The following is a 72,089-nucleotide window of genomic DNA, read 5'->3' as shown; positions in this document are numbered from 1 at the left end:
TGAGCGAGGCTCCGATACCGCTGTTGGGGTTTGGTGAGTCCGACTCACCACAGAAACAAACCCAAAAACAAGACCGCACTCGCAATAAATAAAACCATAAACACAATTAAATTAAACACAAGATTAAGATAAAAACGATTACCTTTTGGAGCGTGCTTCGCCCGACCAAATGGGCTCTTACTTGAAAGCTTAGCCCCGAAAACACGAGAGCCTCCAACGGAAATCCACTCGCAAAAACGACTTCCGACTTTTAGGTCCGGTTCCTCGAGGTTAGCGATGCCCGACAAAAACCCGAGTATTATATGAGTTTAAGGGTTTTTGCAAATGCCATGCCCTATTGAACTCCTACTCAAGCAAAGAATTCTCAAGCCATGCTTTGGCTATTTATAAGGAAGGATAGCTTGTGAATTCCACTCATCTTTCAATGTGGGACTTTTTCACAAAAAGATCTCACATGGAAAGATTGATGAATTCATCCCTTAGTTAAATAAACCAAGGAACAAGTAACAAGTGTCACATGGTTAGGTGAGGACCACTTTCTTACTTGGTCCCCAAGGCATTTCACATGCATTGTGAACTAACCATGTGTCACCCAACCTTAAGCCCCAAGTTGGGTTCGATTGGGCCACTTTCTTTTGGCCCGTGTCCATGACCCGTCACCCGGGTCCACGACCCCTTGCAACACGTGCCGCAACCGTGGCGCGCTGCCAACGTGGCATGCTGCCACATGGCGCGCTACTGACGTGGGGTGAACTAGGTCGTTGGACTAATCCTCCCTAAGCCAAACAAAATTTATAAACACTTAACTAACATAAATACAAGTATAGAGGTAAAGTCAAGGGTTGAACCCAAAGGAACGGTAATGTCTAAGTGCTTCCAATTATGTGCCTAAGCTAGGTCGAAGTCTAAGGATAAAAGAGGACACTAACAACTACTAAGACAAAGAAACCAAACAAATAAAGTGCTAGGGACTAGGATTAACAAGTATCATGACAATTATACCAACCCGGAAACATGCCCAAACCAACGGTTGTGAAGACCAACGGTAAGCTCAACCAAAAGAGCATATCAAGCTATTTTCCTAAAGGTCTAACTAGCGTCAATTACGATAAACTCTAGCTAGGAACGTCACAAGACACCTCAATCGTGTAAATGCAAGCCACAAATCAATTGTCCGTATCAATGTGAACCTATAATGCAATCTAGCATAATTCTCAAGGCCTAATCGAATTACACACATGCAAGCTTCCATTAATCACTTTAATCTCAACAATCAATCAACAGAATTCCCTCAATTGAGCACAATCAATCAATCATACAAGCTTCACCCTATCCCTAGCCAAACAACTACTCAAACATCATCATCTATTAACAAACAACTAAAGAAAATAAGAATCAACAAAATATGAAGAACAATTACACTAGTCAAAGATCAAATATCAATATCAAACCAAACAAACATGAATTAACTAAGAAAAGCAATAAAATGAGATTGAGTTAGAAATCCTCATTGATTGATTTGATGATCTTCAATACAATTGTCACCTTGAATCTTCAATAACTCAAATCACCATTAAAATTCCTCACTTTCTCTCTCTAAAATCTACTCCTAAAACTAACCCTAAAAACTAGAGAGAGAAGCTCTCAACTAAGCTAAGAAAATATGATCTAACTGTAATTCTAATTCTACTTGTTTCCCTCTCTACCCAAAAATGGGTATTTATAAATACAAAGATTAAAAGAAAATACAATAGAAAAGAAAATAAAAGAAAAGGAAAAGAAAAGAAAATAAATAAAATAAAATAAGAAAAGAAAATGGAAAAGAAACCTAAGAAATAAAAAGGAAATAAAAGAAAGAAAAATCCAAAGAAAAACGGCTCCTTGAGTCGGTTTTAGCTGCTCCAACAAAGGGAATTATCCCCTGCTTCTCACGCACCCTCAAATCATCATCATCAAGGTCCGATCAACAAAATTCATTAAGATCAACGGCCGAAACTGAATCCCCTGCCACGCACCTCCTTCAAGCCCACAAACGCGCGACCACGAATGAAGCAAGCGCGGCTGCGAAGGTTGCGAACGCGGCCGCGTTGAGTGAGCTCTGAATTGAGTGCGTTTGCGGTGGCTGCTACTTGGTGCTGCTGCCGAAAATCGCTGCTTATTGTGGTGGTGAATGCGGGGAAGGAGATGAGTGGGCTGCGCTTTTGGTTGTGGGTTTGCTGCGGAATTGTTGCTGCTATTGGTGTTTGAATTGGTGGCGGAATTGGAGTGCGAAGGTGGAGCAGGGGTTGCGCAATTGGTTGTTGCAGGGGCTGGTTTGGTGGTTATTATGGGAAAAGGGGAGCTGGTGCGTAGACTTGGCAAATGGGTCATTCGGGTCGGGTATGGGTTTGGTCATTTCGGGTCAGGTCAAGTTCGGGTTAAAAGATTATCGGGTCAAATTCGGGTCGGGTCGGGTTATTTAGGGTTTCGGGTTGATTTCGGGTCAACTGATAATTGGGTCGGGTCGGGTTTCGGGTCAACACTTCGGGTCGAGTTCGGGTCGGGTCAAGTTTGGGTCGGGTCAGTTTAGGTCAGGTCAATTTCGGGTCGGGTCAGTTCGGGTCAGGTCAATTTTCGGGTCAACTTCGGGTCGGGTCAACTTCTAGTTGAGTCATATTCGGGTGATTCATTGGGTTATATTCAACTTTTTATATATATTTATTTATTTTTTTGACGAAAAACTCACTATATTTATTAAGCCTATTTTTTTCATGGATTATAGTAATTGTTTGACTTTTATTAACCTTTTTTTTTTTTTTTTTTTTTTTTGGTTAGAACTTTAGACTGAGAATCACTTTCAGGATCTCCTGAAACTAAGAGGGATGCTCTAACTAATTGAGTTATACCTCACTCTCTTATTGATCTTAGTTTTAATATGTACTCTTATTATCATTGTCATTGTTGTAATAATTTCTTTGAATTATTCTTATACTCCCTTCGTCCCAAATTACTCTTAACGATTTGACATTTTGCGCTATTCACACATCTCACTTTGACCATCTTTTTTAGCTATTATATGAAAGTCAATGTAGTCATGTAAGATGTTGTTGGGTCTATTTTAATGTATAATTTCCTAATATAAACTTTTTATAACTTATATAATTATTTACAAAAAAAAGTTAAAGGTCGGGTCATTTTCAATCGGGTCAACTTCGGGTCTCGGGTCAACTTCGGGTCGGGTTGTTTTGGGTCTCGGGTCAACTTTGGATCGGTTCATCTTGGGTCGGGTGGTTTTGGGTTGGGTCATTTCGGGTTTTGGGTCAAGGTCGGGTCAGTTTCACTTCGGGTCGGGTATGGGTCAGGTCGGGTTAATTTGGGTTTTGGGTCAATTTCGGGTCACTGGTTTCGGGTCAATTTCGGGTCATGGGTCGAGTCATTCGGGTCGGGTCATCGGGTCTAGGTCAGGATTGCCAGGTCTACTGGTGCGTGAGTGGTGGTCGGTGTGTGATGGTGGCTGGCTGGTGTCTATTGCGGTTGTTGTTGGAGCAAGGGAAATGCGGGGCTGCTGCTTGGAGTGGGAGGCAGGGAACATGGGAAGCAAGGAAATAGGTGAGTGGTGAGGTTGTTGGTGGGCACAAGCATCACCCTCGCAACATGCTCTTGATGAACACCAAAGTATGCAGTAGCAAAACACCTTTTTAGTGGGTTCAAGTCTACCCGGAATGCGAGCGTAACTTGATAGCGCAAGGACTTGAACTTGGAACAACCACCTACAAATCACAAATAAAACCAAGGAAGAAAATCAAGTAAAATAAAACTAAAACCAACAAATAAAATTAAAAGAAATAAAATGAAAATGAAAATAATAAAAGAAAGAAAATATAATAAAATGAAAAGAAAAGAAAAGAAAGAAAATGAAATGAAAATGAAATAAAATAAACTAAAATAAAATAAAACTAAATCTATAAAATCTAAAATAAAGGAAAAGCAACTAAAATAACGAAAATAGAACAAATAAAGGAGAAAATACTAGAAAAACCATGGAAATGCACAAAAGCCATAAAATACGAGAAGAAAGGTAAAATGGAGAGAGAAAGCATAAAACTAAACATTTATTGAGCAAGAAAGCTATGAGAAGAGGATAAAAATGACCTAAATGCTCATCAAATGGGTGCCATTTATGACACCCATCAAATGCCCCCAAGCTTATCTTTTGCTCGTCCTCGAGCAAAACAAAACCAAGGGAGTGAAAATGACGAGCTTATTCAAACGAACAAAATAAAAGACGAGATGAGAATATACACTAACTCACTTTTGTAGGAATCACGGTCAATTTTAGCAACTAAAGACAAGCCATTTAAACCCCTAGATCGCCCTAGAGGACGAGTGATGCTCTCGTAAGGGTTGCCTAAGAGCTTAACCCATAACACTCGTAATAATACAAACAAGGCAAAGCATGAAAAACAAGTCAAAAGGAAAGCAAAACAAACAAATGTTCATGAAAGGACTTTTCCAAATGTACAAGCACAAGTGAATGCAATTCTTTCTAAACAAGTAAGGGAGTGCACTTTCCAAGATACCCAAGGTGATTGAAGCATAAATATGCTAAGCATAGGAACTAACTTTCACAATCCACTTTCATCCCAAACGATCTTACCACGTTCTTCCTAATAGTCTCATATCAACCTCTAGTGAGCATCCCAATGATTCCTCGAAGGAATCAGAAAAAGAGAATTTTTAGGCTACTCAACATCTTAACTATGCATCCCTTCTCCTTAGGCTAAAACTCACATTTCTCTCCACCGATGAATGACTCAACCACTTAGGTCAAAAGGGCTTTCCCAAAGGTTGTAATGCAAGGGCAAGAAAGGGTGTAGGTAGGCTAAAAATTTGAAATTGGTGGTTTTCCTAATCAATGAAGCAAAAGAATGGCCAATTCTTAGGGTCACAATCAAGTAGTCACCAAACCAAACAAAAATACGTACACCTTATACCCCCAAGCTTATTCAAAGCTATAAACCAAAAACATATACACGAAAAGCGTGAGAACGCTTCCCCCCAAGCTTAAATGGAGCATTGTCCTCAATGCTAAAAAAGGAGGAATACTCACATCAAAATATTTTTGAATTTTTCATTTTTCACCTTTTTTTTTCTTTTTCACTTTTCAATAGTGCTTTGTCCTCGCCTCTTTTAACTTTTGACGACTTTTTCAACTTTGTACTTGTTATGTCCTTGTCTTTGTTTTTAACTTTGGACGGCTTTTTCATTCATTCACTTGCCATTATTCACAAAATATACACAAAACACGATCTTGCTTTCATTTTGAACTAATATCCACACTAACATACCACAAACTCCAAAACATAACCATTTGCTTCACAAAAATCAAAAATGGAACAAAAAGAAACAAAAGGCTCAAGAATCTAAAGATGTGGCTTGAAAAGAAGGGAAAAAGGCAAAAATGGTTAGCAAGTAGGCAAATGTAAATCCAAAAAGACACAAATAAAGAAAACTATCCTAGAAAAACAAAGATTACCACCCCGAAAATATGCCTTTGTCCTCCCTAAATGGTTCGGTCTCGGTCTTAAAAAATATGAGTCAAGATTCTAGATTAGGTTTGCAATAGTCAAAGATCCATGCCGCTCATGCAAATATATGATGAAGGCTTGAAAAACAATGAACCTCACATGGATGTAGCAAAAACTCACTATTGGTGTCATATCAACTATAGGAAGCAACTACCAAACATGCCACATACAAGTAGAATCCGGCTTCATGGTCCACTAGTTCTAACCAACTACTTTAGCATGCTTTATCCTAGAATCAACCAAGCATACTCTCAAACCGTGCACACCGTTACCATTTAAGAAGAATAGCATTCAATTATACAAGTCCAAATGTTATTATGTCCAAAGCAAGAACAAAACAAAACACATTGCAAATTTGCCTTGATAAAAACAAAAATCTTTTTGGAGTTTTTCAAAATAAAAGAACATGGAAAAGCATATACAAGGGTGCATAGCATATATGAATCAACATTCCACCAAACATGATAGAATACCCTCCCCCAAGCTTGAATGAGACAATACACTCAAACATAAATCAAATAATCCATGGGAGGGGAAAATAGGGAGATTAATCCAACAAACCAGCATATGTCCAACAAGTCATCATCCACTAGAGAAAGAGCAAGGAAGGATATTACTGGATATTAGATGGGTGTAAATACCCGCAAATGACCTAATTAAACTTTCAAAGCTAACAACCTCTAATATTGAATCTTGCCTTCCATATACTAGCAATTGTGGTGCTAATCTTCCTTGATTCTTGATCCAAACCAATGCACCAAAGTATATCAAGTCATGTACCTAGCAAAAGGCACACAAACATTTCCATGAGAGAAAAATCTATTATAAAAAGAAAAGAAAATGAAAGCAATAAAACACGGGTTACTTCCCGAGAAAGGCTTGCTTAAGGTCCAAGCTTGACCGCGCTAGTAAAATAATAATATAACGCACGCAAGAGCTTGTCAAATGCACTACTACACATTTCATAAGAAACCAAGTATGCACATGACAAAAATAAGGCATGCAACAAGCGTAGTGCACACCTATGAGGAGAGAGATGCCAAGAGAAGGAAGAAGAATCAAAAGAAAGCTCAACAAAATAAGAAGAAAAGGGGAAAGAAGAAGAAGAAGAAAAATAAGGCAAACTCTCCTCAAAATATTTTTGGGTGGCATCATCACCCTTTTCCTCGATTGGGGCCAATTGAGCCACATAAAAATCATCATAGACAAGAGGGTCCCCAATAGGCTCATTAACAAAGGAAGGGAGAAAAGTAGGGCAATAGGGGATGTGGTAAAACTTTTGAGAGAAAGGGGTATGAGAAATAGGCAAAGGTGTAGCTACTCCCTCAACATAAGGTCCCATATCGCCAATGAAGGCATGAAAATCAATCATAGAGTCCTTAAAAGAGGAACACTCATGATCACCATCTCCCTCAAACATCCAACTCCCAAGAGGAACCACATAATCTCCTCCACTACCTTCATGAAAAACAACTCCCTCAACTTCCTTAAAGCCTAGAGTCTTAAAATCATGCATGAATGGATGAAAATATAACTCAAAATCATCTCTCTCCCATGAAGCATCCTCAATGAACTTGCTTAAAAGGCTATGGCTATTCCTTATACACTCAATAAAAACATTTTACATAACCTCAAACGAGTCCAAATACTCATGGATAGAAGAGTCACATTCATACACTTGAGACTCATCACAATCAACAAAGGAAGAGATGTCTAGACTTAAAATATCATCAAAATCATCATCACTCTCGACTCTCTTTCCCTCACTCCTATGCTCAACAATACGATCCTCACACAGTCTTGGTTGCTCGAAATTATCATCATCACCCTCAACACACACATTGGATTTGAAATTTTCCCACACAAGCATCAAAGATGACAATTGGCTTTCTAGCTCTTGATTTCTCTTTCGTCCCTCCTAAAGACGCTCCTCACTCTTTTTCATCACCTCCAATTGACTTTTCATAGAGTTAAGAATCGACTCCTTTTTAGGCCCAAGATCATCACTAAGCTCAACATGCCTAATTTGAGTTTCCAAAGTAGCAATAAGAGATTCAAAAGGTGTAGGAGATTGAGGCTCAATAAGAGAAAAAGAAGTACAACCAAAGGTAGGATCATCATCATTACAAACATGAGCATTTTCATTAAATAAGGGATTGGGAGCATTTTCAAATGTACGAGATTTGTTAGCTTGAACATGCAACTCATTATCATGAACAAAAGAGGAAATAGAATTGGAAGCACTTGTTCTAGGTTCAACTATGGGATCATGTGACACATAATGGTAAATCATGCTAACTGTTTAGGGTATTCTTACCCTGCCACGTGGCCCAATCAGAGGGTGACACGTGTCAGCCTCGGGTTGGTCCAAAATGGACCAATCCCTGCTTGACACGTGTCATTCCAGAAATAAAGGGGAAAAGGCGGCCTTCAGGCCTAAATCCCGAGAACGCCGGAAAACGGCGCAGCCCACCAATGATTAGGGTTCAGTGACCTAATCAGGGGCAATTCCCAAAGACCCTATAAATAGGGAGATGTCTCTCATTTTGAGGATACGTTTTACCATTTAATATACCTGCATTCTCTTACATCAGAGAGACACCTGAGCTTGGAATCCGAGCAGATACCCACCTAAATTTCCGTACTCTTTATTCCTTTTCAAGTTACTAACTTGACCGTCGGAGGCAGAGCTCCAACCACCCGGAGTCTCCGTTATTTTGCAGGTGCAGCTCAAGCCGGATCAGTCTTCGTGACGTAACTCTCCCGAGGGACAAAAACACCCAAAACATTTGGCGCCGTCTGTGGGGAGAGTACCTCGAAGATGGTTCAAGAGTCTGTACCTCCTAACCGTCTGGGCGAAGACCCAGAAGTCTTTACAGACCATGAGGAGGATGAGGATCCTCAGGTCGAAACCTCCACAGCCGAAGACGGCTCTCTCAGAGTCAAGCGCATCCGGCCCAGAGAGACTCTGGAGTGGGGTGCCTCCTAGGCGGGTCCGAGCAGACCCACCGGGCAGCCGGAAGGGGCAACCCAAACGGCAGCTGGATCAGCCCCTGTCACCCGAGACGAACTCATGAGGTTCATGACGAGTTTCAAGGGTGAAATTACAGAGCTGATCACCAAAAGCCGGGCTGGACCAAGTAAAGGTCAGTCGGCGAAGAAGACTCCTCCAGAGAAGGGGAAGTCAGTCAGAAACCGGCAGCCCACTCCTCATCCAAAGGAGAAGGCAGCCGGGACCATTGATTGGTCGAAATTCTCCTTCCTGGGAGGAACACAAATAACACTTGCCGGACCAAACAGCCGGTGAGAAGTAAAAAATCAACTCTTGATGCCCGGGAGATTATTAACCGGAAGAGAAACCAATCGCTATTTGAGTCGGCTTCAACGTCGAACTTTCTGGACAGCTTCAACAACATCTCTGCAGGGAGTGCACCCTCCTTGCATGAGAGCCAGACAGGCGGTAATACCGTCCACTCTGGCCTTCATATGATCGGAGCTGTACCGTATGTGCCTACTCAGGCTTACGGACAATATTCTCCTCACTTCATGCAGCCGGCCTTGTTTGGGAGTCAGGCGGCATACCCAAATGTCCAGCCATTGGACTGGCAGCTTCGTCTGCTGCGCCTGGGTGAACAACCTTCTGCGTTCACTCGGGAGATAACCGAGGCGGCTCAGCCGGCCAAGGTTAAGAACGTGTTGGTTGGTACCTATGATGGTACCACCAATCCGGAAGATCACCTCATGGCTTACACCAATCTCATGTACTTGCAGGGGTTGGATGATGCCACTTGGTGTCGGTGTTTCCCGGCTACATTGAAGGGCATTGCCCAACAATGGTTTGGCAATTTGCCAACCGGGTCCATCGATAGCTTCAGGAAGCTTGCCTTCCTATTTGCTTCTAACTTCTCAATGAACATCCCTGCTAAGAAAACGAGCCTTGATTTGAGCACTGTTAAGCAGGGAGAGAGAGAAGGGCTGCGCTCATATGTCAGGCGGTTCAATCTGATAAGAATTCAGATTCAAGGACTGTCTGACGAGGTAGCTTTTACAGACTTTTTCAAGGGTCTGAGAGACGGGTCGACTTTTAAGTTCGACCTCGTCAGAAAAGGGGCTTTCACCTTACAGCCGGCCCTGAGGGAGGCGGAAAGCTACATTCAAGCTACCGACCTCTGCTCGCCTAGTAGCCAGTCGGACTCCAAGAAGTCCGACAAACAGAAAGACAACCGGTCAACTCAGCCGGCCAAAAATAAAGAAGAGAGCAAGAAAAGAAAAGAAGTCTGGGCGGTTACTGACTCTGACCAGCCGTCCCAGAAGAAAAAGAAAGAATTTAAACCGTACGTCCCCAAGTACGAGTTTAATAAAGACTGCAACTCCATCCTCATGGAGATAAAGGACCGGCTGTCCATTGAGAAGCCGAATCCTATGAAGAGTTTTGTCCAGTCACGGAACAAGAATAAATTCTGTCAGTTCCATGAGGAGGTCGGCCATGACACCAACGACTGCTTCAGTCTTCAGCGTGCGTTGGACCGTCTGGCTGACAAAGGGCTGTTGAAGTCCTACATTTCTAAGTCCCTAGCCGGGGTAAAAAAGAAAAACAAGGGTCAGTCCTCCAAGACTACCCCCCAGCCTGCTAGTAGCTCGGATACCGACAAGGAGCCAGTCTACACTATAGCAGGCGGGTTCTCATGTGGTGGCCCTACCATCCGGGGCACCAAGAGCCATCTTCGAAAGATGGACAAAGATGATGATGAGCAGGCGTCTGCCAGCTCCTCCTTCCCAGACGTCTTGATCACTGAGAAGGATAGGGGAAGCGTCCGCCGCCCGCATGATGACCCGGTGGTCATTGAATGTAAGGTTGCCAACCAGCTGGTTGGACAGATCCTTATAGACACCGGCAGCTCATCAGACATCATCAGCCTCCGGTGCCTGCAAAAGCTGAAATACAATGTCAGCAGCATGCACCCGGTCACCCACCCCTTGGTTGGTTTTGGAGGTGGGATGGTCTACCCAGCCGGTAGAATTGACTTACCCATCCGGCTGGGGGAGAAAGGCCAGGGACGACATATTGTCGTCAGATTCTTGGTCGTTGAGGAGTTGACCGCCTACAACATCATTCTTGGCAGGCCCACCCTCAACGTAGCCAAGGCAGTAATCATAGCGTCCCTCATGCTCATCAAGTATGAGAGGGATGACGGCTCTGTTGGTTCCTTGAATGGGGATCAGAAGACGGCCCGACAGTGCTATCTCTCAGCCGTCCGAGATACTGTGGCCCTAGGCGGCCAGGAACCAATAGACCTTGACAGTGTCAAGGATGCCGACCCAGCTCCTGCCTCACCAGCAGCCGGAAAGAAAAGAAAGGCACCTCTGCTGGTGGAGGTGAAGAAAGAGAAAAAATAGCAATCACTGACCGGTGAACGGTCAGATGAGCTCCGTCTCCAACCGGCTGGCGAAAGCATTGATCTCGTTCTGGATGACAGCCTTCCAGAACGTACTGTTAAGGTTGGGACGGTTGCTCATGCTACCTTGGGTGCAAGCTTGCACCTTCTGCTGAAGGAATTCAAAGACATTTTTGCCTTTGAAGTGGAGGAGATGCCAGGCGTCAGCCCGGATCTTGCCGTCCACAAACTCGCCGTGGACCCCTAAAAGAAGCCCATCCGGCAAAAGAAAAGAAACCATGGTGAGGAAAGAAGTCAGGCGGCAGCTGCCGAAGTCAAAAAGCTGCTAGACGCCTGGTTCATCCGGCCTTGTAATTTTCCCGACTGGGGGGCCAATGTGGTCCTTGTTAAGAAACCGAATGGGACCTGGCGAATGTGTGTTGATTACTCAGACCTCAACAAGGCGTGTCCAAAGGACAGTTACCCGCTTCTAAAGATCGACAGTCTAATCGATTCTACAGCCGGTCACGCCTTGATGACCTTTATGGATGCCTACTCCGGCTTCCATCAGATACCCCTGTGGAAGAGAGATCAAGAGAAGACGGCCTTCGTCACTGATCAGGGGTTATTCTGTTATACTGTGATGCCATTTGTCTTGAAAAATGCGCCTGCGACTTTCTAACGGATGATTAATACGGTCTTCATTAATCAGATTGGGAGGAATGTGGAGGCGTACATTGATGACATGATAGTCAAATCCAAGCTATAGACGGATCACCTTGCTGATCTCCGAGAAACATTCACCACCCTCAGGCGGCATAAGGTTATGTTAAATCCTAAGAAATGCGTCTTTGGTGTTGAGTCTGGGAAGTTTCTCGGATTCCTGATTGATCAAAGGGGGATAGAGGCTAACCCCGAAAAGATACAGGCGGTGATTGACATGAAGTCACCCCGCTCTGTCAAGGAAGTTCAGAGACTCACCGGTTGTCTGGCCGCCTTGGGGAGGTTCCTCAGCCGGTCAGGCGACAAATGCCTCTACTTCTTCCAAGCAATCAGGAAGAAGACCAGATTTGAATGGGGGGATGATGCTGAGGCGGCGTTTCAGAGGTTGAAAGACCATTTACATTCTCTGCCTAGGCTGGTCAGTCCTTTGCCTAGGGAGACGTTGTACATGTATTTAGCCGTCTCAGACCATGCCCTCAGTGCCGTTCTCCTTGCTGAGCGAGACGGCGTGCAGCTCCCAGTTTACTTCATTAGCCATGTTCTTAAAAATGCTGAACTCCGGTACCCCATGGTTGAAAAATTTGGCCTCGCTTTGTATATGGCATTCAAAAAATTGAAGCCTTACTTTTTGGCACATCCGGTGGTGATCTACACGGACCAGCCACTCAAGCGGCCAATGTCTACCTTGGACTCATCCGGGAGAATGTTGAAATGGGCTATTGAAATGCAGAGCCTTGAAATCACTTACGAACCAAGAAAGGCAGTGAAAGGTCAGGCGTTTGCCGACTTCATTGTTGAAATGACTCGTCCGGTGGCTCCGGATAATCTTGATCAGGTTTGGAAAGTGTACGTAGGCGAGAGCTCTACAAAGAACGGTTGTGGTGCAGGCGTAATCTATGAGTCTCCTGAAGGAGACAGATTTGAATATGCACTACGCTTCAAGTTTCAGGCCTCTAACAATGAGGCGGAATATGAAGCCATGCTAGCCGGCATATGCATGTGTAAGGCGGCAGGGGCCATGAAAATTGACGCCTACTCTGATTCTCAATTGGTCGTTAGCCAGTATGGGGGAAGTTATGAGGCTACCCATCCGGCTATGATCAAATATCTTCAGGCAGTCAAAGAAGAGGCCGGGGCACTTGAGGAATTCCGACTGAATCAGGTGCCTAGGTCTGAAAACAATCAGGCGGATGCATTGTCAAAACTGGCATCTTCCGCCTGCCATGATACGTCTCGGTCTGTCTTTTGGGAAGTTCTGGAAAAGAGAAGCATCTATGAAGATCCCATTGGAGTTCTAGACCGAAGCTCTACTTGGATGGATGGCATTCGGGCTTATCTTTCAGACGGCACCCTTCCTGATTCGCCACAGGAAGCAGCCGTCCTGAAGAAGCGAGCTGCAAGCTTTGAGTTGAGAAATGGAGAACTCTTCAAGGCGGGGTTTCTTAAACCTCTGTTGAAGTGTGTCACCCCAGAAAAGGGGAGGGAAGTTCTTGAAGACTTGCACTCGGGATTCTGCGCCTCTCACATAGGCGGCAGGTCCCTAGCCGTCAGAGCTAGACGACATTACTTTTGGCCCACTCTTGAGGCAGACGCCAAGGAATTGGTGAAAAAATGTGACAAGTGCCAAAAGTTTGGAAAACTTATTCATCGTCCGGCTACTGATCTGACAGCCATCCACAGCCCAATCCCGTTTGCAAAATGGGGCATGGACATTCTAGGTCCTTACACGCCTGCTCCAGGCAGAAAGCGCTATATCTTAGTGGCTGTAGATTATTTCACCAAGTGGGTTGAGGCTGAGGCGGTTAAAAACATCAAGACCTCATACGTAATTTCCTTCACCTGGAAGAATGTTATCACCCGGTACGGGGTACCCATGTCTATGGTGTTTGATAATGGTCCTCAGTTTGAGACGCCTCAGCTAAAAACTTGGTTGGGAGATCAGGGGATCTCAAGCTATTTTGCATCTGTTGGCCGGCCCCAAGCAAACGGCCAAGTTGAAGCTTTCAACAAACTCATCTCAGACGGAATTAAAAAGAAAATAGAAAGAGCCGGTGGCTTATGGGCAGAAGAATTAATCCATGTCCTATGGGCCATCCGGACAACAGCGAAAGGGGCAACCGGTGAAACCCCATTTCTCATGGTTTACGGTGATGAAGCCGTCTTGCCCATCGAACATTACCAGCCGACTCTCAGAGTCATGCTGTATGATGAGGAGGCAAACTGGGAAGCAATGCGCCTGGCATTGGATTCACTCCCAGAACGCAGGGGCAATGTCGCCTTGCGTCATGAGATTTACCGTCTGAGAATGACTAGAGCCTACAACAGAAAAGTACACAAGCGTCCTTTGAAAGTTGACGACTTAGTGTTACGAAAAATGGAGGCAACCGGTAGGGCCAATGAGTTAGGAAAGCTAACACCAAATTGGGAAGGCCCCTACCGGATCTATGAAGAAGTAAGGGACGGCACCTACCGCCTGGAAAGCCCAGACGGCAGACGCCTGCCTAGAACTTGGAATGTAGACAATCTGAAAAAGTACTACTTCTGCGAGAAAATTTTCGTAAACAAATGAACTAATCAATGAAATCAGACTTTGTTTGCAAATTGTGTTATTTTTTTATTCTCCATTCGGGTAAGACCCAGGCGGGCTCTCTTTTACCCAACTAGGATTGATACTTAGTAAAGGTTACGTTAGTTGGACCGCCTGGGTAATACTCAGATCCCTTGTTTATTAGGTTTGATACCGCCTGGGTAATACCCAGACTCACCCGTTTGTCTAAAAAAAAAAACTAAGTTCGATACTTAGTATAAATTCAATACTGATTAAAAACTAAGCACAAAAACGTTTAGTGGCTACACAACCGGTCTCAAACAAGACCAGAGGCTAAAATGGCCGGATGGTTGCTCTTTTTATAAAATCGCCTGTCCCAACATGGACAAAGGCGTCTGGCGACACCCCTCCGGGTGCAATCGTCGCAGAGAACAGATTATCTGTCGGTTTTATGTATCCATGCAGACGGCAAAAATTGAACGACCAAATTGGTCAACTCATAGCCGTCTGACCAAAATAACCTACGAAGAACGAATAAGTTCCTAGATACCGGATGCCCATAGGCATCAGTCAGTCACCGGCTGAAGTACTCACTTAGTTTATTTATTCCAAAAATTGCACCTCTCACCCCAATTGGGGCAAAAGAGTTCAATGGCTATGAACTCACTACCAAGACGGGCATACACCGTCTGTGTAGTGACCGAAACGCCTGTTAGTGTACGGCTGTGCACTTGGTTTGGGGCAATCACTACTGTGATTGATTGACTTACAAACATATCATGCTCTTCGTAGCATCAGACGTTTTCAAGTCAATCAACCAGCTCCACTTGAAACCAATCACACAGCCGTCCAGGGGCAAGGACAGCCAGACTATTGACTAGTAAGGCAGGAAACCGCCGCATGCTTTTGATAAGTTAGGCAAAAATAAAAATTTGCAAAAAAACAAAAATTCAAATGCAAAATGATCAAAACCGACTTAGTCGGTGCAATTCATAAAGTCCACCCAACCAAACGGTTGTAGTGGATTAAAATGTTAACCGGACCCCGTCCGGGAGAGAAAGAAATTGTTAATTAACACGGCTCCATAGCCGGTAAATACAAGGATACTCGGCACGCAGGCCGGAAAAAGCAAGTTTTGGCATATAGCCGCTGAATAAAAAGAATTAAAAGAAAGCAAAGATTGGCATATTGCCGCTGAGGGGTCACTTCTGGCCTGCAGACGGAGCCTCCTGGTCCTCCCCCTTCTCCTCATCATCTGAGAGAATTTGGTGCGCTTCACCGGGACCAGGAAGCTCAGGCGCGGTCGGCTCATTGTTGTTGAGCCAGGCTTCAAAGGAGGCAGGCTCTGGCTCGCCTTGCTCTCTCAAGTACACCACGTACTCGGCATAGCTGTGCGCCATTGCCCAGATGCTATAATCCACATCTGGGTACAAGGCATCCCAAGCAATCTTCATACGGGCGTCGTTGTCAGCATCACTCTCAGCAACAAGGCGGTTTTGCTCCGCCTCCAGGGTTGCTGCAAAGTTTTTCTGAGCTTGAGCAGCATCCTTCTCCAGCCTCTCAACCTTGGTCTTCAGTTTGCCAAGGTCCGCCTAGGCTTCCTTGAGCGCCTCAGCAGCCTTTTTGGCGTTTTCGTCCGCCTTCTTCTGCGCCTCCTCCCCCCCTTCTTGGCCGTCTCAGCGTTCGTAGCCCGCTGGTCGGCCGCCTTCAGATCTAGCTCCAGCTGCTGGATTTGAGACGCCTGTGTCATAATTATTGCTTTAGTTTCAAGTTCATTTACGATAGTCGAGTGTAAAGCAATATTATCAGCGTCTATGGCGGACTTCTTGGCCCTTTTTACCTCTTCCCGTTTGCGGGAATAAGGACGTTTGAGCCCGTCCACCCGCAGCATGGCCTGCAAAAAAGCAGGCGGTATAAGAATTGCAGGCGGGATAAAACACTTGGAAAAATAAAATTGAATTGACAAGTTTCTTACCTCAGCCAGAAGGGATAGAATGCGTTCAAGATTGAACGTCTCTATCCCAGGGATATTGTCCTTATCCCTCTTCCGGACGGCTTCCAGCATGGCCTTGGCGTGCTTCTGGACGTCTGGCCAGCGGGGAGATTGATCTGCACCACAATCAATACGTGATGAGTGCAAAACTAAGGCAGCACCTATTTGTTGCCGACTGTCTGAGGATGACGTCTGTTGGGAGTGGGATTTCACCCGTAAAGGCCACCCAGCTCAAGCGGGGATTCAAAAGGGTTCTTACCTTTAGAGCCGGCCAAGCGGGAACCGCTTGCAGGCGTGGTGAACCCCGCAGCTGCTGATAAGGGCTTGACAAGATCAAGGCCCAGGCTGCCGCCTACCTTCTCGAGTCGCCCCGATACCCGTATCGTCTTAGACCCGGCTGAGGCGCCAGGAGTTGACGCAGAGGCGGACTTTTTTATTTTGTTGAGAACGGCTGGGGCCTCCTCTCTAGCCCGTTTGAGATTCTTCTCAAACGATTTCCCAACTTCTCCCCCCTGCGAAAATAAACAAGTCAAAGTTAGTATCCGGGCAAGATGGTTTTAAAAATAAACTTAAGAAAGGGTCAGGCGCTCAATACCTTGGCCCTGAGCTCGGCCGCAGCTTTCTCCGCAAGATCTTTGCGGATGGTCGCAGAAGACCGCTTGGGAGTTTTCTCCGACTGCAACATGTTTAGTGCTTTTTCTGCAAAAAGAAAGAGATTGGTCAAAATCATAAATCAATTCCGATAAGAAAATACTACAGACGATGTGAACTCAGGCGCATACGTTTATTAAACATGTGCCCTAGCCCGCAGGCGGCCAGGAAACATTCATCCCTGAACCAGGCGCTCTTAGGAATCCAATTCTTAGGGACTTTTATTGTTTCCCCGGTTGACAGAGTTGCGTCTGTGAGGCCGAAAAAGTCTGCCTCGATTATTTTGTCAAAGTCTTCCTCTGGGACCTGGGGAAGAGCGCACTTCCTGCCCAACAAGTCAGGCTTCTTATTGTACAGACGGAATTCATAGTTTTCCCGTCTGGTTGGGGCTAACATCAGGTAGAACCTGTGCTTCCAGCCATCGAACTTGGAGACCTTGTCCAAGGTCATCATATATTGCGGCTGCGTGGTTAGAGTGTACCACGCCCTCCAGCCGCCTGGGCTTCTGCTGAGGTAGTGCATGCTTGCAAAAGCCTCCCAGCCGGGGTTAAGCCCCTGGAACTCGCAGGCGGCAACATACCCCAGAATATTGGTCCAGGAGTTGGGGGTAAGTTGCCAGATCCCAAGGCCGTAGCCTCTCAAAATTGCCTTCACCGCCTGGTGAAGGGGGAAGCGAAGGCCGGCTTTGAACGCCGCCTCATAATAGCCAAAATAGTTGTTGGCGTTCTGTTGATCATCCCCCCAGGCGATGGTGCCCAGCTCAGGCGGCACCTGGATCTTATACCCGTCTCCTAGCGGGTGCATTTTCTTAAAATTCTCTAAGTTCTCTCCCATTTAGATCCGGTTCTTGGAGGAGACGTGGATGCTGAAGGGATCGTCCTTCTCACTCCACTTTTTCTTTTCTTCCTCCTCGCTATCCGGAAGAGGGGGCAAGTCATCGCTGCTCTCAGAGGTAGAGGCGGAGCTTTCACTCTCCGTCTCCCCCTCACTTTGGTCCATGGGGGCAGAGGCGGCCTCGTCGCCGCCTTGGTCGCACTCTTCCAAGAAAGAGTCAGCAGGGGTTGAAGGGGCGCGCGGAGGGGATCTCTCCAGAGTCGTCTGGTCTCCCTGACCAGACGTTTCTCCCTTAGGCGTTTGGCCGCCTGAGCCTTCGCTTCTGTAATTTGGATCCGTGGCCGTCTGCATTGTATGAGCCATGGTGTCCTGCACAGACACATAACTAGTCGGAATCCATGGCAAAGGGTGGTCCCAACACCCCGAGCCGGCACTCCCAGTCCTAGACTCAGCCGACCCTGGTGACCGGCTGGACTCTAACCTAGGTTGTGCCGTGTGTGTTGGTGATGCATCCATTTATTGTAAGAAACATGTACAAGCGGTGAAAAAAGAAAAGAGCTGAGAGAGACAGAGACGGTACCTTTTGATTTGGTATCTGAAAGTAGGCGGGACCGGCTGGGTCGCTGAAGAACAAACTTTCTTGCTCGCGTCTGACTCAAACGGATGACTTCTGCTCTCAAAGTTTTTCTCTCTAGAAAATTTTTGTAAACGTGCAAAATTATGAGGGTAAAACGGCTATATATAAAGGGTAAATTTAGGGGCATTTTCGTAATTTACCCGGAAGGTGAACGGTTACTCTATAACGGTGAAATTACCGCCAACCAGAGCGTGACATGTGTCACAGATGCCACGTGGCGTGCCACGTCACATCTGTGAGGGGCAAATGTTTAGGGTATTCTTACCCTGCCACGTGGCCCAATCAGAGGGTGACACGTGTCAGCCTCGGGTTGGTCTAAAATGGACCAATCCCTGCTTGACACGTGTCATTCCAGAAATAAAGGGGAAAAGGCGGCCTTCAGGCCCAAATCCCGAGAACGCCGGAAAACGGCGCAGCCCACCAATGATTAGGGTTCAGTGACCTAATTAGGGGCAATTCCCAAAGACCCTATGTGGGGAATAGTTTCAAGCCTTTAAAATCCCACTAGCTTGAACCCCACTGTGATCATACACTAAAGTACGGTGGCGTCCAAAAGGGAAGAAGATAGAGCAAAAGAGTCGGTAACAAGTTTTTAAGGAACTTGTAAACCATCACGAGGTGAAGGTTACACCCCTTAACGATCCAAGAGATCGTCAACTCCATAAGGTCATGAACCAAATAAGGGTTCGGGGATGAAGGTACAAATCCAACCTAAAAGAGATTGAACCTGCCCTAATAATAGGCCTCTACTTTATTCTGCTCGTATTCATGTGCGCTTTCTGACTAACATGCAATCAATAGGATTAACCCTAAACCTGTTTAATCTATGTTGGTTGAATATTAATGCACAAATAAACTATTATTGGCGATCACTTGAATTATAATCACAATTAACCCTAACAAGATTATTAATTATCTTATTAAGCGTGATTGCAAATACCAATTCCCTTTAACCTGCAATAAAAGGTGATCAAGTAATAACAATATAAAATAATATGCATATCAAGCAACATAATAAATAATCATCATCAATCATAATCATAAATATAATAATCATAATCATGTTAAAGCATAGCAAGATCCTAGGCATGATACTAACAAGATTAATAACAAACCCTAGCATGTCACTAAGCATTAAAAATCAAATCTTTAACCCTAACATGATACTAACATGAATTAATATTAGGAAGAAAATAAAAGGCATCATAGCAATCATATTTAATATTAAAGTTACCCTAGACATGATACTAGGAATATCATAACAACAATGTAAACATGATTTCTACATCATAAATCAATTAAAACAATTAAAGTACTTACTTGGATGCCTCGTACCTCTTTCTAATAACAAAATACACACGTTAGTAACTTCAAGGAAAATAATAATCAAAGCAATTAAATTAAATAATTGAAAGAGAGATTTGGGACCAAACCTCAGAAATTAAAACCTTTCACGTCTAGGGCGAAGGCAACTTCGAATATGGCTAGGTGTTTCTAGATCTAATGAATGCGGAATTTTGTATGAAAAAGCAAGAAAGAAAGAAAGAATGCTAAAAGATTAATGCTATTGAGAATTGATGAAAGAAAGATGATGAATAAAGAGAATTCGGTGAATGAGATGAATGATGATAAAGAATAAGGAGAATTAGTGAATGTTGATGATTGTTGATTGTAGATTGTAGATTGATTCGTGAATCAAAACGGAATTTTTGATACGATATTTATAAAGAAAAACGGCCAAAAAAGATAATTTATCAAAACAGAGTCTGAAGATCACAGAACCTAATTGGCGCCAGCCCTGGCTCATTGGCGCCAGGACCAGTGGCTAGCGCCAGACGCCAATGGCTGGCGTCTGGCGCCAATCCTGGTTCCAGGCGCCAAGGCCTGGGGTTGGACGCCAAACCGGATTTTAACACGTTTTCGAAAATCTGATAATTTTACCGTACTGGAAGATAAAATAATATAATTTCAGTCGAAAATGCTATTTGATCGAATTAAAACTCTAAAGAATCCTAATTGAATTAAGAATGACAAAACCTTCTAGAATGTTCTAGAAGACCAAAACCATTCCTAATTACATTAGAAATGATAAATCATATTAGGCCCTCCCCTAGATCATAGGGCCGTACTTAAAACTCAAACCGGGCCCAGTCTAGTAAATTAGCCATAACTTCCTCAATATTCATTGGAATTGGGCTTATAATATATCGTTGGAAAGGTCTTTGCAAGCCCCATCCAACTACACCTTTATTGGACCCATATCATGGACCAACCAGACTGGATTGGCTGTTTTCCTAAAATAAAGTTTTCAAAAACAGGGAGAAGAGAAAAGAAAAGAAATAAAACTTTCCGCAACACTAGACCTTTCCACACTTTCGTTTCATTCGATTATGATTCGACGTGAAAGGTACTCATCACCGGTTTTGGTTTTGGGGAGACACAAATGGGTGTCTACACCCTATAAACAGGGAGATGTCTCTCATTTTGAGGATACGTTTTACCATTTAATATACCTGCATTCTCTTACATCAGAGAGACACCTGAGCTTGGAATCCGAGCAGATACCCACCTAAATTTCCGTACTCTTTATTCCTTTTCAAGTTACTAACTTGACCGTCGGAGGCGGAGCTCCAACCACCCGGAGTCTCCGTTATTTTGCAGGTGCACCTCAAGCCGGATCAGTCTTCGTGACGTAACTCTCCCGAGGGACAAAAACACCCAAAACACTAACATTGGAAGAATTAACACTTTGCACATTAAAAGTAGAAGCACGACGACCCCTATTATAGACATCCCTAGCCAACCAAGCATAGAAATACCAAGCATCATCAATTGACAATGCTCTAAATCTACCATTATGCATGCATTCAACTTTATTCCAAGTTTGTTCATTCAAACCAAAATAGCAAACCTCACAAGCCTCCAAAAATACCAAGCATCATCAATTGACAATGCTCTAAATCTACCATTATTCATGCATTCAACTTCATTCCAAGTTTGTTCATTCAAACCAAAATAGCAAACCTCACAAGCCTCCAAAAGATTACAACGATTGTATTTCACAAACCTTATAAGTCTATGAAAATAGGCATGAAAAGACTCACCATCATATTGAGGAAAAGAAAAACGTGCCATTTTTATATAAAGCAAACAAAATCAAATAAAATAAAAGTATATACAAAGACCTAGACTCAAGCAATTAAAAACACTCAAACATAGACAGCGTTCCCCGACAACGGCGCCATTTTGACGTGGGGTGAACTAGGTCGTTGGACTAATCCTCCCTAAGCTAAACAAAATTTATAAACACTTAACTAACCTAAATACAAGTATAGAGGTAAGTCAAGGGTAGAACCTAAAGGAACGGTAATGTTTAAGTGCTTCCAATTATGTGCCTAAGCTAGGTCGAAGTCTAAGGATAAAAGAGGACACTAACAACTACTAAGACAAAGAAACCAAACAAATAAAGTGCAAGGGACTAGGATTAACAAGTATCTTGGCAATTATACCAACCCCGAAACATGCGCAAACCAACGGTTGTGAAGACCAACGGTAAGCTCAACCAAAAGAGCATATCAAGCTATTTTCCTAGAGGTCTAACTAGCGTCAACTACGATAAACTCTAGCTAGGAACGTCATAAGACACCTCAATCGTGTAAATGCAAGCCACAAATCAATTGTCCGTATCAATGTAAACCTACAATACAATCTAGCATAATTCTCAACGCCTAATCGAATTACACACATGCAAGCTTTTATTAATCACTTTAATCTCAACAATCAATCAACACAATTCCCTCAATTGAGCACAATCAATCAATCATACAAGCTTCACCCTATCCCTAGCCAAACAACTACTCAAACATCATCATCTATCAACAAAAACCTAAAGAAAATAAGAATCAACAAAATATGAAGAACAATTACACTAATCAAAGATCAAATATCAATATCAAACCAAACAAACATGAATTAACTAAGCAAAGCAATAAAATGAGATTGAGTTAGAAATCCTCATTGATTGATTTGATGTTCTTCAATACAATTGTCACCTTGAATCTTCAATCACTCAAATCACCATTGAAATCCCTCACTTTCTCTCTCTAAAATCTACTCCTAAAACTAACCCTAAAAACTAGAGAGAGAAGCTCTCAACTAAGCTAAGAAAATATGATCTAATTGTAATTGTAATTCTAATTCTACTTATTTCCCTCTCTACCCAAAAATGGTTATTTATAAAAACAAAGATTAAAATAAAATACAATAGAAAAGAAAATAAAAGAAAAGGAAAAGAAAAGAAATAAAATAAAATAAAATAAGAAAAGAAAATGGAAAAGAAAACTAAGAAATCTATATTATAATTTAACAGTCGCTTTTAACGTGAAGCCTCCAAATCCCAAATACTAAATTCTCACTCACTCCCGCCTTTTCCACTTAATCTCTCTAAACAGCATACTCTACTGACTATTACATTTGAATTTCAAAAAAAAAAAAAAAAAAGGAAAAACCCCAAATCGTGGTAAGGCTGTTATATTAACTCCCCCACACTACTCCATAACTGCACACACTACAACAGAGTAATAGAGTATGGATTATGTACTACATACTTTGAAACAATCATTTCACTTACACAAAAAAAAAAAAAAAAAAAAAAAAAAAAAAAAAAAAAAATTCACAAATCTGATTGTTTGGGGTTTCAATCAGGTAACCAACATTTTGCTCACACAATTCCGGCGAAGTCATACATCTATGCCGTCGTTTTCTTCGTCGTCTTCGTTGTTTCCTTCTTCTTCTTTGTGGATTCACTTGAGATAGGTGCTTTTTGGTGTTACTAATTCATCTTCTTCTTCCCCAATTTCAAGGTAAAAACAAATTTTGTGTTAATTATTTGATTGGATTTATTAGTGGGAATGCATTTTAGACATTTTATACACGCCAATTAAAGAACTCATTCAAATAGTAAGAAGAACAGGAAAAAAAATGGAGCAAAAACAATGAAACGACAGGAATTTCCCTAACTTGGAGAAGTGGGAATTTCGAGGAGAAATTAACAAAAATAAAATTTGACACAGTTCAATGAATTATTAGTCACTTAAATTAGAGTAACGGTAAGTATGTGAATGAGTAATAATAAAATCCAGAAGAAAAAAAATTGGAAGAAAATGGAAGAATTGGGGAGTTAAAAAAGTGATGAAAAATGGCTTAGATTCAAAGTGAGGCTTGGGTTGCTGCTAGGTGAGAGAGAGAATATAAAAACTCAAAATATATGTATATACTATAATACGTTAAAAAAAGAGACCTAACTTTATACTATAATATAAGTAGAGAAACACATGAAATTAATAAATAAATGTTGTTATGAGAATATATTATAATATTGTTATGAGAATATATTTAGGCATATAGATTTACTCATTGTACATTAAAGTATATACGTTGATTTACTCATTACACTATCAGCAAATGTTTAATAAAAAATATATATCAGGATTTTGAGTTTATATCAGGAAAATATGTAGGTGTATTACTATAGATATTTATATAATTAAAAGCAAAGATAAATATTGTATTTTATTTGCTAGATAAATATTGTATTTTGTTTGCTAGATATCAGTTTTGTTGCCTATGCATGCATATTATTGTATTTTGTAAGCAAAGATAAATATTGTATTTATTATTGGGTTAAATTTTTTCAAATTTTGTTATGCATAATCTAGAGTGTAGTTTCAACATTAAATTCTTAATACTACGTAACAATATTGTCTATCATCCGAAACTCCAACAAAGTGTCTCTTTACTTATAGACTCATAAGGGGTGATTTCTAATCATTATCGATTAGACATTACATAATGTCTATCTTTTGTTACAATATTGTCTATCATGATTGAGTGTATTACCCGTCAATCCTTTACTGTAAGTTGGAAAGTGAATAAGGAATGTGCCATCATATTATGTAATCGTTTTTTTTTTGTTAAAAAAATACAGAATAAATACTGCATAATATTTCTTCCAAAAAAAATCTAATATTATCGCTACTAATCAATAGTTTTTACATTGAAATCAATTTTTACGTAAATTGCAATTGTTATCTTTTTCAAAAAAAAAAATAATCATTTCCTCTTTTTTTCCACTTAAGTATTTTTGTTATTAAAAAAAACACACAGAATAAATATTACATTTAAAAAAAAAAAATCAATTCCTCTTTTTTGCCACCTGAATTTTTTTGTACAAAAAAAAAACACAAAATAAATATTACTCCAAACTTTACTAATTTTGTACAAACATACTCTAAAAAATCAAACAATACAGACAATTATATGAACAACCTTTTTATACAAGTCTATAACAACATTTATTGTTAATTGAGGATTAGCAATAACAATGTTGATCCCTTGACCACAATTGTACTACTATTTCATGCCTGTAAGGTAGAATTCAATAATAAGTTAATTAGAGTTAGACGTGACTCATTATTTTTTGTAATGTATGTAGAAATGGAGTTGGTGTTGGAGATCGTTCATTAATTTAAATTATTGTTCTATTTTTTTTACAGTATATAAAACACTCCGTTGACTGCGTTTCACCTTTATCTTAAATTTCTACACCCTACAGGTATGAACAATTTATTTTTCTTTAATTTTGGTAATGTGAATGAGCATGTATATTAATTAGGTAATTTCAGGATTTTATCTGCTCATAGAAGGACATGCTATTAATTTGCCACTACACTACATTACATACATATATTAATTTGCCACTACTAGGATTATAACATTGTAAATTGTTACAACTTACTTATATTAATTGATGTTGTTCAAGCTATAATATCGATTCTTATATATTTATCTCTTGATTATTGTATAACTAAGAGATTAGAATGGACATACATTCAAGTAATTATCGATTCAGAGAGAATTTGCAACACAAACATGCTAGATTAGCTGTTAGGCGAAGGTTACTATTCAAACGCACTACAAACCATGAAGATCCTATTTTCAAGCAACATCGTTACTTATTGGAGAAAGAAGCACGATCCTTGCGACTATTAATGATGCAATTACGTCGATCAACACATCAATATCACGATGTGACACGTGAAGTGGAGTAATTTCCTAATGAGATCAATATGAATGGTACTTAATTATAAGAACCATTAATATTTACTTTATAATAGTAATACCTTGCATAAAGGATTCTATTAAATTTTTAAAAATTTAATTCCAGAAAGCTCACCTAATGATTCGATGCAATTACGTCGATCTACACATCAATATCACGATGTATCACGTGAAGTGGAGCAATTTCCTAATGATATCAATATAAATGGTACTTATAAGGACCATTAATATTTACTTTATAGTAGTAATACTAATACCTTGCATTCAGGATTCTATTAAATTTTAAAACACTTTCATTCCAGAAAGCTCACCTAATGAGGGGATAGACAATGATGCTAGACCTGATGAGCAAATTGTCGGAAGGAGAGGTAACCACTTTGCCAAGCTACTTAACGACACACATAAGTGATGTCGACAATATTAATTGATATTCACTAAAATAAAAAATTTGCATGCAGAAGTGACTCATCAATATCGTCGTACCGATGGGTTTGATAGACGTTGGGAGTTTGGACCTAGAACGGTTGTGTGTCCTGATTGCAAGGCCCTTATGTGGATAGAAGAAAGGGTAAAGAGTAGCAATAAAACACACCCAAGGTTCAATCACTGCTGTCAAAGTGGGCAAGTTATATTGCCGCTTTTACCTTTGACACCGCCATTTTTAATGTCACTTTTGCCACATCAACAATTCCGAAACAATATTAGAGCTTTCAACTCTATGTTAGCTTTCACCTCTATGGGCGGTCGGATTGATAACACTGTTAATGATGGTAGAGGCCCCTATGTCTATCGTATAAGTGGTAGTAATTACCATCGAATTGGAACTTTACTCCCTGAGCCGGGAACAGGTCCAAAGTTTGCACAATTGTACATCTATGATACTGACAATGAAACATCCAACCGACTACATCACATGAGGGGCGCGGAAGCTTCTTCCATAGATCCAGGAATTTTACAAGGACTCAAAATGATGCTTGATGATATAAATCCTTATGTCACAGTATTCAGAAATGCTGGCAATATGTTGCACGATCAAGGTGAGCATCAAGATTTGAGAATTAAGCATATTTTCGCAAGAGAAGGCAGACAATATATCCAACCAACCGCAAGTGAAGTGGCTGCATTGATGGTAGGTGATGGAACTGAAGACATAGGAAATCGAGATATCATATTGCAAAAAATAGATGGTGGGTTACAAAGGATTGATGAAACTCATCCAAGTTATATGCCTTTACAATACCCACTACTGTTTCCATATGGTACCGATGGATGGAGAGTTGGGATACCTAAGGCGTCAAGTACAAGTACCAGTCGAAATACTGTGACAATGCGACAATTCTACGCATTTAGGATACATGATAGGGAAGAAGAGGGTGATACCTTGATAGATTTCGGGCGCTTATTGCAACAATTTGATGTTGATGCATACGCTGCAATGGAACAATATCGATTATCATGGATAAGGAGAAATCAAGGCAGGCTTCGCTCTGATTTATACAGTGGACTCCAAGATGCAATCAGGGCGGGAGATGTCAATGCTACTGATGTAGGTCGATTATTCATATTACCATCATCCTTCACACGAAGCCCCCGTAATATGGCCCATCATTATCAAGATGGTATGGCAATTGTTCGCGTTTTGGGTCCGCCTGATTATTTATAACTTTCACTTGCAATCCAAACTGGCCTGAGATTGTAAATGAGATATCTACACGTGGAAGTCGTCGCACTGAAGATAGACCAGACATTGTAGCACGTGTTTTCAAGATCAAATTGAAACAAATGCTTCGCGATTTGAAGGATAACAAGAAGTTTGGAAAAGTCATTGCTGGTGAGTTGTGTTGATTAATTATGTAATCGTACTATATTTTTTGACATATTTAATTAATTAACATGGGACATGTTTCATGTGTCAGATTTTTATGTCATTGAATTTCAAAAGCGCGGACTTTCACATGCGCATATTCTCATAACATTGGCTCCAGAAGATAAGCCTAAGTGTCCAGAGGATATCGATGTAATTATCTCTACGGAAATCCCTGACAAGGATATAGATCCTTTGGCATTTGAAACAATTACCAAGAACATGCTCCATCGACCATGTGGGCCATGTTTATTTGATGGAAAGTGTTCAAAGAATTTCCCGAAGAAATTTTGTACTGAAACCACCTTTGATGATAATGGCTTTGTGCAGTATAGACGTAGACAACATAGAGAGCCCATCATTGGTAATGGAAGGGAGGTGGATAACCGTTGGGTGGTACCATATAACAGAGATCTATGTGTTAAGTACAATGCACACATAAATGTTGAGCGTGTTGCTGCGAGAAGTGTGGTAAAGTATCTATACAAGTATGTTACTAAAGGTCAAGATCGAGCAACAATTGTCATTGAAAACAATTCAACCACACGACGTGGTCAAGAGGTACGACAAGGAAACATAGTGGATGAGATAAAACAGTACTTATATTGTCGATATGTATCGGCCATTGAATCATGCTGGAGAATATTTGAGTTTGATTTGCAACATCAATATCCTTCAACGGAACTACTTCAGTTTCATCTACCTGGTGAACAATTTGTAGTTTTCAATGATAATGATGATCTTCACACAGTCCTTGAACGACCGAGATTGCAACAAACCATGTTAACTATGTGGTTTCAAGCTAACAAGGATTTTCCAGAAGCAAAACAATACATTTACCAAAATTTTCCTATGGGATTCACATGGAATCGTTCTACAAAAAGGTGGGCACAACGGCAACAAAGACCTTGCATTGGTAGATTGCCTTTTGTTCATCCAAATTCTGGGGAACGATATTACTTACGGATGCTTTTAACTAAGGTTTTGTGGAGCGGAATGTTTTGAAGATATACGAACTGTTGATGGTGCCATCCACCCTACCTTTAGATCTGCATGTCACGCCTTAGGATTGCTTGACGACGATAATGAGTGGCATGAAACTCTGTCAGAAGCCTCTAACTGGGCATCGGGTTCACAGTTCAGAAACATGTTTTGCTCCATATTGATGTTTTCAGAAGTAAGTGATCCGAAACAGTTGTGGGAACAACATTGGGGTGAACTTACCGATGACCTCGAGAGAATGATGCAACGTCAAACTAGAAACCCTAACTTACGATTAACTCCCGAAGAGATGCAGAATCAAGGATTACAAGAGATTGAGCATATATTGAATAAACTTGGAAGGTCATTGACAGATTTCCCTGACATGCCACAACCTTCTTCGGAGTTAGCACGCAGTGCCTTAAATCGGTTGATAATAGATGAACTTGAATATGACACACATGATGAAGCCAACATATTTGATACCTTAGTTAGAGGGTTAAACACGGATCAATATAGAGTATATGCTGCAATACTCGATGCTCATTCTCGAGATGTAGGTGGCTTATTTTTTGTCTACGGCAGTGGTGGGACAGGAAAGACATACCTGTGGAACACTCTGATTGCGAAATTCAGATCTGAAAGAAATATCGTTCTCTCTGTGGCTTCATCGAGAATTGCTGCTTTATTATTGCCTGGAGGTAAAACCGCACATTCGACTTTCAAGATTCCTTTTGATCCTGATCCACATTCCGTTTGTAACTTCAAAAAAGACTCAACCCGTGCTGATTTGATCCGTGAAGCATCATTAATTATATGGGATGAGGCTCCAATGACCCATCGATTAGCATTTGAGGCGGTAGATCGACATTTCAAGGATATTTGTAGTGACAATAGAGTTTTCGGAGGTAAATTGGTTGTTCTTGGTGGAGACTTCAGACAGATACTTCCCGTGGTGCCAGATGAAGGACGAGAATCTATTGTTGCAGCTACCTTGCATCGAGCGTCCTTTTGGAGAGACTGCCAAGTTATGTGTCTAAAGATAAACATGCGTTTATCTCGAAGTGACGTTCCCTCCGATACCCTTGAAAAAATTCGAGAATTTGCTGATTGGATAATTAAAGTTGGAGAAGGAGTTATAGCAGGAGTGCCCATTACAGAGGAAGGTGAACCAAATTGGATTGAAATACCACGTGATTTTTTGATAACCAATGATGAACATGGTTTGCAAAATCTCATTAACTTTGTCTACCCAAACTTGCCTTCAAATTACACGGATTGGGAGTACCTCAAGGATCGCGGAATTCTAGCACCAACAAACAACGATGTAGATGAGTTAAATTCGAAAATTTTATCAATGCTACCAGGAAATGTGCATGGCTACTATAGTTCGGATACTTTGGGTCATACAGGAGATGGTGGGATCCTTGATAACATGGAGCCTATGGAATTATTAAACTCATTAAATTTGTCAGGTCTTCCTAATCATTGCTTAGAGTTGAAAGTTGGTGCCCCGGTTTGATGCGAAATATGAACCAATCCATAGGGTTGTGCAATGGAACACGTCTTATAATCAAGAAATTGGGTTACAGAGTGATTGAGGCACAAGTGATCACAGGTCCAAGAGCTACAGAATCAGTTCTAATTCCGCGAATTGATTTAACACCTTCCAACAAGAAGATAGATCTCCCTCTTAAAAGAAGGCAATTTCCATTAAAATTAGCTTTTGCTATGACAATAAATAAGAGCCAAGGACAGACATTGAGTAAAGTTGGCATTTTTCTCCCTAGGCCCGTGTTTAGTCATGGCCAATTATATGTTGCAATGTCACGAGTTACATCTCCCTCCGGGCTAAAAATCTTAGTACAAAATAAGAAGGATGTTTCACACATTTTGACTAAAAATATTGTGTATAAGGAAGTATTAAATAGTGTAAATTAGCTATGTATGTAGTTTTGTCATAACATTTATTTAGTAACTCTTAACAGTGTTTGTTTTATTGTAATTTCAGAGCTATACTATTTTTTTATGTATTAGATTTTCTTTGTCATGTTAATTCTTCTATTTTACTTTATTAAAGATTTATTTCATTATCGATACTATTTATGTAACCTTTATACATGTACGAGGTTGGATCAATAATGATATATTATGTAAATTATTTTTTATGCCCACTTCAATGATGTTAAAATGCAGGAAATGAACACAAGATACACACCATGTCGTTGTATTACCCTTACAACATTGAATGTGAATATGAGAGTGCGTTTGTTATGGATGGTCAATGAACAAAGTAGAGCTAGAGGTACAAATTACGTCCATCGTTCGTGGAGTATGGTATTCATTGACTCAGAGCTTTGAACTATATTTTTACTTAGTGCTTACTTTTTTTTTTCAATATATATTCATTTATTTGACACTTATGTATGTATCAAATTTTCAATTTATAGGGGGACGAAGTTCAAATCACACTATTTAATGCTGACATTGATAAATATAAAGAGATCTTGAAACAAGGAAAGGTTTATTCAATTGCTCAGCTAGATCTTATGCCTCTAGATACATCTTACAAATATTCCAATAACCAAATGAGGTTGAAATTTGGCAACAAGACCATGATAACAGAAATTCTTGATGATTGTGATGATATCCCAAGGTACAATTTCATGTTTATTGAATTTTGCCACATTCCACAGTACCTTCACATGCGCAATAGTCCTCTCATCGGTATGTGTCTTTTAGTAATTAAAATAAATAGTACTAATATTTATTGCATTTTAAAAATTATTTTTTGAGTTCTGAAGGTCATATCCGATCTTTTTTTCTTGATGATGAATGTACACAGATGTTATTGGATTGGTTATATATGTGTCTGAATCATATAGAGTCTCGGGTGGGAGACAACAATTCAAAAGAGATGTGTTACTCTGCAACACAAAGTAAGAGCATATTACAAAAGTTACAATATGTTTATGTAATTATAACAACTTATGCAATGTTAATTTTTTTTTTTTTTTTTAAAAAAAAAATAAATAAAATCTATTGACATATTTTGATTTACAGCATGGAAACAATGAGGCTAACTTTATGGGAAGGGTTTGCTCATGATCAAGGTCGTTTCTTATTCAATGAGCTTAATCAGGATCATGTGTTGGGTGCATCCATGGTATCAGTTGGCTCCTATTATGGTAAAATAAGTTTTTTAAAATTACATAACCATGGAAAGACTATGGTGTCATTTTCATTATTATCATCTCTTTGAATACTTTTACTAACCTTCCAATAGGTGCATGTCTTTCGACTGTTGGACGTACCAGACTTTTTATTGATCTTGATATTGATGAAACTGATGATCTACATGGCTGGTACGCCTAAATACATCATAATATACAATGTAAGTTTATATTGCATACTAATTTACTTATATAACTCATATAGGTATGCAGATGATGGATATGTCCAAAAACATATCAGCTGGAGTCAGATATTAGCTAATAGTATCTCTGAAATGGAAATGGTGTTTAATGCAAAAAGGATCAAGTTAAATCAGTTTTCAGCGGCTCATAATGTATGTATATCAACAATTATTGATTTCATTTTCTTATACATGAGGTATTTAATATTTGATGTGTGTTTTCAGGTAAAATAATTTCGAGTACTAGCAAAGGTGTTATCTATTGATTCTTCTATGCCTATTTGGTATGAATCATGTGCTCGACACTTAAGGAGAGCTGATATGTGCGTGGAGTATGACCCCTCTTTTAGTAGGCCAAGGTATTTTCACTTTTTTTATTTTAATTAAAAAAAATATAATTATAACCTGCTTTACATATCACTATACCTAATTATATCATATCAATAAAAACAGATATAGAATCAATGTAAAAATTGGTGACGCTACAAATACAATGTCTGTTACACTCTCTGGCCAATATGCTGAGATGATTATTGGCTGTTCAATATCAAGTATTCAAGCGATGACAGATAATGTAAGTATATCCTTTAATCATATATATTAAGGAATTACTCACCGGCATAATGGCTACATTTGTTATTTATGAACAGGAATTTGGAGACTACTTTCTAGAGGAGTATCTGAGTGAACGATTGATGAATACATTCACTTTCATACTACATGTTCCTGAGATAGGAAATAATGATATCATAGTTGCATCTGTTTTACAAGTAAGATGGGAGGAAGAATTCTATTATCTGAAACGAGAGATGCGTGGACAATCTAATTGAAGACTTAAATTCATTTAGCATAATATTTCAAGACTTTAATTTTTTTTTTTTTTTTTTTTTTTTTTTTTTTTTTTTTTTTTTTATAATTTATATGAATTCAACACTTGGTTTTTTTTTTCTTCATTTTTTTGGTTTTTGTTGTTATTATATTTGGTTTTATTAAATACCATTTGCATCTATATACTTTGTATTTTTTTTTAATCCTATCCTTAATTATAACCCGTGCATTAGCACGGACACATTCTAGTAAAAAGGAAATAAAACAAAGAAAAATCCAAAGAAAAACGGCTCCTTGAGTCGGTTGGCTCCTTGAGTCGGTTTTAGCTACTCCAACAAAGGGAATTATCCCCTGCTTCTCACGCACCCTCAAATCATCATCATCAAGGTCCGATCAACAAAATTCATTAAGATCAACGGCCGAAACTGAATCCCCTGCCACGCACCTCCTTCAAACCCACAAACGCGCGACCGCGAAGGAAGCAAGTGCGGCCGCGAAGGTTGCGAGCGCGGCCGCGTTGAGTGAGGTCTAAATTGAGTGCGTTTGCGGTGGCTGCTACTTGGTGCTACTGCCGAAAATCGCTGTTAATTGTGGTGGTGAATGCGGGGAAGGAGATGAGTGGGCTGCGCTTCTGGTTGTGGGTTTGCTGCGAAATTGTTGCTGCTATTGGTGTTTGAATTGGTGGCGGAATTGGAGTGCGAAGGTGGAGCAGGGGTTGCGCAATTGGTTGTTGCAGGGGCTGGTTTGGTGGCTATTACGGGAAAAGGGGAGCTGGTGCGTGAGTGGTGGTCGGTGTGTGATGGTGGCTGGCTGGTGTCAATTGCGGTTGTTGTTGGAGCAAGGGAAATGCGGGGCTGCTGCTTGGAGTGGGAGGCAGGGAACATGGGAAGCAAGGAAATAGGTGAGTGGTGAGGTTGTTGGTGGGCACAAGCATCACCCTCGCAACATGCTCTTGATGAACACCAAAGTATGCAGTAGCAAAACACCTTTTTAGTGGGTTCAAGACTACCCGGAATGCGAGCGTAACTTGATAGCGCAAGGACTTGAACTTAGAACAACCACCTACAAATCACAAATAAAACCAAGGAAGAAAATCAAGTAAAATAAAACTAAAACCAACAAATAAAATTAAAAGAAATAAAATAAAAATGAAAATAATAAAAGAAAGAAAATATAATAAAATGAAAAGAAAAGAAAAGAAAGAAAATGAAATGAAAATGAAATAAAATAAACTAAAATAAAATAAAACTAAATCTATAAAATCTAAAATAAAGGAAAAGCAACTAAAATAACGAAAATAGAACAAATAAAGGAGAAAATACTAGAAAAACCATGGAAATGCACAAAAGCCGTAAAATACGAGAAGAAAGGTAAAATGGAGAGAGAAAGCATTAAACTAAACATTTATTGAGCAAGAAAGCTATGAGAAGAGGATAAAAATGACCTAAATGCTCATCAAATGGGTGCCAGTAATGACACTCATCAGCTACCAACGTGGCATGCTGCCACGTGGTGGCTGCCACGTGCGCTACCACGCGTGCTGCCACATGGCGTTTTGCCATGTGTGCTACCACGTGGCACGCTCCTATTGAGCTCGCTTTCCTAGCCTTTCGTGTGGCTAGTGTTTAGGGTAATTTTACCCTGCCACGTGGCCCAATCAGAGGATGACACGTGTCAGCCTCAGAATGGTCCAGAGTGGACCAATCCCTGCTTGACACGTGTCACTCCAAAAATAAAGGGAAGAAGGGCGGCCTTCAGGCCCAAATCCCGAGAACGCCGCAAAACGGCGCAGCCCACCAATGATTAGGGTTCAGTGACCTAATCAGGGGCACAATTTCCAAAGACCCTATAAATAGGGAGATGTCCCTCATTTTGAGGGCACGTTTTATCATTTATTACACATTTACTCTTTGATAGAGACATCCTGAGCTTGGAATCCGAGCAGATCCTTACCTAAATTTTCGCACCTTTTTCTCCCTTCAAGTTTCTAACTTGTGCGTCGGAGGCGGAGCACCACCCAACTGGTGTCTCCGTTTGTTTTGCAGGTACAGCTCACCCCGGATCAGTCTTCGTGTTGTAACTCTCCCGAGGGACAAAAACACCCAAAACATTTGGCGCCGTCTGTGGGGAGAGTACCTCGAAGATGGTTCAAAAGTCTGTACCACCCCCTAACCGTCTGGACGATGACCCATAAGTTTTTACAGACCAGGAGGATGAGGATCCTCAGCTCGAAACCTTTACAGCCGAGGATGGCTCGCTCAGAATTAAGAGCATCCGGCCCAGAGATATTCTGGAGCGGGGTGCCACCCAGGCGGGTCCAAGCCGACCCACTGGGCAGCCGGAAGGGGAAACCCAAGCGGCCGCTGGATCAGCCCCTGTCACCCGAGACGAACTCATGAGATTCATGACAAGTTTCAAGGGTGAAATTAAAGAGCTGATCACCAAAAGCCGGGCTGGCCCAAGTAAAGGTCAGTCGGCGAAAAAGACTCCTCTAGAGAAGGGGAAGTCAGTAAGAAACCGGCAGCCCACTCCTCATCCAAAGCAGAAGGCAGCCGGGACCATTGATTGGTAAAAAATTCTCCTTCCTGGGAAGAACACCAATAACACTCGCCGGACTCAGCAGCCGGTGAGAAGTAAAAAATCAACTCTTGATGCCCGAGAGATCATTAACCGGAAGAGAAACCAATCGCTGTCTGAGTCGGCTTCAACGTCGAACTTTCCAGATTGCTTCAACAATAACTCTGCCGGGAATGCATCTTCCTTGCATGAGAATCAGACAGGCGGTAATACCGTGCATTCTGGCCCTCATATGATTGGAGTTGTACCGTATGTGCCTACTCAGGTCTACGCCCAGTATCCCCCTCATTTCATGCAGCCAACCCTCTTTGGAGGTCAGGCGGCATATCCAAATGTCCAGCCATTGGACTGGCAGCTTCGTCTGCTGCGCCTAGGTGAACAGCCTTCTGCGTTCACCCGGGAGATAACCGAGGCGGCCCAGCCGGCCAAGGTTAAGAATGTGTTGGTTGGTACCTATAATGGTACCACCAACCCGGAAGACCACCTCATGGCTTACACCAACCTCATGTATCTGCAGGGGTTGGATGATGCCACTTGGTGTCAGTGCTTCCCGGCTACATTGAAGGGCATTGCCCAACAATGGTTTGGCAACTTGCCGGCCGGATCCATCGATAGCTTTAGGAAGCTTGCCTTCCTGTTTGCTTCCAACTTCTCAATGAACATCCCTGCTAAGAAAACAAGCCTTGATTTTAGCACTGTTAAGCAGGGAGAAAGAGAAGGGCTGCGCTCATATGTCAGGCGGTTCAATCTGATAAGAATTCAGATTCAAGGACTGTCTGACGAGGTAGCTTTTACAGACTTTTTCAAAGGTCTGAGAGACGGGTCGACCTTTAAGTTCGACCTAGTTAGAAAAGGGGCTTTCACCTTACAGGCGGCCCTGAGGGAGGCGGAAAGCTACATCCAAGCTACCGACCTCTGCTCGCCTGGTAACTAGTCGGACTCCAAGAAGTCCGACAAACAGAAAGACAACCGGTCTGCTCAGCCGGCCAAAAACAAAGAAGAGAGCAAGAAAAGAAAAGAAGCCTGGGCGGTTACTGACTCTGACCAGCCGTCCCAGAAGAAAAAGAAAGAGTTTAAACCGTACGTCCCCAAGTACGAGTTTAACAAAGACTGCAACTCCATCCTTATAGAGGTAAAGGACCGGCTGTCCATTGAGAAGCCGAATCCTATGAAGAGTTTTGTCCAGTCACGGAACAAAAATAAATTCTGTCAGTTCCATGAGGAGGTCGGCCATGACACCAACGACTGCTTCAGTCTTCAGCGGGCGTTGGACCGTCTGGCTGACAAAGGGCTGTTGAAGTCCTACATTTCTAAGTCCCCAGCCGGGGCAAAAAAGAAAAACAAGGGTCAGTCCTCCACGACTACCCCCCAGCCTGCTAGTAGCTCGGATACAGATAAGGAGCCGGTCTACACAATAACAGGCGGGTTCTCCTGTGGTGGCCCTACCATCCGGGGCACCAAGAGCCATCTTCGAAAGATGGACAAGGATGATGACGAGCAGGCGTCTGTAAGCACCTCCTTCCCAGACGTCTTGATTACTAAGAAGGATAGGGGCAGCGTCCGCCGTCCGCATGATGACCCGGTTGTCATTGAATGTAAGGTTGCCAACCAACTGGTTGGAAGAATCCTTATTGACACCGGCAGCTCATCAGACATCATCAGCCTCCGGTGCTTGCAAAAGCTGAAATATAACGTCAGCAGCATGCATCCGGTCACCCACCCCTTGGTTGGTTTCGAGGGTGGGATGGTCTACCCAGCCGGAAGAATTGACTTACCAATCCGGCTGGGAGAGATGGGCCAAGGACGACATATTGTCGTCAGATTCTTGGTCGTTGAGGAGTTGACCGCCTACAACATTATCCTTGGCCGGCCGACCCTCAACGTAGCCAAGGTAGTAATCATCCCATCTCTCATGCTCATCAAGTATGAGAGGGATGACGGCACTGTGGGTTCCCTGAATGGGGATCAGAAGACGGCCCGAGAGTGTTATCTCTCAGCCGTTAGAGACACTGTGGCCCCAGACGGCCAGGAACCAATAGACCTTGACAATGTCAAGGATGCCGACCCTGCGCCTGTCCCACCAGCAGCCGGGAAGAAAAGAAAGGCACCTCTGCTGGTGGAGGTGAAGAAAGAGAAAAATTAGCAATCACTGACCGGTGAACGGTCAGATGAGCTCCGCCCTCAACCGGCTGGTGAAAATATCGATCTCGTTCTGGATGAAAGCCGTCCAGAACGTACTGTGAAGGTTGGGACGGTTGCTCATGCTACTTTGGGTGCAAGCTTGCACCTTCTGCTGAAGGAATTCAAATACATTTTTGCCTTTGAAGTGGAAGAGATGCCAGGCGTCAGCCCGGATCTCGCTGTCCACAAACTCGCCGTGGACCCCAAAAAGAAGCCCATCCGGCAAAAGAAAAGAAACCACGGCGAGGAAAGAAGTGAGGCGGCAGCTGCCGAAGTCAAAAAGCTGCTAGACGCCAGGTTCATCCGGCCCTGTAATTTTCCCGACTGGGTGGCCAATTTGGTCCTTGTTAAGAAACCGAATGGGACCTAGCGCATGTGTGTTGATTACACAGACCTCAACAAGGCGTGTCCAAAGGACAGTTACCCGCTCCCAAAGATCGACAGTCTGGTCGACTCTACAGCCGGTCACGCCTTGATGAGCTTTATGGATGCCTACTCCGGCTTCCATCAGATACCCCTGTGGAAGAAAGATCAAGAGAAGACGGCCTTCGTCACTGATCAGGGGTTATTCTGTTATACTGTGATGCCGTTTGGCTTGAAAAATGCGCCTACCACTTTCCAACGGATGATTAATACGGTCTTCATTAATCAGATTGGGAGGAATGTGGAGGCGTACATTGATGACATGATAGTCAAATCCAAGCTATAGACGGATCACCTTGATAAATCCTAAGAAATGCGTCTTTGGTGTTGAATCTGGGAAGTTTCTCGGATTCCTGATTGATCAAAGGGGGATAGAGGCTAACCCTGAAAAGATATAGGCGGTGATAGACATGAAGTCCCCCCGTTCTGTCAAGAAAGTGCAGAGACTCACCGGCTGTCTGGCCGCCCTGGGGAGGTTCCTCAGCCGGTCAGGCAACAAGTGCCTCTATTTCTTCCAAGCAATCAGGAAGAAAACCAGATTTGAATGGGGGTTGGATGCTGAGGCGGCATTCCAGAGGTTGAAAGAGCATTTACATTCTCTACCTAGGTTGGTCAGTCCTTTACCTAGGGAGACGTTGTACATGTACTTAGCCGTCTCAGATCATGCCCTCAGTGCCATTCTCCTTGCTGAGCGAGACGGCGTGCAGCTCCCGGTTTACTTCATTAGCCATGTTCTTAAAAATGCTGAACTCCGGTATCCCATGGTTGAAAAATTTGGCCTTGCTCTGTAGATGGCTTTAAAAAAATTAAAGCCCTACTTTGTGGCACACCCGGTGGTGATTTACACCGACCAGCCACTCAAGCGGCCAATGTCTACCTTGGACTCATCCGGGAGAATGTTGAGATGGGCTATTGAAATGCAAAGTCTTGAAATCACTTACGAACCAAGAAAGGCAGTGAATGGTCAGGCGTTTGCCGACTTCATTGTTGAAATGACCCGTCCGGTGGCTCAGGATAATCTTGATCAGGTTTGAAAAGTGTATGTAGACGGGAGCACTACTAAGAACGGTTGTGGTGTAGGCGTAATTTACGAGTCTCCTGAAGGGGACAGATTTGAGTATGCACTACGTTTCAAATTTCAAGCCTCTAACAATGAGGCGGAATATGAAGCCCTGCTAGCCGGCATTCGCATGTGTAAGGCGGCAGGGGCCATGAAAATTGACGCCTACTCTGATTCTCAATTGGTCGTTAGCCAGTATGAGGGAAGCTACGAGGCTACTCATCCGGCTATGATTAAATATCTTCAGGCAGTCAAAGAAGAGACCAAGGCACGTGAGGAATTCCGTCTGAGTCAAGTGCCTAGGTCGGAAAACAACCAGGCGGATGCATTGTCAAAGCTGGCGTCTTCCGCCTGCCATGATACGCCTCGGTCAGTCTTTTGGGAAGTTCTTGAAAAGAGAAGCATCTATGAGGATCCCATTGGAATTCTGGACCGAAGCTCTACCTGGATGGATGGCATCCGAGCCTACCTTTCAGACGGCACACTTCTTGATTCGCCACAGGAAGCAGTCGTCCTGAAAAAGTGAGCTGCAAGCTTCGAGTTGAAAAATGGAGAACTCTTCAAGGCGGGGTTTCTGAAGCCTTTGTTGAAGTGTGTCACCCCAGAAAAGGGGAAAGAAGTTCTCGAAGACTTGCACTCGGGATTCTGCGCCTCTCATATAGGCGGCAGGTCCCTAGCCGTTAGAGCCAGACGACATTATTTTTGGCCCACTCTTGAGGCAGACGCTAAGGAATTGGTGAAGAAATGTGACAAATGCCAAAAATTTGGCAAGCTTATTCACCGTCCGGCTACTGATCTAACGACCATCCACAGCCCAATCCCGTTTGCAAAATAGGGCATGGACATTCTAGGTCCTTACACGCCTGCTCCAGGTGGAAAGCGCTACATCTTTGTGGCTGTGGATTATTTCACCAAGTGGGTGGAGGCTGAGGCGGTTAAAAACATCAAGACCTCAGACGCAATTTCCTTCATTTGGAAGAACATTATCACCCGGTATGGGGTACCTATGTCTATGGTGTTTGATAAAGGTCCTCAGTTTGAGACGCCTCAGCTAAAAACTTGGTTGGGAGATCAGGGGATCTCAAGCTATTTTGCATCTGTTGGCCGGCCCCAAGCAAACGGCCAAGTTGAAGCCTTCAATAAACTCATCTCAGACGGCATTAAGAAGAAAATATAAAGAGCCGGTGGCTTATGGGCAGAAGAACTAATTCATGTCCTATGGACCATCCGGACAACAGCAAAAGGGGCAACCAGTGAAACCTCATTTATCATGGTTTAAGGTGCTGAAGCCGTCTTGCCCATCGAACATTACGAGCCAACTCTCAGGGTCATGCTATATGATGAAGAGGCAAACTGGGAAGCAATGCGCCAGGCATTGGATTCACTCCCAGAACACAGGGGCAATGCCGCCTTGCGTCATGAGATTTACCGTCTAAGAATGACTAGAGCCTACAACAAAAAAGTACACAAGCGTCCTGTAGGGAATAGTTTCAAGCCTTTAAAATCCCACTAGCTTGAACCCCACTGTGATCATACACTAAAGTACGGTGGCGTCCAAAAGGGAAGAAGATAGAGCAAAAGAGTCGCCAACAAGTTTTTTAAGGAACTTGTAAACCATTCACGAGGTGAAGGTTACACCCCTTAACGATCCAAGAGATCGTCAACTCCATAAGGTCATGAACCAAATAAGGGTTCGGGGATGAAGGTACAAATCCAACCTAAAAGAGATTGAATCTGCCCTAATAATAGGCCTCTACTTTATTCTGCTCGTATTCATGTGCGCTTTCTGACTAACATGCAATCAATAGGATTAACCCTAAACCTGTTTATCTATGTTGGTTGAATATAATGCACAAATAAACTATTATTGGCGATCACTTGAATTATAATAACATTAACCCTAACAAGATTATTAATTATCTTATTAAGCGCGATTACAAATACCAATTCCCTTTAACATGCAATAAAAGGTGATCAAGCAATAAAAAATATAATATCAAGCAACAATAATAATCATAAACATCATGAATAATAACAATTAAAATCATAATCATGTTCATGTTAATATTAAAGCATAATAATAATAGCAAGATCCTAGGCATGATACTAACAAGATTAATAACAAACCCTAGCATATCACTAAGTAATAAAAATCAAAACTTTAGCCCTAACATGATACTAACATGAATAAATATTAGGAAGAACATAGGAAGCATCATAGCAATCATATTTAATATTAAAAATACCCTAGACATGATACTAGGAATCATAATAACAATATAAACATGATTTCTACATCATAAATCAATTAATCAATTAAAGTACTTACTTTGATGCCTCGTACCTCTTTCTAATAACAAAATACACACGTTAGTAACTTCAAGGAAAATAATAAACAAACAATTAAATTAAATAATTGAAAAAGAGATTTGGGACCAAACCCTCAGAAATTAAAACCTTTCACGTCTAGGGCGAAGGCAACTTCGAATATGGCTAGGTATTTCTAGATCTTGTGAATGCGGAATTTTGTATTTGAAAAAGCAAGAAAGAATTGAAAGAATGCTAAAGAATACTTGAGAATGAGAGAATTGGTGAATTGGTAGATGTAGATGATGAATGAAAACGGAGTTTTTAAATACGATATTTATAGAGAAAATCAGCCAAAAAAGATAATTTAACAAAACAGAGTCTGAAGATCGCAAAATAGGATTGGCGCCAACCCTAGCTAGCTGGCGCCAGGCACCAGTGGCTAGCGCCTGGCGCCAAGGCCTGGGATTGGACGCCAGTATGGATTTCAACGCGTTTTCGAAAATCTGATAAATTTCCCATACTGGAAGATAAAATAATATAATTCCTTCGAAAATGCTATTTGATCTTGATTAAAACTCTGGAAAGTCAACTTATCAATGCTAATTGAATTAGGAATGAAAAGAACCTTCTAGAAGATTCTAGAAGACTAAAACCATTCCTAATTGCATTAAGAATGATAAATCACATTAGGCCCTCCCCTAGATCATTGGGCCGTACATAAAGCTCAAACCGGGCCCAGTTTAGTAAATTGGCCATAACTTCCTCAATATTCATCGGAATTGGGCTTATAATATATCGTTGGAAAGGTCTTTGCAAGCCCCATCCAACTACACCACTATTGGACCCATATCATGGACCAACCAAACTAGATTGGCTGTTTTCTTAAAATAAAGTTTTCCAAAACAGGGAGAAGAGAAAAGAAATAAAACTATCCGCAACACTAGACCTTTCCACACTTTCGTTTCATTCGATTATGATTCGACGTGAAAGGTACTCATCACTGGGTTTGGTTTTGGGGAGACACAAATGGGTGTCTACAGAAGCCCCCACTTTAACTGAGTTTGGAGAAACACAAGTTTCGAAAACGAAAGTCAAAGTATCGATAGGGACGGAGAATGATTCAGAACGTTCTGCGATCCTAAATCAATCTTGTAACGCCGATACCTGCAAAACTAGCATTAGTTAAACAGATAAAAGAGTTAAAAAACGCGTATCTTGCACCGTCGAGCACGCGTCTCTGAAAGTAACCGATTGTTGCTGCTTTACTGTTTTGATGACCTCCTGCAAGCTAGAGAATGCCATCCCGCTTGAAAACCGCTATGCCCGTAACTGCTTCCAAAAAATTTAGAAGATTGCTTCGCCTGAAACTATCCTTCTCCGCAATGATAACATTCCACGTCCAAGGGAACATCATCGAAGATTATTTCTCTCGAAACAATCTCCATCCGCATTGATAATATTCCACGTCCAAGGGAATACTATCGAAAATTATTTCTCTTGAAATAATTCTCATCCGCATTATGATCATCTTCCATGCCTAAGGGAATATGATCGAAGACAACTTCGCCCGAAATTACCTTAAGTTGCTTGTGACAACTTTCCGCAAGCTAGGGAATGATGCCGAAGATATCTTCTCTTGAAGTCATCCTCATTTGATGCGATAATTTTCCACAGGAAATTACCGAAGATCCACGCCTGTCGATCTTTAAAAGTTCGCCTGAACTTTGCCTTTGCTATGCCCGTACGTCGGCGCTCTTTTGTTTTGAACCTGTATGTCGGTGCCCTTTGCTCTTGAACCTATATGTCGGTGCCTTTTTACTCTTGAACCTATACGTTGGTGCTTTTTGCTAATGAGCCAATGCTTAGGCGCTTTAAGCTAAGTGAGACGATCTTTTATCAGGTCGATCACTTTACATAATCAAGCCGATTACTTAATCATGTCAAATTGCTTGGAGGGGCTAACTGGCGTACCAAGGAACCCAAAAATATATTGCAGAAGGTTAGCACAACCCCAACAAATGGCTGGGTGCTTTAGCGTCGCTGAAAAACCATCAGCGCCAGCCATTTGGTGTTAGCGCCAAGCGCTGATGTTGGCGCCATGCGCCAAGCCTAGATGGTGACGCCATTGCCTAGGGACTGGCGCCAGCACGGGATTCTCTTTAAATTCCCGTTTTCGGTTCATTTCTTGGCTCTGTTCGTCGTGAAAACTGCTCGAAGAAACCGAAAGCTTCAATTGCTCATTGCTCACTAGTTTCTCAACTGAATTCGCTCAAATTTGTTGCAAATCAAAGCTCTTTTCATCTATTTTCCCGATCTATGTAAGTTTTCCTCAAACTCACACCGGTTTTTATGAATTCTTGGCATGTTTATTCACGAATTTTATGGAAATTCGAATTCTATGATGCTCAATTTGCTTTGTTTATCAAGTTTTATGCCATGAAATTGCTTATTTATGCTTATATATTGCCTTGGGAGTAATTTGAGACTTGTTTGACTCAATTTGGTGAAGAAATGAGCAATCTGCCATTGTTGGACCTCTTAAGGTCGTGAAGAACAATGTGGTTTGTTCTTGACGTTTTAGCTAGCAATTCTTGTTCAATTTGTCACAATAATCACTACAGTGTTGCAAGAAATTGTTTGATTGCTTGAAAAAATACTGTCATGCTCAATTTGAATTTGTGCTCTGTTTTAGTACTACGTACTCTGTATTTTACAAACATAGTATCATGCGGCTAGGCGAACCTTAGATACTATAGAACCTTAATTTATGATGATTCTGCACAATGTAGCATGGCTAGACAACGAGGCTCAGGTTCACGGTCCCGAAACACTAGACGGGAGCATGAGCCCGTGGAGGACGACGTCACACCGTCCACTTCGCTTGGTCGGCTCCCGGAGTGGGACGAGCAGACTTTGTTCTTTGCCCCTGTCCACCACATTTCTGAGAGGGTGAGACGGGGAACCGAGCCTGGGAGGAAATGACATCACGGCTCTGGCTGTGATGGTCTAGGCGATTTGTATAGGATGCACATCGCCAGAGATCGTGAGACGAGACTCCTATGGGAGTCCTGCGGGCTAGTTACTCTGTTCGAGACCTCCGAGGCAATGGTCGCCTCCAGCGGGGGTCACCACGTAGTACGCGCTTTGGTGGAGTTCTTCTGGGACACTACCAACACCATCCATTTTCCTTGGGGCGAGATGATGGTCACCCCTACAGACTTCAGTCTCATCACAGGACTGGAGTTCACTTCTGTGCCGCTGCCGTTTGCCGGTGGGATCGACGTCTTTTCTTCAGAGGTCGAGGAGTTGTTGGGGCCGATTGCTATTCGGGCCCGAGCTGAGGTCGAGACGACTCAGTTCAGTGCTAGAGGGATTCGCCGCTCGACGCTGGCAGCGGCTCTTGATGATGATGCGACCACCCGAGAGCAGCGGGTGCGCATCTTTGTGCTGATGTTATTGTCAGGGACATTCTCCCCTGATAAGGGTAGTAGGGCATTGCTTTACTACCTCTCTGCTGTCCGTGATCTCCAGCAGATCGGGATTTATGACTGGGCCAGCTTGGCCTACGCTGATTTCGTTCGTGCGCTGAGGGACTCGTGTCGTCACCGGTCCTTTAGGACGAACGTCGCTTTGTCTGCCTTCTGGAAGGTCATAGAGGTAAACATTATTCCCTATAAAGTTTAGCCCTATATATTAGTTAGCATTTACTCACGCTTTTAAATTTTTGTAGATCTGGTTCTACGAGCACTTTCCTTCCGTTGCGCCGGCGAGACCATCGCCGAGGGGATATCCGGTGAGCGCCTCTTGGGGCGGCCACCATGTGGACATGTCTACTGCACGTGTCCGGAGCCGGATCATCTCGGTATGACTCTTAGCGTTTATCTTGCTCTTCTGTGGTATTTTAGACATATTCTTGCCTGATTGGTGCTTTTTATAGGGACCTGAGGTAGTATACCGACCGTGGGGCGGTTGGACAGTCCCTGGATTAACCGCACAGTACTCTGCTGAGCGTCGCTATTTTCTGGGGACCTACGGAGCGGTTGTGTACTTAGGGGAGAGAGAGCACTCTTCTGATGTTTTCGTCGTTCCTGCTCCTTCGCCACGTCATATGTTCGACGACAGACAGTTGTCGAGCATGGCCGAGGGATCTGGTTCCCTCTGGCGATCCCATGTGATCCTTGGGCGGTGTTACACTGAGGAGCTACTACCTTTATTAGCTTCAGCCCCTGTTCCGGCTGAGGATGTGAGGGTAAGATTCTTAGCTTTTATTTTTCGCTAAGTAGCCCCCAAGTAATACCTTACTGATTTCTTTCTGTTTTATCAGGATGGTCCCGCTGAGTTTGTGCCGCCCCGTATGTCCATTCACTACCAGGGGATATATGGGCCGATCGAGGAGATGATTTCTCTGGCTCCCGAGGGCGAGCGCTTTGTGGAGCGGTCGATTCCTCGCCACCAGACCAGTGTAAGCCTAGTTTTAATTCAGAATTTTGTATTCAGTTATCATGTATTTTCACTGACTTATTTTTCTGACAGTTCTCACGCGAGGTGGTTTCGGTTATGGCACGATGTATAGATGCCTTCCGGAGCCAGCTCGTCCGGATGAGGAACGCGGCTACCTGTCGTCGGGACGACGTTGTCCGAGAGGTAACCTTTCTTCACTTATTATTTCTGCATTATGGCTTCAGTTTTACCTTGTTTCTGATTTAATTCTTTTTGCAGGGTCAGCCCATCGCTTCTCACACCCGTACGAGACCTGAGGGGCGGAGAGATCCGGCAAGGTCTAGCTCGAGACGTCGTCGTACTTTGTCAAGAGGTAGAGGTGGTCGTTCCGAGGCTGCTCGAGCCGACGTTGCTGAGGGCTCAGGATCTTCTTCTGAGGGTGCTCCTGCTGCACCGGTAGGAGAGGCTACCTCGGCTTTCAGAGGTGGTGGGATATACGAGGTTGGCTCGTCATCGCAGCAGCCTCCGCGGTCTCAGCCTCAGGTTGATCTTGGTTGGAACGGTCCTGTCTTGAGTCTTCCTCCTCCTACGGAGACTGGAGCTGGTGCTGAGGCTAGAGCTGGTGGAGAGGTGACTCCTCGTACGACGCAGTTTTATGGCATGATGGGTCTACGTCCTCTGGCGCCGTAGTCTGTTTCTGTATATGTATTTTATTTTGACTTTTTTATAGAACTTTTGCCTTTGACTCATTATTTAGACACTTTTGTAATTTTATGTTATCATAAATTCATTTGACTGTTTATTATTATGTTAGTGTGTGCAAAAGAAGTGTGATAACAATTTTACGCAAAAATTCCGTCATTTTTATTATTGATGGAGGATATTATCCGACTCTCTCCCCCAAAAAGAAAAAATAAAAAGGCAAAGAAAACGGAAAAAATGCTGTTTTTTTTTTTTTTTTTTTTTTTGAAAATTAATATAAAATCCAAAAAAGTAATAAAATAAATTAAAAATAATTGCGATATTTAATTAATTAAGGAAAAAGATAGAAAAGATATATGGAAAAAATCAAACGGGGCCATAAAGTCATTAACCGACTCAAGTTTAATATCAAAAACGCAAACTGAGCACGCGCGGCTACCTTGCTGACTTGGCGCCAGCTGGCGCCATAGTATGGCGCGTGGCGCCAGGCGCTACACATAGCGTGTGGCGCCAGGCTCTGGAGGGTGGCGCCAATTTCGGGGTTTTGACGCCAATTGACGCTGACTCCGTATTTCATTCAGATTAAAATTCTTCGCAATTTGTACATAAATAGCCCCCTGCTCAGCCGATTCTTCTCATAATTCCAGTGAAAAAATTATTCTCCTCATTAGAAAAAATAATAATCATGTCTTTAGCCACTAAAACCTTCATCCAATACACTCATGAATGGTGTCGATCTCTTAATGTTAGAGAAAGAAAAGAATTAGATTTATTTCACTTGGGGGGAATTTATGGCATCAAAGGGGTAGATTTAGACATAGACTTCATACATACCGCTTTAGAATTTTGGAATATCGATACACATTGTTTTAGAATAGGGTATGATGAAATTAGCCCTTTGCCAGAGGAATTTGGTGCTATCTTAGGTTTCCCTGCAATAGACCTGGTAGTAATCCCTAGAGTAGATGCATATTACTATAAGGATTTCGAACGCTTCTTTAATTTAAAGGATAGGGATTTATCAAAAATAGTTTCATTAACAATGTAATTTATTTTATTAATGAAATTTCAGCTTACAATTAAATTGTTACTTTAAATTTATTTTATTAAAGCAATGAAAATCGAAAAAAAATTAATTTTCCAGAAATTCTTCGAGTACGGAAGTCGAAAATTTTCCGAAAAACCCCGAAATTCGCCCGGATTTTATTTCTGAATTGGCGCCAGTAATTGTAGTTTGGCGCCAGCTATTAAGGTCTGGCGCCAGGCGCCAATACCATCGGCTGGCGCTAATGGCTTCTGGCTGGTGCCAGACTCTGTTCTGCGACGCCAATAATTTTCCGACTTTGTGTTGTATTTTAGTTGATTCTGGAACACGAAGATGTCAAAAAATAAAGTGGCCGCACCCGTAAAGGGTTGCCTACGTATCCTTTCCTAAGGAATCAGGCCGAACGTAGCTCTCTTGAGTATCCTACTCAAGTAATCATGGGTAGTATTTTTTAAGTTGGTCAAGATTGGTCATGTTTGAGAATTCATTGCCATCCATATCAGTTAGTTTTGCTGCACCACCTGACAGGATTGTTTTGACAATGTAGGGGCAAGACCAATTACGTCTAAACTTTCCCCTTGGATCTAAAACATTTTTCCTTAGTGCTTTTAATACCAAATCTCCTACTTTGATATTTCTTGTCTTGACCTTCTTATTAAAATGTCTAGCCATACGAGTTTGATAGCACTGAGTGTGATGTAGAGCTTCTAATCGTTTTTCGTCGAGTAGGATCAATTCTTCATATCGTGCCCTAGTCCATTCAACTTCATCAAGTTTACTCTCTAGTGCAATGCGTAGAGATGGTATTTCTAGTTCAACAGGTTGTACGACATCCATTCCGTATACCAAAGAAAATGGTGTATTTCCCGTTGATGTACGGATTGACGTGCGATAACCCCACAGTGCGAAGTGGAGCTTGTCAGGCCAATCCTTATAATTTTCTGTCATTTTCTCGATGATAGTCTTTAAATTCTTATTAGCTGCCTCAACTGCTCCGTTTGCTTGAGGTCTATAAGGGGACGAATGATGATGTTGGATACCATATTTATGTAGCAATTCTTTCACATTCGGCTTGAAAGTGAGTTCCATTGTCACTTATCATTTCATGTGGGACTCCATATCGACAAATGATATTTCTCTCGATAAAGAGTGCTACATGTTTTGCAGTGAGTTTAGCGTATGATTGCGCTTCGACCCACTTTGTAAAGTAATCAATTGCTACTAGAATAAACTCGTGGCCTCCTGTCCCTGGGGGAGTGAATTTGCCAATTATGTCAATTCCCCATGTAGATAATGGCCATGGTGATGTGTAGGTGTAGAGCAAAGATAGAGGAACATGTTGTAAATTGGCATAAATTTGACACTTAGGGCATCTTTTCACGTATTGATGGTAGTCCCTATTCATTATAGTCCAATAATACCCTTCTCGCATTATTTTCTGGACTAACATTTTGCCATTTACATGAGTTCCACAGATTCCTTCGTGAACTATTCTCATTATCCTTTGTGCATCCACCTTTCCTACGCATAAGAGAGCTCGACCTTTAGGTAACCTTTTATGTAGCTCGTTGTCTATGAGTACATATTGAGAAGCCAAAAGTCTCAATGCTCGCTTTGCTCTTTTGTCAGCATGAGGAGGGTATTCTCCATTGGTGACATAGTTGAGTATGTCTGTGTACCATGGTTCTTCTTCTTGTCCTTCTTCTTCGTCTTGGACCGAGTCGTCATTTTCTATAGCCTGTATATATGCTGGTTTGTGCCTTTTTTCGATAGTTAGAGGCATTTGCTCGATTTCCGTGGGAATCCCAACCATTGAGGCCAATCTTGCCAAGGCATCAGAAAATTGGTTTTCTTCTCTAGGTAGATATGTGTATTCTACCTTCTCTAACTGATCGGTAAGAGTCTCCAGATAAGTTTGGTAAGGGGCTAGGCTTTCGCTCCTTACTTTCCACCTTTTAGATATCTGATTGATAATCAAAGAAGAGTCTCCGAATATCCTTAATTTCTTTACTACCAATGCCAGGGCTGTTTCAAGGCCTACCACGCATGCTTCATATTCAGCAGCGTTGTTGGTAACGTCGAAATCAAGCTTTATTGAGATTGGGACGTGTTCTTCTTTGGGTGATACTAGTAGTACTCCGACGCCACATCCCTTTTGGTTTGAGGCTCTGTCGAAATACAAGGTCCAAGTATCATCTTCGGTGACCATCAAATCTTCATCTGGAAATTTATTGTCCTGTATTGGTGTCGAGTCTTCTATTGGAAAGTCTTCCAGAAAGTCTGACACCACAGATCCTTTAATAGCTTTTTGTGGCATAAACCGCACATCAAACTGGGCTAAGTTGACTATCCATCTTGAAATACGTCCATTGAGTGTTGATTTCTCGAACAAATATTTGAGTGGATCCAATCGGGATACTACGAAAACGGTATGTACCAACATGTAATGTCTCAACTTAGTTGTGGCCCACACCAAAGCGAGGCACAATTTCTCGAGCGGTGTATAGCGTGTTTCGTATTCGAGCATCTTCTTACTTAGGTAATAGATTGCATTCTCTTTCCTTTTACCTCTTGTGCTAGCATGGCTCCCATTGTCTCTTTGGTAACCGTCAAATATAACCTAAGAGGTATTCTGGGAAGTGCTGGCGCTAATACGGGAGGATTTGCGAGATAGGCTTTGATCCTGTCAAAGGCTTTTTGACACTCATCATCCCATATTACTGGTACATTCTTCTTGAGCTTTTTGAAGATTGGTTCACATATCGTTGTCAGTTTTGATATGAACCTACTTATGTACTGCAACCGGCCAATAAACCCTCATATTATATTTTCTTAGCCTTTCGAAAAATTTCCTTAAGGATACTTGATGGCCTGGACGGTCCTTTGATTTCACAATCATGTCATCGACATATACTTCAACTTCTTTGTGCATCATGTCATGGAGTAAGGCAGTTGCTGCACGTTGGTAAGTAGCACCTGCGTTTTTCAACCCAAATGGCATTACCGTGTAACAGTAAGTTCCCCACGTTTTAATAAAGGTCGTTTTCTCCATGTCTTCTTCTACCATGAGAATCTGATTGTACCCTGCATATCCGTCCATGAATAAGAGAAGCGCATGATTTTCCGTGTTGTCTACCAGAATATCGATGTGTGGCAAAGGGAAGTCGTCCTTTGGACTTGCCTTATTTAGATCTCGATAGTCGACACACATCCTTACCCTTCCGTCTTTCTTTGGAACTGGGACGACGTTGGCGACCCATTCGGGGTATTTGGATACCTTGATGAAACCTGCAGTTATTTGTTTTTGAACTTCTTCTTTTATTTTAAGTGCTACGTCGGGTTTCATTCGACGCAACTTTTGTTTTACAGGTTTCATTCCTGGGATTAATGGTATAGTGTGTTGAGCTATTTCTCTGTTAATGCCTGGCATATCTTCATACGACCAAGCGAATACATCGATAAATTCTTTAAGTAAGTTTATTAAATCGGTTCTTTCTTGTTTATTCAACGTTAGTCCGATTTTAACTTCTCTTTTATGACTTGAATCACTCGAGATGTCAACTGTTTCAGTCTCTTTAATTACTGGTGTTTTCTTTTCAAGTGTTTCCATTGCTTTAATAATTTCTTTATCTTTTTCATCGTTCGCTAAGCAATGTTCGTCATCTTGGGTTAGGGAAGAACACGAGAAGTAAGGAGAACGAGAAGTATTATTATACTCTGAGATCATTACATCAAAGAGTGATATGTCCTCAGGGACTGGATCACTAACTATCCTAGGAGAAGAAATAGGAAGGGGAGGCATTATTGCTAAAGACCTAGAAGATTCTAAAAGGAGAGACTCTGACTCGGACTCTGACTCCGACGACTCTTCGAACATCAGCCCTTGCCCTGTCGTGATTGATATCTTCCTTCCACTCGGAGTAGTCACCTTGATAGTCTTGCGCCACCCTTGCAATGATCCTTCGGCTGGAGTAATTAGCTTCGAGGGGTCGAAGTTTTCGCTTCGTAGGACCGTTTGAATGAGTGAGGAGTTATCTTCCTCATAAGCTGGCTCGTTCTTTTCTCGCCCAAACAGTAATCCCATGACGTTAAAGTCAAAGCATGGGGGTGCTTTTTCCTTACGGACGGGAGTTGGGATTTCGTCAGTGAAGTAGCAATCCAAGAAAATCTCGAATCCTGGTTGTCGTATGCCATTTACAACAAATGGCTCGGGAAATTCATAGCATGGATAGTCCTCTCCTTCTTTTATAAACTGACCATTAAGCGTAAGAGGGTACTGATCCATTGGAATTGCTTTCTTTTGCATGCGAGCGTCCCTACGTGCTTTCAACTTGTCCTGGGCTCGCTTGAGATCTTTCCGAGTTGGTTCGAAACCAAGTCCGAAAGTATCTAGTTTAGGGAGGCCAGGTGACTCTATCGATTTTGCTATCTCCTTCTTCTTTCCTAAGGTCATCCCATGGAAGTGTCCTTGTTTCTTCAACATGGTGTTGATAATCATGTTGGAATGGGGGTCGTGGCAAAGAGATATCCTTTCATCCTCTTGGATTAAGGAGACTTCTTCGTTAAAGCCCCATAGGTCTTCGTCATCTTCGTCGTGCTCCACATTGATGATTGGATTTTCTATTGATTTAATTCTCATCGGCGAAGCGTCAATAGTGATTGGAATTCCTCCAACTATGGCTTTCACTTGTTGGTGGAGAGATGAAGGGACGGCCTTTAGATCATGGAGCCAAGGGAGTCCTAACAACAGATTGAATGAGGCTTTGATGTCTACCACTTGAAAAGTAGTAGCATGTTCTATTGCTCCTGCCGTCACATTTAGGGTTATTTTGCCAAGAGCTTGACGGCGAGTATTATCGTAAGCTCTTATTCCTTGTGTGGACGGAGTTAAATCCTCATCCCTTATGCCGAGCATCCTCGCAGTCCTAAGTGGACAGACATTGATAGCTGATCCATTGTCTACAAGAGTCATGGGAACATTCATCCTTTTGCATACTACCGTGAGATTTAACACCTTGTAGTGTTTGTCACCTTCTGGGGGTAAATCTTTATCAGAAAAGGTGATCAGATTAATCGGACTGGGGAGGTCACTTGTGAGGAAGTTAGCTAGTCCCTCAGGAGTGGTGTCAGAATCTATCCCGATTTTATCCAAGGCATTCATTACAGCCAACCTATGTTCTCGAGATGTTGCCAGGAGCTTCCATACATTCATCTCAACTTTTGTCTTCTTAAACTGTTTAACGATGCCGTTGTCTTCGATGATAGGTATGGGAACTTGTTGTACAGTAGGCATAGGTTGTGTTGAAACGGGAGGTTGCATTCTCCCGGATCTTGTGAGGACGTCTATTGATGATTCTTCTTCAGCCCGAATGTCGTCTGTGGTGTATGATACAGAAGGTGAAGGTCCTACTATGTCCTTTAGGTAGACATCTTCTTCATCCCTGTCCCATACTCCATTAACAGTTATGTCCTCTTCTTGTTGAACTTGGATTAATTCCTTTTCATCAATCATTTTCTGCACCAAATCCTTGAATTTGAAGCAGTTTTCTATGGTGTGCCCCCCTGACTGATGGTACTGACAGTAATATCTATCCGTCCTTTTTAATGATTCAAATGGTCTCGGTTCGGGAGGTTTGACCTTGCCACTCTCAGAGAGCATTTCGAACATTTGTGCATATGGGATCCCAATTGGAGTGTAAACTCTATTGCTCTTCTTGGGTTTTTCGGTGACTTGTAAGGGAAAATACTTTGCCTCATAAGTCGTTCCCTTGCTAGCTAGAGGTAAAGAGATCTTATTAGCTTCCACAAGACCTTGAATGAGGTTTTGAAACCTGTAGCATTCATTTGTGGTATGACCGTTTCCTTGATGGTACTTGCAGTAGGATTTGGGATCCCATCTTGGAGATCGCTTTTCTGGTGTTGGATCCTCTGTTGGACCAATAGGTTTGATTAGTCCTTGATCATAGAGGCGATCAAAAGTAGCATCGTAGGTCATTCCTATGGGTGTGAATTCTCTTTTAGGTTTTTCCTTTGGACATGGAAATTCATCATATTTCTTGTGAAGTTCGTTCACAACTTTGAGAGTTTCACGTAATAGTTGCGATGCCTCCCTCATAAACAGTGTGAGCAATTGTATGTCTTCCTTGTTTGCTGGTTCTGGAAGGTTATCTCTGACATCGAAAAAGATCTCTTCTTCTCCTTCTTCGACATTGGTTGCTTTGACAGGCTTAATGAGAGATGAGGGGTCAACTTTGCTTTCTTCATCGGAGATAGCCAAAGTATGAGCTAGAGGTGCATTGTCAATACTTGGTTCTTACTGGCAGGGGGCAACGGCAGTTTGTTACTGTCAATTAGGTCTTGGATAGCTTCCTTAAGCTTCCAACAGCTTTCAGTAGAATGGCCCCTACCTTGGTGATATTTGCAATGTGCGTTGGGGTTCCAGTTAGGCGACCTCTTCTCAACTGGTGGATCCCCGAATGGTCCAATGGGAGTTATAAGACCTTTTGCATTTAATCTATCAAATGCGGTGTCATAACTCATGCCAATAGGAGTGAAGTTCCTCCTAAATGGTTTCTTTTGTCCCTGATTGTTCATGGCGAGGACTTCTCCTAGATTAAAGGTGCTAACATTATTTCAGTGGGCGGTTTTGGAAGAAGAAGGATTGTCGTTCTTCTTTCCTTTCCAGCCACTATTGGAGCTATTGTTGGCAGCTTTAGATTTAGCCAAGTCATCTTCAATATTGATCCCAATATCATAAACAGCCTTAAAGGTATGAAGGTTATTTTGATATTTAAGATGTTTGGAATATTTTTCTTGGAGATTTTTAATGAACATTCTCACGGACTCTTTTTCACTTGGTACCTCGATCATTTTAGCTGAGGTTTCTCTCCACTTGTTAAAGAAAGAAGTGAAGCCTTCATTCTCTTTCTGTTTGAGGATTTCAAGTTCTCTATGGTCAGTTTCGACTTGAATGTTGCATTTGTACCTATCAACGAAAGCGTTTGCTATGGATTCCCAGGTAGAGGTCTTTTCTTTTTCGAGAGAAAAGAACCATTGTTGGCAAACGGTCTCGAGAGATAGTGAGAACAGAGAAGGGAAGACTTTCTTATCGATACCCTTGATAATCATTATTGTTTCAAATGTTCTTAAATGGAAGTAAGGGTTGTCAATTGCCCTAAATTTTGGGATGTCGTTGGCGCTGAACTTCTGCGGAAGAAGATCTTTATCCACCGAGACCCTTGGGATGTGAGTTCTTGAAATTTGTAGTCACTGGACAACTTGCTCAGGCTCTCTTGCATGAGGTCCATTTGTTGTTGTTTCACGGGATCATCGATCTTAAGTGCGAGAAGCTTTAGTGTCTCAGTTACAGTAGCCAGTTGGTTCTTGAGATCATTGAATTCTTCTTGAGTTGCCATTATAACTCTTGCTTTCCTCTTGCGGGCTATAGGTTTGTCGAAAAGTTGGACTTGTACGAAGAGGTTATCTTTGATTAATCGTCCTTCCTTTCTTGACCACGCGCTGTAAATTAAGCCAATTTGCGTTTTAATTACTTGACTCGAATCAACTTAACTTTATGGTTTTTTTGTTTTTAAAAAAAATGTACATATTTTTAGGGAACTAAGTATTATTATTTATTGGAGGATTAATATCCGACTTACCCCCTTAAAAAAAATGACGAAAAAAGCGCGCACACAAGACTCTCTTAATCATGGTCAAAACATGTGTATTGGTGTGTGCATTGAGTGTAAATGACATGCTTGGACTCTTGTGTAAGACCATGGGACTTAGTGCCTAAACTCGAACATTAATTCAATTAAGCATTCTTGTCAGCAAAATTAACCGAATTAAACAGAAAACTGATTAATTAGACATTAGGTGATGACTCAACAAATAATCTGAACTGTCGGCCAAGCGACAGGACTGGCGTCGCATTATGGTGATTGGCGCCAGACAATTTAGTAAATGTCTGGCGCTACACACTATAATGTGGCGCTACAGCTCAGACTTTGGCGCCAATATTGGAGCTTCGGTCTGGGACTGTTTTCGGTATTATTAGTCAACTGGGGTATGCCTAAAGTCGTACTAGGTCAATTCTGATTAAAAAAAAACTTTATTGACTCGAATTAGTTAATTAATTAATTAAATAGGCAAAGTTCTTTAAGTCATTAATTTTATTCTCAACACAAATCAACAAACGGTTAAGAGAAACATAGGATATATATGCACAACAAATAATGCACAATTATTCAAGTAGGCACAATATGATGCAATGAGTTCGCAACCTAACCATGGCTCTAGTTCTCTAAAGTTCGGGATATGGTTTAGTCAATAGAGGGTCCATGGTTAATTTTCCGGATGCACCGCGCGGAAGCCTAACCGTGAAGGGTTGGCGCGAGTGGATGGGACACCGCGAGTTTTAGAAAAAAACTCACTTCCATGGTTTGGTGAATTCAACATCTCGGATGTACCCTTTGTTGCCAGGAGCGTTCAATCGGGTAGATGGAGCATGAATTCCCAGAGGGTTATGTCCATATGTAGAACACATATGGGTTTCAGAAAAGTGAGAAAAAATTCAATCAGGAAGTAGGATCGAGCAAACAATACGAAAATCCGGTCGAAATTAGAACGCATATTTCTGGCTCGGTATTGGGGGAAATTGGCGCCAGCAAACAGAGACTGGCGCCAACTTTTAACTGTAGCGCCTGGCGCCAATACTGGCGTCTGGCGCTACGGCTAAAAGTGTGGCGCCATGCTCTGGCCCCTGACGCTACTTCCCACATGCCTCAGCAGCTTTCTGTGCTCAATAAAATCTTCCAGTTTCGCGCGGTGTTATTTCAGTCCTAGTTGTGAAAGACATTTCTCAAATTTCCTACGTGTAAAATCCTATATTTTTTACTCATTACGGATGGTCTTTCCAATGAGATCCTTTTTATGCATATGACAATAATGTTAATCAAAATTACGCACATGAAATACTTAGAACTTTTCGAGTCTCATCCACTCATTCTAAATCATTGTCGAAACAAATTCAGGAATTAAAATAGAAATCCTCCCCAGCGGAGTCGCCAAAAACTGTAGGGAATAGTTTCAAGCCTTTAAAATCCCACTAGCTTGAACCCCACTGTGATCATACACTAAAGTACGGTGGCGTCCAAAAGGGAAGAAGATAGAGCAAAAGAGTCGCCAACAAGTTTTTTAAGGAACTTGTAAATCGTTCACGAGGTGAAGGTTACACCCCTTAACGATCCAAGAGATCGTCAACTCCATAAGGTCATGAACCAAATAAGGGTTCGGGGATGAAGGTACAAATCCAACCTAAAAGAGATTGAATTTGCCCTAATAATAGGCCTCTACTTTATTCTGCTCGTATTCATGTGCGCTTTCTGACTAACATGCAATCAATAGGATTAACCCTAAACTTGTTTATCTATGTTGGTTGAATATAATGTACAAATAAACTATTATTGGCGATCACTTGAATTATAATCACATTAACCCTAACAAAATTATTAATTATCTTATTAAGCGCGATTACAAATACCAATTCCCTTTAACATGCAATAAAAGGTGATCAAGCAATAAAAAAATATAATATCAAGCAACAATAATAATCATAAACATCATGAATAATAACAATTAAAATCATAATCATGTTCATGTTAATATTAAAGCATAATAAAAATAGCAAGATCCTAGGCATGATACTAACAAGATTAATAACAAATCCTAGCATGTCACTAAGTAATAAAAATCAAATCTTTAGCCCTAACATGATACTAACATGAATAAATATTAGGAAGAACATAGGAAGCATCATAGCAATCATATTTAATATTAAAAATACCCTAGACATGATACTAGGAATCATAATAACAATATAAACATGATTTCTACATCATAAATCAATTAATCAATTAAAGTACTTACTTTGATGCCTCGTATCTCTTTCTAATAACAAAATACACACGTTAGTAACTTCGAGGAAAATAATAAACAAACAATTAAATTAAATAATTAAAAGAGAGATTTGGGACCAAACCCTCAGAAATTAAAACCTTTCACGTCTAGGGCGAAGGCAAATTCGAATATGGCTAGGTGTTTCTAGATCTTGTGAATGCGGAATTTTGTATTTGAAAAAGCAAGAAAGAATTGAAAGAATGCTAAAGAATACTTGAGAATGAGAGAATTGGTGAATTGGTAGATGTAGATGATGAATGAAAACGGAGTTTTTAAATACGATATTTATAGAGAAAATCAGCCAAAAAAGATAATTTAACAAAACAGAGTCTGAAGATCGTAAAACAGGATTGGCGCCAACCCTCGCTAGCTGGCGCCAGGCACCAGTGGCTAGCTAGGCGCCAATGGCTAGCGCCTGGCGCCAAGCCTGGTTCCAGGCGCCAAGGCCTGGGATTGGACGCCAGTCTGGATTTCAACGCGTTTTCAAAAATCTGATAAATTTCCCGTACTGGAAGATAAAATAATATAATTCCTTCGAAAATGCTATTTGATCTTGATTAAAACTCTGGAAAGTCAACTTATCAATGCTAATTGAATTAGGAATGAAAAGAACCTTCTGGAAGATTCTAGATGACTAAAACCATTCCTAATTGCATTAGGAATGATAAATCACATTAGGCCCTCCCCTAGATCATTGGGCCGTACATAAAGCTCAAACCGGGCCCATTTTAGTAAATTGGCCATAACTTCCTCAATATTCATCGGAATTGGGCTTATAATATATCGTTGGAAAGGTCTTTGCAAGCCCCATCCAACTACACCACTATTGGACCCATATCATGGACCAACCAAACTAGATTGGCTGTTTTCTTAAAATAAAGTTTTCCAAAACAGGGAGAAGAGAAAAGAAATAAAACTATCCGCAACACTAGACCTTTCCACACTTTCGTTTCATTTGATTATGATTCGAAGTGAAAGGTACTCATCACTGGGTTTGGTTTTGGGGAGACACAAATGGGTGTCTACACGTCCTTTGAAAGTTGACGACTTAGTGTTACGAAAAATGGAGGCAACAGGTAGGGCTAATGAGTTGGGGAAGCTAACCCCAAATTGGGAAGGCCCCTACCGGATCTATGAAGAAGTAAGGGATGGCACCTACCGCCTGGAAACTCCAGACGGTAGGCGTCTGCCTAGAACTTGGAATGTAGACAATCTAAAAAAGTACTACTTCTGAGAATGTAAACTTTTTGTAAACAGTGAGTCAATTAATGAAGATTCAGACTTTGTTTGCAAAATTGAGTTATCATTTGATTTTCAATCCGGGTAATATCCAGGCGGATTCTCCATTTACCTAACTAAGTTCGATACTTAGTAAAGGTTACATTTGTTTGATTGCCTGGATAATACTCGGATCTCTTGTTTATTTAAGCTTGATACTTTAACTAAGTATGATTATCCGCCTGGGTAATACTCAGACGGATTTTTCATTTACCTAACTAAGTTTGATACCTGGTAAGATTAAATAATTGCATGTTCGTCTGGGTAATACCCAGACAGACTCGTTTGTTTAAACAACTAAGTTCGATACTTAGTGTAAATTCAATACTCCGACTAAAAACTAAGCACAAAAACGCTTAGTGGCTATACAACCGGTCTCAAACAAGATCAGAGGCTAAAATGGCCGGATGGTTGCTCATTTTATAAAATCGCCTGTCCCAACATGGACGAAGGCGTCCGGCGACACCCCTCCGGTGAAATCGTCGCAGAGAACAGACTATTTGTCGGTTCTACGTACCCATGCAGACGGCAAAGATTGAACGAGCTAATTGGTCAACTCATAGCCGTCTGACAAAAATGACCTGTAAAGAATGATCAAGTTGTCGAATACCGGATGCCCTGGGGCATCAGTCGATCACCGGCTGAAGAACTCACTTAGGTTATTTATTCCAAAATTGCAATTCCTACCTCAATTGGGGCAAAGGAGTCGTGCAATGGCTATGAAATCTCTACCAAGACGGATAAGCACCGCCTGGGTAGAAACTGGAATGCCTGTCGGTGTACGGCTGTGCACTTGGTTTAGGGCAATCACTACTGTGATTGATTGACTTACAAACATATCATGCTCTTTGCAGCATCAGACGTTTTCAAGTCAATCAACCAACTCCACTTGAAACCAATCACACAGCCGTCCAGGGGCAAGGACAGCCAGACTATTGGTTAGTTAGGCAAAAAATTGCCGCATGCTTTTGATAAGTTAGGCAAAAATGAAAAATTAAAATTTGCACAAAATAAAAATTCAAATGCAAAATGATCAAAACCGACTCAGTCGGTGCATTTCATAAAAGTCCACCCAACCAAACAGTTGTAGTGGATCAAATGTTAACCGGACCCCGTCCGGGAGAAAGAAATTGTTAATTAACTCGGCTCCTTAGCCGGTAAATACAAGGATACTCGACACGCAGGCCGGAAAAAGCAAGTTTTGGCATACAGCCGTTGAATAAAAGAAAAAATAATAAGTAGAGATTGGCATACTGCCGCTGAATGGTCACTTCTGGCCTGCAGACGGTGCCTCCTGGTCCTCCTCCTTCTCCTCATCATCTGAGGGTATCTCCTGTGCTTCACCAGGACCAAGAAGCTTAGGCGCGGACGGCTCGTTGTTGGAGTTGACCCAGGCTTCGAAAGAGGCAGGCTCTGGCTCGCCTTGTTCTCTCAAGTACACCACGTACTCGGCATAGCTGTGCGCTAGTGCCCAGATGCTATAATCCGCGTCTGGGTACAAGGCAGCCCAGGCAATCTTCATACGGGCGTCATTGTCAGCGTCACTCTCAGCAACAAGGCGGTTTTGCTCCGCCTCCAGGGTTGCTGCAAAGTTTGTTTGAGCCTGAGCAGCCTCCTTCTCCAGCCTTTGAACCTTGGTCCTCAGTTTGGTGTTCTCTTCGGAAACACCTTTAAGTTTGCCAAGGTCCGTCTGGGCCTTCTTAAGCGCCTCATCAGCCTTTTTGGCTCTCTCGTCCGCCTTCTTCTCGGCCTCCTCCGCCTCCTTCTTAGCCATCTCAGCATCCGTCGCCCGCTGCTTAACCGCCTCCAGATCTAACTCCAGCTGCTGGATTCTAGACGCCTATGTCATAATGATTGCTTTAGTTTCAAGTTCATTTACGATAGTCGAGTGTAAAGCAATATTATCAGCGTCTATGGCAGACTTCTTGGCCCTTTTTACCTCTTCCCATTTGCGGGAATAAGGACGTTTAAGCCCGTCCACCCGCAGCATGGCCTGCAAAAAGTAAGGCGGTATAAGTATTGCAGGCGGGATAAAACACTTGGAAAAAATAAAATTGAATTGACAAGTTTCTTACCTCAGCCAGAAGGGATAGAATGCGTTCAAGATTGAACGTTTCTATCCCAGGGATATTGTCCATATCCCTCTTCCGGACGGCTTCCAGCATGACCTTGGCATGCTTCTGGACGTATAGCCAGCGGGGAGATTGATCTGCACCACAATCAATATGTGATGAGTGCGAAACAAAGGTAGCACCTATTTGTTGTCGGCCGTCTGAAGATGACGGCTGTTGAGAGTGGGATTTCACCCGTAAAGGCCACCCCAGCTCAAGCGGGGATTCAAAAGGGTTCTTCCCTTCAGAGCCGGCCAAGCAGGAACCGCTTGCAGGCGTGGTGAACCCCGCGGCTGCTGATAAGGGGTTGACGAGATCAACGCACAAGCTGCCGCCTATCTTCTCGTTTTGCCCCGCTATCCGCATCTGCTGATGCCCGGCTGAGGCGCCAGGAGTTGACGCAGAGGTGGCTTTTTTTAATTTTGTTAAGAAAGGCGGGGTTTTCCTCCCTAGCCCGTTTGAGTTGTTTCTCAAACGACTTTCCAACCTCTCCTCCCTACAAAAATAACCAAAGTTAAAGTTAGCATCCGGGCAAAATAGTTTTTAAAATCAATTTAAGAAAGGGTCAGGCGCTTAATACCTTGGCCTTGACCTCAGCCGCAGCTTTCTCCGCAAGATCTTTGCGGATGGTTGCAGAAGACTGCTTGTGAGTTTTCTCCAACTGCAACATGTTTAATGCTTCTTCTGCAAAAAGAAAGAAATTGGTCAATATCATAAATCAATTTCGATAGAAAAATACTACAGACGGATATAAACTCAGGCGCATACGTTTGGTAAACATGTGCCCTAGCCCGCAGGCGGCTAGGAAACACTCGTCCCTGAACCAGGCGCTCTTGGGGATCCAGTTTTTGGGGACTTTTATCGTTTCCCCAGTTGACAGAGTTGCGTCTGTGAGGCCGAAAAAGTCTGCCTCAATTATCTTGTCAAAATCTTCCTCTGGGATCCGGGGAAGAGCGCACTTCCTGCCCAACAAGTCGGGCTTCTTATTGTACAGACGGAATTCATAATTCTCCCGTCTGGTTGGGGCTGACATCAGGTAGAACCTGTGCTTCCAGCCATCGAACTTTGAGACCTTGTACAAGGTCATCATATACTGAGGCTGCGTGGTTAGAGTGTACCATGCCCTCCAGCCGCCTGGGCTTCTGCTAAGATAGTGCATACTAGTAAAAGCCTCCCAGCCGGGGTTAAGCCCCTGAAACTCGCAGGCGACAACATACCCCAGAATGTCTGTCCAAGAGTTGGGGGTAAGTTGCCAGACTCCAAGGTCGTAGCCTCTTAAAATTGCCTTCACCGCCTGGTGAAGGGGGAAGCGAAGGCCAGCCTTGAACGCCGCCTCATAACAGCCGAAATAGTTGTTGGCGTTCTGTTGATCGTTCCCCCAGGCGATGGTGCCATTCTCAGGCGGCACCCGGATTCTATACCCGTCTCTTAGCGGGTGTATTTGGGAAAAATTCTTTAAGTTCTCCTCCATTTGGATCCGGTCTTTGGAGGAGACGTGGATGCTGAAGGGATCATCCTTCTCGTTCCATTTTTTCCTTTCTTCCTCCTCGCTATCCGGAAGCGGGGGTAAATCGTCACTACTCTCAGAGGTAGAGGCGGAGCTGTCGCTCTCCGTCTCCTCCTCACTTTGACCCAAGGGGGCAGAGACGGCCTCGTCGCCGCCTTGGTCGCACTCTTCTAAAAAAGAGTCAGCAGGGGTTGAAGGGGCGCGCGGAGGGGATCTCTCCAGAGCCGTCTAGTCACCCTGACCGGACGTTTCTCCCTTAGGCGTTTGGCAGCCTGAGCCTTCGCTTTTGTAATTTGGATCAGTTGCCGTCTGCATTGTCCGAGCCATGGTGTTCTGCACAGACACATAACTGGTCGGAATCCAAGGCAAAGGGTGGTCCCAACACCCCGAGACGGCACTCCCAGTCCTAGACTCAGCCGTCCTTGGTGACCGGCTGGACTCTAACCTAGGCTGTGCTGTGTGTGTTGGTGATGCATCCATTTATTGCAAGAAATATGTACAAGCGGTGAAAAAAGAAAAAGAGCTGAGAGGGGCAGAGACGGTACCTTTTGAAGTAAATCTGAAACTAGGCGGATCCGGCTGGGTCGGTGGAAAACGAGCTCTCTTGCTTGCGCCTGACTCAGACGGATGACTTCTGCTCTCTCAAAGTTTTCTCTCTAGAAAGTTTTTGTAAGCGTACAAAATTATGAGGGTAAAACGGCTATATATAAGGGGTAAATACGAGGGCATTTCCGTAATTTACTCGGAAGGTGAACGGTTACTCTTTAACGGTAAAATTACCGCCAACCGGAGCGTGACATGTGTCATAGATGCCACGTGGCGTGCCACGTCACATCTGTGAGGGGAAAATGTTTAGGGTAATTTTACCCTGCCACGTGGCCCAATCAGAGGATGACACGTGTCATCCTCAGAATGGTCCAGAGTGGACCAATCCCTGCTTGACACGTGTCACTCCAGAAATAAAGGGAAGAAGGGCGGCCTTCAGGCCCAAATCCCGAGAACACCGCAAAACGGCGCAGCCCACCAATGATTAGGGTTCAGTGACTTAATCAGGGGCACAATTTCCAAAGACCCTATAAATAGGGAGATGTCCCTCATTTTGAGGGCATGTTTTATCATTTATTACACATTTACTCTTTGATAGAGACATCTTGAGCTTGGAATCCGAGCAGATCCTTACCTAAATTTCCGCACCTTTTTCTCCCTTCAAGTTTCTAACTTGTGCGTCGGAGGCGGAGCACCACCCAACTGGTGTCTCCGTTTGTTTTGCAGGTACAGCTCACCCTGGATCAGTCTTCGTGTTGTAACTCTCGCGAGGGACAAAAACACCCAAAACAGCTAGGATTTTACTTGTTACTTGAAGCATTTTCCCGTCTCGCCAAGTCCTAAATTTTGGCTTGACATTTGAGATTCTCCGACGCTCCAAGCTCGAATTTCCGATGTCTAAATATTTAATACTTCAGCGACTCATTAATTTCTTCCGAATTAATTTGTCGAGTTGGTTCATTCATTGCTTGGGTGTGACTCGAAGGGTTTAGTCAGGATTAAGCTGTAATATTAATTATACATTAATATTACTAATCGGAAGCGGCCTCCACCTAGGCATTCCAATCACTTGACCTTACTGAATATATTAGCTTTCTAATAATTCTGAACCTACTATCAGAATAATACACTTGTTCGAAGGACACCATTCCGTTCAGTTTTTAATATGAGGAATTGGTTTTAAAAATAATTGGTATTGGTTTTTTTGATTATTTATATTGGAATATTAAGAATCGGTTTTAAATCATGAGTTATGAATTTATTGGATTAATTATTGGAATTGGTTTTAAAAGCATGTTGGCAAATAAATTGAGTTTACACTATCTTGCACTTATCGTACTTAGCATATTTTGCTAATCCGTATTTCTTATTTGTTTTGGTTCGCCCTGTTTACCGTAATGGTAACCAGTGTTGACTATTTTCAGGTCAAGTCATAAATGAGCATATGGGAGTCCCGGGATTTGCTTCACCTAGTTTAGGAATGTTGGTCTTATTTTTTAGTACTCATAACAATGTTACTATTTTTATAAGTATTAATAAAAGAAAGTTGAGTTTCCGTTGCAAGTTTTGTTGTTGAGTTAAATATTTTGAGTAGCCTTGCCTAATCATGCGACGCTAATACGTCCAAGTCTATCTTTACGGTATAATTATACGTATTATATTAGTATTTCCCTAGAGGGAGATTTGGGGGTGTTACAAGGTGCCCTTATGGAAATCGTTCTAAAAGGTCAAGTGGGAGTAGTATGAATCTCGAAAGAGTTCGAGAAAAGCAACAAACAAACATGGTTCAAACCATGGTTGGTTCACCCAATGCTGAATATGCCTCTTCAAAATGCAAGTGGGAGTATAAGAATCTCGAAAAGTTTGAGAGCCTTTAAAGAGTTCAAGAAAAGTGATTTCAAAAATCTTGAAGAAATTTGAGAAGTAATCGAATCAAAGCAACAATATGAGCATAATTAACCTCATGTTACAGATGACAACGCATGGTCTCATTAAGTGTAATGGGAATAATAACCATGTGTCGAAGGTAGTACATTCCAAGTGCACATCCTCAATTGTCGTTTCTTATTGAAAGCTAAACAAAGGTGTTGTATGAGTTTCAATTGTTGCATAAAAACCCACAATGATGACTAGCATATGTAAAACTTAGCCAAAGAAATATGATTTCATATTGACTAAGAGTTCTAAAATATTCATTTTGGAACATGATGATCATGTAAATAATAAAGATGATTTGACAAGTTATGACTCCAAGTGGTTTAAAAACTAGGAAATTTGAAATAGATTCTTAGTCTGTAAGCAAGTGTATGACACTTGATTAATTTGCCTAATTGGATGAGACCTATAATAAGCAAAGCAGACAAGAAAGAAAAATGTTTTCTAACTAAAGCAAAGACTCATATAAAGGATTCAACTAATTCATAGTATGACTATGACTATGATGAAAACTTTACATTAGTCATTTAGCAAAGATCTATTATATATATTTTAGTGATTTCTACCTTATAAGATTTGGTAGATGGATTTCAAAACACTTTCTTGAAATTGTTCATGAAAGAAGATTTGTATGCAATACAATCAGAATGGTTTTGAAAAACAATTATACTAGGGATGCATAAAAGATCCTTAATGGATTGGAGTTAGCATAAGGGAGTTAATGTTCTTAATTTTGTGAGTTAATAAAAAATGTTTGATGTTCTTAAATGAAGATGTTATGTATACAATATGTTTAGTGGGAGCTATGAATTCTTCTTGGTCTAGTAAAAAGAGCAATTATTCATTTCTTGAAGGGTCAAGTGATGGCTAATGCATTTTGTATGAAAACCTTGAAGATGAAGATGAGTACATTTGGGATTCAAGATCTATATAGATAGGTCTCAAAGGATGTTTGAGCTTAGTTAAGAAAATTATATTGATTCTTATAGGGTTCAACATAAAATTGAAAGGAGTTTCAATCATGTAACATGGCACACTGCTTAATGTTTCAATACTTTGAGAAAGGTTGATGAAATTAAGGTTTTGAGTGATGCTACTTATGCATTTTTCAAAGGATATGATGCATCATGCATGTCATGGACTATACTCGTCTATTTGATTCACATGTTTTAAGAACAAGTGATGATAGATTTCAATTGCAATCCAATGTAACGTTGGAATACAAACTAGAAATTCCTAAGTTCCTTGCGAAAGGGCCAAAGGAAAATTCTTAGTGTATGGAGGTGAATATTATTATAAAATTGAAAAAATTGATTCTAATAATCCCACATTTTATCGGTTCGCTGTTAATAATCCCACCTTTGGATTATTATCTAATAATCCCACCTTTATAGGCGATTTTCTTCTAATGGTCCCTTCTGATCGATTACCTGTACAATGGGTAAATTTTTTTTATTTTTAATTTAAATGACACGTGTTATTACATAATTGGGCAAAAATAAATTAAAAGATAAAGAGAAAATATTAAAAATAAATAAAAATAAGATACCTAGCCATCCCAACCACACGTCACCCCATCCTAACTTCCGGCAACCGTCCCTTCCCAACCCCTCCTCCCTCCGGCAGCCCCTTTCCCCATCCCCCCATCACCACCACTGAAATTTCCCCTTATCCATGACCCACCCAACAACAACGCCCCCCCCCCCCCCCCCTCCTTGAAATCCATGGAGCCGTTATCCTTGTCATTGTCCTCAAAACTAGACGATAATGGCGAAGAAGTTGCATGTCTCATTCCTGATGCTTCAATCTACTAGCAACCTTATGTCACTGAGCTCCTCCCTTTTACCATTGATGGTCTTCACAATGTCAATTTCACTCTCTGAATTTCTCCAATTCTCCTTTTTGAGGTCCAATTTTTGTGCCATCTTTTAGTTCTCAAATGGTAATTAATTGATTTTTGTTGTATCGTGGTGGATTGCATGGAGGATAGGCATTTTCGCCGTTGGGTGGGTCGTGGAGAGGGGAAAATTTCGTTGGTGGTGAGGGTGGGAAAGAGGGTTGTTGGAAGGTAGAGGGGTGGGAAAGGACGGCCACTGCCGGAAGTTGGGATGATGGGTGGCGTAAGGGGTTGGGTGGCTAAGGTTTTTTTTTAAAAAAAAAAAATAATAATAGTTTTCAACCTATCACAATGTGACACGTAACATATTCACCTATCAAAGCCGGTTACTAACAGGTTATGGACCAATAGAAGAAAATCGTTAATAAAGGTGGGATTATTAGATAATAATCAAAAGGTAGGATTATTAACAACGAACCGACTAAAGGAGGGATTATTAGAATCAATTTTTCCTATAAAATTTAGAAATTAAAAAATTCATGTTTATGAGAATGTCTCATGAACACTACTAACTAAACCCCTTCCATTACAAAGGTATTAGAGTCATACTAAGATTCTTAGATTGAAGTAAGTTATGTAATTTAAGTTGTGTATGTTTTGAGAAAACATGTCACATAAGTGTAGGCATCGTTCGAAGTGTGCCTACGTAAAAGCATGTGGTGAATATGCTTGGCACTCTTAGGAAGTGAGAATTGACATATACGATTAGGGACAAAGCAAAGTAGGGAGCCGCCAACAAGTTTTTAAGGAACTTGTAAACCGTTCACGGATCATTTAAGGCAACCACGAATAAGGGAAAACGATAGGCAACAACGATTGACCCGTGAAAGTTACACCCCATTCATAATCCATGAGATTACTAACTCCATAGGGTTTGGAACCAAAAAAGGAGGATCGGGGATGATGGTACGAAGTGAGTCATGGAGTCACATTCGCCCGTATTGGCCTCTACTCGATTCTTATAGTGAAAAGTGATTCATGCGATATCAAAGGCATGCAAACAAAATATTCAATTTCCTCCAAACTATTATTAGGCTAAATTGGTTGAATATTAATGCAACACATAATTCTAAAATATTGTGATCACTTGATTTAATAACAAGATTAAAAAGGATCCTAAACCGGTTGTCCAAATTATCTTATTAGGCGTGATTTTCAATTACATATTCCCTTTAACATGCAATATGGTGATAAAATAATATAATAGAATTAACATTAATATTGGAAGCAATTCAAAAATAAATTGGTAGTCAAATCAAATATATATAATAAACCTAATTATGATACTAGCAACAAGAATAAAAATAAGAGCAATTAAATGATTAACTACTCACTTTCCGCATTTCCTTGAATAGCTACATTATGAATAAATTGTTAGTAACTTCAATAAAAATTTAAATCAAATTGAAACAATTAAATTAAATAAATGTATATTTGATTTGGTCCAAACCCTCAGTTAATTCTACCTTTCACGCCTTGGTTTAAGTATAGAACTTTGGGTTAAGTATGAACTCCTTGGAGTGCTTAAGGGAAGTATTTTTAGAGAATAGGATGGCTAGTATTTAGGCTAAAGAGGGAGAAGAGAATTATTTGATGATAAATATTGTTGATGATTGAAAAAGGGGTGATATGACCTCTATTTATAGAGAAAAAAGAAGGGTCGAAGAATCAAGATAAGATCCGAATTAAATTGGAATAAAACTCGATAGACTGCAGTTTTTGTGGTTTTTGTTTTTATCATATCTTTTGATCCAGAACTTGGAATAATATAAATAAGATATCGTTAGAAAGATCTTGAAGTCTAATTTCTAATTCAGTTAGAATCAGATTAAAATACTTTGTACAATAAAAGATATGGTCAAAATAGTGAGACGGTGTCAGTTTTTGATAGAGTTTGATATTTTATTCATATCTTTTCCAATATAGCTCGGAATTGATATTATAATATATCATTGGAAAGATAATTTCAAGGGCTATCCAGCCATATAAGATTCAGATAAAAACTATGAGGCACGAAAATAATAAATGTCTATCTTTGAACATCTTTCAATTTGAATAGAATTAGGACTTTCAAAAAGAAAAGTTTTATTCAATTTCAAACTCTTTAATCTTATCTTTTCATAAAGGATAATAAAGATCTTTTTAAAAAATTATAGAAGCTTTCAATTAATCTTAATTGGTTTAGGAATGGGATTAAATAATTTGAACTCTCCACATGATCATTGGGTCGTAGGTAAGGTGGGCTTAGGTTCAGTTGGGACTCAGTTTGGTATTTTGGTCATAACTTGTTCGTTATTATTTGGATTTGGGCTTATAATATATCGTTGGAAAGCTCTTTTCAAACCCCATCCAATTATTAAATAATTGGACCGAGATTATGGACAAAAATAAACTAGATTAAATGTAATTATAAAAAAGACACGAAATGAATGATTTTAGAGGACCCAAAATGAAATTTTTTGGGTTTAAAGGCACGAAAAGAGGAAAATAAGTTATGATTTGGGGAAATGGGCTAGAAATTGGGTTGGTTTATGAAATGGAAATATGGATTTAAGCACTCCAAGATTAAATATTCAACCCGACCAATAATGGCGGTGAAAGGTTGTTCATCATCGGGTTTGTTTTTGGGGAGACATTTTTAGGTGTCTACAGAAGCCCCCACTTTGACTGAATTTGTAGAAATATCAGTTTCAAAAACGATAGTCAAAGTAGCCGATAGGGACGGAGAATGATTTGAGACATTCTGTGATCCTAAATCACTTTGTATGTGCCGATACCTGCAGAAAATGTTAGTTCTACAGATAAAAGAGTAAAGGGATAGAATGCTTATCTGACACCCGTGTATCGGTGACAAATGAGTTTGGTAGCTTCCTATGCTTGAAGGAATCCACCGGATGACGTCTGTTGAAATGCTTTCCATGCTTGAGGAAAGCCGACAGATGAGTTTGGTAGCTTTCTATGCTTGAAGAAATCTATCGGATGATACTTTCCATGCTTGAGGAAAGCCGACATATGAATTTGGGCGGTTTTCTATGCTTGAAGAAACCCACCGATGATACTTTCCATGCTTGAGGAAAGTCGACAGATGATTTTGGCAGTTTTCTATGCTTGAAGAAACCCACCGGTTGAGATACTTTCCATGCTTGAGGAAAGTCGACATATGATGTAATCGCTGACTTCTTCGCTTTGAGAGATGACAACGACCGACAATTTTCCATGCTTGAGGAAAAACTTGTCTAATAAATTTGCAAGTCTCTGTGTATTGAGAACCTTGCGCCGTGAAATGATGGTGGTTCGATAGTCCCCGAACGTGGGCTGTAAATGGTTCGCTTGTCCCCGAATGTGGGTTGTAGATGGTCCGCTTGTCCCCGGACGTGGGCTGTAGATGGTTCGCTTGTCCCCAAACGTGGGTTGTAGATGGTTCGCTTATCCCTGAACGTGGGATGTAGATGGTTCGCTTGTCCTCGAACGTGGGCTGTAAATGAGACCTGCAAAATAAAATTTGCCAAGGGACTCGTATAGACTATGATTGACTTGACCAACTAACTTGACCAATCTTGACTTAACATGACATGTGTATAACTTGTGGTTGTGTGTGTATATGGTGTGTGTGTCTGTGCAAACACAAGCAACCGAAAATGCAAAAGCAAAAATTTTCCGTCATTTTTGTCATGAGACAAGTGGAGGGTACCGACTTTCTCCCTAAAAAGAAAGACGTGAAAACTGAACTTTTATTTTCGAACTTCCCTCGGTGAGAAAAAATTTTAAAAAAGTTTTTGAACTTCCCCAAAAGAAAAAGATGAAAAAGGAAAGAAGTTTTGAACTTCCTCCTTGAGGAAGATGAAATGAATCGCATGGATTGTATGCATGATGCATGTTCTTAGGCTAGGAGGCTAAGGACAATTACATCATGTGACACGATAGATGAATGGACTTATTTTTTTTGGTAATTAAGCAATTGTATTAATCAAAAACTGTACAAAATGTACAAAATACATCAGCCTGAGCCAGGCCACCCAAACTTTACAAGAGCATAAGCCCAAACAGTCACCTAGGAACCTGGAATTTTCCAACCACCTTCTAGGAAGGGTGCTGGAAAACACAGGAAACCCCTACTAGGAAACAGTTAACCCTGGTACCTTCTAGGAAGGGCTCAGGGAAACTAAACCCTGGCAACCAATACAAAACAACCCCAAACAGAAACAAAAAAACAAAACAAGCAAAACTAAAGAGCTCTCAGCTGAGACAGCCATTTGCAGTCTTCAATCTTCCATCTTGAGTCAATGAGTTGCTGAGCCCTTCTCTACACCTCTCTTATAACAGCTTTAACAATCAAATCTGGGTGTAACACAGCATTTTGGCAGAAAGAGTGATTTCTAGCCAGCCAAATGTGAAAAACTGCAGCTGCCAAAACAGCTTGAAAGAACTTGCTTTGAATCCTATTTTTTCCCAGTTTTTCCAAGCATGCTCAACGTTATCATGTTGCATACCAACTCCCAGCCAACTGCAAATACAACCCAAACATCTTTTACTATAATTACACTCAAAGAACAAATGGGTTATAGATTCAGACATATCACCATATAACAAACACAAATCTTCAGTACAAACTCCAATTTTCAACAGTTTATCCCTTGTCCTAAGCCTACCAAGCATAGCCAACTAGACCACAAAGGAGTGCTTGGGCACATTGTAGCTGTTCCAAACCCATTTACTCCAAGGAACTTTTTCTATATTACCCTGCAGCCATTTATAACAATCAGCAATCTTATACTTTTTGTTTAACCCTGGCTCACAAAAACATCCTTGAGCTCCTCCTTTACTTTGCACATTAGTTTCCAGCCCCATCCAGCATCTCTCTTTGGAACATAATGCCACCAATCTTGCTCTTTGATATAAACAGAATGAACCCATTTCACCCAAAGAGAGTCTGTCTTTTTTTCTATTTTCCCAACATAACTTCCCAAGGCAGCTTTATTCCAGCTAAGGCAGTTCCTAACACCCAAACCACCAGCATACTTGGGTCTGCAAACCCAGTCCCAAGCCAAGGGGGGGACCTCCCTAAAACAGCATTACCATCCCATAGAAAAGCTCTGCAAAGCTGAACAATTCTAAGCATAATAGTCTTAGGGAGAAGTAAGCATTGAGCCCAATAAGTGTGCAAACACATAAGCACAGCATTGACTAGAACAGCTCTGGCCATATAGGACAAGTTCCTACTACTCCATCATTGAATTTTGCCAAGCATCTTATCAATCAAAGCATCATAATCAGTCACCCTCAAATACTTATCATTCAAAGGAATTCCTAAGTATTTAAAAGGCATAGACCCTGGGACAAACCAGAAGACTGCAAAATATCATCCCTGATCTGATTTGAAACATTTCCAAAGTAGATTGCAGTTTTATCAGTATTAACCTGTAAACCTGATCTTCTTTCAAAGGTCTTTAAAGATCTAATAAGCAGTTGAACAGAGGTTTTATTGCCAGAAGAGAACAACATCAAGTCATCAGCAAAAATCAGATGATTCAAAGCCAGAGGCTTAAATCTTTGATGATATTTGAAGTCCCTTCTCTTACCCACTT

General features: G+C 41.5%; 3 long non-coding RNA genes across 3 annotated transcripts; all 3 read left to right on the top strand.

Annotated features, from left to right (window-relative positions):
* Positions 1-23,093: 23,093 nt before the first annotated feature.
* On the top strand, positions 23,094-30,641 carry LOC145634790 (uncharacterized). The gene is made up of 3 exons (XR_014113563.1): positions 23,094-23,190; positions 24,883-24,941; positions 30,489-30,641. It is a non-coding gene; the product is annotated as an uncharacterized LOC145634790 (long non-coding RNA).
* Positions 30,642-30,658: 17 nt separating this feature from the next.
* Positions 30,659-31,474, top strand: LOC145634789 (uncharacterized). Its single transcript, XR_014113562.1, has 3 exons — positions 30,659-30,948; positions 31,138-31,231; positions 31,356-31,474. It is a non-coding gene; the product is annotated as an uncharacterized LOC145634789 (long non-coding RNA).
* A 109-nt stretch (positions 31,475-31,583) lies between these two features.
* On the top strand, positions 31,584-32,211 carry LOC145634788 (uncharacterized). Its single transcript, XR_014113561.1, has 3 exons — positions 31,584-31,657; positions 31,731-31,860; positions 31,933-32,211. It is a non-coding gene; the product is annotated as an uncharacterized LOC145634788 (long non-coding RNA).
* Positions 32,212-72,089: the final 39,878 nt, after the last annotated feature.

The sequence above is a fragment of the Chenopodium album genome, chromosome 6, assembly GCF_948465745.1.
Source record: "Chenopodium album chromosome 6, dcCheAlbu1.1, whole genome shotgun sequence".
NCBI lineage: Eukaryota > Viridiplantae > Streptophyta > Magnoliopsida > Caryophyllales > Amaranthaceae > Chenopodium > Chenopodium album.
This window is presented reverse-complemented; position numbering and strand designations above follow the sequence as displayed.